At 45.4% G+C, this 60948-nt stretch overlaps 1 protein-coding gene across 1 annotated transcript; it reads right to left on the bottom strand.

Annotated features, from left to right (window-relative positions):
• Positions 1 to 18970: 18970 nt before the first annotated feature.
• LOC137379350 (stimulated by retinoic acid gene 8 protein-like) lies at positions 18971 to 44127 on the bottom strand. Its single transcript, XM_068050057.1, has 12 exons — positions 43958 to 44127; positions 40124 to 40145; positions 39628 to 39703; positions 35496 to 35629; positions 34026 to 34165; positions 33429 to 33729; positions 32230 to 32321; positions 30938 to 31090; positions 29614 to 29899; positions 20740 to 20828; positions 19780 to 19891; positions 18971 to 18991 (listed from the first exon to the last, which is right to left on the bottom strand). The coding sequence occupies exons 1-12, from the start codon at positions 44125 to 44127 to the stop codon at positions 18971 to 18973; spliced, it is 1596 nt and encodes a 531-aa protein (XP_067906158.1).
• Between the last annotated feature and the right edge of the window lie 16821 nt (positions 44128 to 60948).

Genomic DNA, 60948 nt, shown 5'->3' with positions numbered 1-60948 from the left:
GGGGTTGGTTGTAGCGCTGAGTCGCTCCTTAAGAGGCACAATGCCTGAACGAGGGTCCCAGCATCGGGAAGGGGGATGCCTGCTCAGAGCCACCCTCCTGTCCTTGCTGCCAATCCTCCATCAACTCCTCTCCTTTGTGACCCCCCATCTCACGAGACCTCCTCCCACCCTGACCAACCTGTAGCCTGGGTCCTAGCCCTCGGGTGGGTGCTCCACCAGCAGCAGCCACTGCCTCTGTGAAATTATAATGGGGAATAAGGAAATGGCAGAGACATTAGACAAATATTTTCTGTCTTCATGGTAGAAGACACAAACAAATTCTGGAAATAATGGGAACCAAGAGCCTAGCGAGAGTGTGAAACTTAAAGAAATCAGTACAAGTTAAGAAATGTAATACTGGAGAAATTAACGGGACTAAGTGGCAACAAATCCCTTGGACCTGCTGACTTGCATCTAGGGTTTTAAAAAGTATTGGATGCCAGAATTCTTCCAGAATTCCTTAGATTCTTGAACAGTTCCCAAGGCTTGGAAGGTAGTAAACATAACCCTACTATTTAAGAAAGGAGAAAGAGAGAAAACCGAAAAGTATAGACCAGTTAGCCTAACATCAGTGGTAGGCAAAATGCTAGAATCCATTATTAGGGACATGGTAACAGCACACTTAGAAAATCAAAATATGATTAAGCAGAGTCAGCATGGATTTATGAACGGGAAATTGTTTTTGACAAATCTGTTGAGTTTTTTGAGAATGTAACCAGTAAGTTGGATAATAGGGAGCCAGTGGATGTTGCATATTTTGATTTTCAAAAAGTATCTGATAAGATGCCACACAAGAGGTTAAATTAGGCCTTATGGGATTGGGATAATATATTAGAATGGATTGAGGATTGGTTAACAGACAGAAACAGAGAGAAGGAATAAATGGGACATTTTCAAGTTGGCAGGCTATAACTAATGGGGTACCACAAGAATCAGTACTTGGCGCTCAACTATTTACAGTCTACAATAATGACTTAGATGAGGGACTGAGTGTAACGTATCCAAGTTTGCTGATGATCTTAAGTTAGGTGGGAAAGTAAGTGCTGAAGAGGAAGCAAAGAAGCTGTAGAGGGATATAGACAGGTTGGGTGAGTGGGCAAGAACATGGCAGATGGAATACAATGGGATGATGTATGAAGTTATCCATTTTGGTAGGAAAAATAAAAAAAGCAGAACATTTTTTGACTGGTGAGAGACTGGGAAATATTTGCATTCTGAGGGACCTAGGTGTCCTTGCACATGAATCACAGAAAGTTAACATGCAGGTACAGCAAGCAATTAGGAAGGCAAATGATATGTTAGCTTTTGTTACAACGGGAGTGGAGGATAAGAGGAAAGAAGTCTTACTACAATTATACAGGGCATTGATGAGGCCACACCTGGAGTACCATGTACAGTTTTAGTCTGCTTACCTAAGGAATGACATATATGCCCTAGAGGGAGTGCAACGAAGGTTCACTAGACTAATTCCTTAGACAGCATCTTCCAAACCCGCGACCTCTACCAATTAGAAGGACAAGGGCAGCAAATGCATGGGAACACCACCACCTGCAAGTTTTCCTCCAAGTCACACACCATCCTGATTTGGAACTATATCGCCGTTCCTTCACTGTCGCTGCGTCAAAATCCTGGAATTCCCTTCCTAACAGCACTGTGGGTGTACCTACCTCACATGGACTGCAGCCGTTCAAGAAGGCAGCTCACCACCACCTTCTCAAGGGCAATTAGGGATGGGCAATAAATGCTGGCTTAACCAGCGACGCCCACATCCCATGAATGAATTTTTAAAAAAGGGTTTGTCCTAGGAGGAGAGATTGAGTAGACTGAAGAACAGCGACGAGCTTCAAAAGGTGCGCGGGCGCATACTTGAGATGTGTGCAACGGAGCCGCTGCGATATTCGCGGCAGCTCATTAACATGGAGGGGGCGGACCGCCTGCCCCTGATGATGTAGAGGCAACTCCGACTGGTGCCACCGCGCAGGCGCCAGCACCATTTTTAAAGTTTTAAAGGTCCCGTTGTTCTAAAAATGTAATAAAATTTTAATGTCACTTTGAACCCCTCTCCCACCCCCCGCAACTGAGTACTCAGTATATATTTTGCCCTATCCCCACCAAAACAGACTTTTATTCTGATGCCGAACTTCCCCCCCCCCCGAACGTCGTTACCTTTGATCATCAACCCCATCCCACCATCCCCTCAGCCAATAGTAGGAGGTTTCCCCACACCCCCCGCCCTGAAAGTTTCACTCCTCCCTCCTCCCCACCAGTGTCATGCCTCAGATCTCTGAATGGAGATCCAAAGACGCGGGAGTTCCAGCCAACGGCCGGAATATTGGCGTGGGATGGCTGACAGGACAAGTGTTCATGCATGTATTAACATTTATTTAAATATTTAAATCAAGGCTCCGCCGCCAAGCGGCTGGTGTCTGCCCCGAGGCCTCACCGCCACCGGTAAAATGGGGTAGAGCCTTCCCGGTGTCAAGGCCCGTGGCGGGCCTCTCCAGGAAGTAGTTTCTGGGCCTCCCTGCCACGTGCCCCGATGTCAGGGGGCTGGTAAAATGCAGCCTTAGGTCTATATTCCCTGGAGTTTAGAAGAATAAGAGGTGATCTAATTGAAACATATAAAATCCTTAAGGGGCTTGAAAGGGGAGATGCTGAGAAAATGTTTCCCCTGGCTGGGGAATCTAGAACAAGGGGTCACAATCTCGGAATAAGAGGTCAGCCGTTTAGGACTGTGATGAGGAGGAATTTCTTTGCTCAAAAGGTTGTGAATCTTTGGAAATCTCTACCCCAGTGAGCTGTGGATGCCTCAGTCATCGAGTATATTCAAGACAGAGGTTTATACATTTTTCGGTACGAAGAGAATTAAAGGATACGAGGATAGTGCGGGAAGGTGGAGTTGAGGTAGAAGAACAGCCATGATCTTATTGAATGGTGGAACAGCCTTGAAGGGACAAATGGCCTATTCCTGCTCCTAATTTGTCTGTTCTTATGTAAGGGCAAGATCTGAGAAGAGGCACAATGCGGCCCACACTTGCACCAGGGTCTTAGTCAATCTCTTTTTCAGTGTCTTAATACATCGATTCAGATGCCTGGACTGATTTGGGAACTGCTATAGTATAACTTGGTTAAGTCTAAAAAATTATTGTAGCCTATTCTGTCCTGCACAACTTTGCCCTAATAAGGGGAATAATCATGGAACAAGCAGAAGAAAGAAAGCAGCAATGTGGAGGATGATGAGCCGGTTATGAGATAGAAGAATTGGTTAAGCAACAAACAACTCAGTCTGTGAATCATCAGGCAGGGGCCTGATCAAAGGCAGATCAAACCTTTAATTAAGTGTCTTATACATCCAATGTACAACAATCATCTCCACAGGTCCCCATTACTCTTGCAAAAAAGCCTTTAATTCCATTAAATCCTGTCATGTATCAAAATCCATCAATGACACATCATTTCTCTCCATTTACATCACCAGTTATACACTATCATCCAAAGCCAAAATTACACCCACGATGGTGATAATAAGATTTTAATTTTCTCATAGACTGGGTAAAAAAAAAGAACAATTCAAGTAGTAAAGGCAATTAATTTCCAAAATGTATTGAAACCAGTTTTGTAGAACCGACGAGAACAGGCCACAATAGATTTAGTGATGAATGATGAACCATCATTCGCTAACAATTTGATGGTAAGGGAGCATCTTGGGAATAGATCACCATAAAATGATTGAATTTGAAACCATGATTTTAAATTTAAATGAATGAAAAATGAACTGATCACAGTAAATTGGGCTGAGCTATTAATAGGTAACCCTACAAACAGCAGGCCGTATTCAAAGAAGCATTGTGTAGGACAAAGAGCAGTATATTGCCCTAAAAGACAAAGACTCCATTGTGTAGTAAAACAACCATGGTCAACAAATGAGGTAGGAGACAGTATCAGGCTTAAATAAAGGCCTACACAAATGCAAGAAAGAGTAGAAAATCCAATGGTTAGGAGTGTTATAAAAAGCAAAAAGCAGAAAACAAGAAAGCATTAAGAGGAGCAAAAAAGGAATATAAAAAAACGTGACGGATAACATTTGATGTAGTCGACAGATCACGCGCGATGCCAATATCATTACCCTCTATAAAAACAAAGGTGACCGCGGTGACTGCAACAACTACCGTGGAATCTCCCTGCTCAGCATAGTGGGGAAAGTCTTTGCTCGAGTCGCTCTAAACAGGCTCCAGAAGCTGGCCGAGCGCGTCTACCCTGAGGCACAGTGTGGCTTTCGTGCAGAGAGATCGACCATTGACATGCTGTTCTCCCTTTGTCAGATACAGGAGAAATGCCGCGAACAACAGATGCCCCTCTACATTGCTTTCATTGATCTCACCAAAGCCTTTGACCTCGTCAGCAGACGTGGTCTCTTCAGACTATTAGAAAAGATTGGATGTCCACCAAAGCTACTAAGTATTATCACCTCATTCCATGACAATATGAAAGGCACAATTCAACATGGTGGCTCCTCATCAGAGCCCTTTCCTATCCTGAGTGGCGTGAAACAGGGCTGTGTTCTCGCACCCACACTTTTTGGGATTTTCTTCTCCCTGCTGCTTTCACATGCGTTCAAGTCCTCTGAAGAAGGAATTTTCCTCCACACAAGATCAGTGGGCAGGTTGTTCAACCTTGCCCGCCTAAGAGCGAAGTCCAAAGTACGGAAAGTCCTCATCAGGGAACTCCTCTTTGCTGACGATGCTGCTTTAACATCTCACACTGAAGAGTGCCTGCAGAGTCTCATCGACAGGTTTGCGGCTGCCTGCAATGAATTTGGCCTAACCATCAGCCTCAAGAAAACGAACATCATGGGGCAGGACGTCAGAAATGCTCCATCCATCAATATTGGCGACCACGCTCTGGAAGTGGTTCAAGAGTTCACCTACCTGGGCGGCACAGTGGCACAGTGGTTAGCACCGCAGCCTCACAGCTCCAGCGACCCGGGTTCAATTCTGGGTACTGCCTGTGTGGAGTTTGCAAGTTCTCCCTGTGTCTGCGTGGGTTTCCTCCAGGTGCTCTGGTTTCCTCCCACATGCCAAAGACTTGCAGGTTGATAGGTTAATTGGCCATTATAAATTGCCCCTAGTATAGGTAGGTGGTAGGGAAATATAGGGACAGGTGGGGATGTGGTAGGAATATGGGATTAGTGTAGGATTAGTATAAATGGGTGGTTGATGGTCGGCACAGACTTGGTGGGCCGAAGGGCCTGTTTCAGTGCTGTATCTCTAAACTAAACTAAACTAAACTAAACTACCTAGGCTCAACTATCACCAGTAACCTGTCTCTAGATGCAGAAATCAAAAAGCGCATGGGAAAGGCTTCCACTGCTATGTCCAGACTGGCCAAGAGAGTGTGGGAAAATGGCGCACTGACACGGAACACAAAAGTCCGAGTGTATCAAGCCTGTGTCCTCAGTACCTTGCTCTATGGCAGCGAGGCCTGGACGACGTATGTCAGCCAAGAGCGACGTCTCAATTCATTCCATCTTCGCTGCCTCCGGAGAATAGTTGGCATCAGGTGGCAGGACCGTATCTCCAACACAGAAGTCCTCGAGGCGGCCAACATCCACAGCTTATACGCACTACTGAGTCAGCGGCGCTTGAGATAGCTTGGCCATGTGAGCCGCATGGAAGATGGCAGGATCCCCAAAGACACATTGTACAGCGAGCTCGTCACTGGTATCAGACCCACCGGCCGTCCATGTCTCCGCTTTAAAGACGTCTGCAAACGCGACATGAAGTCCTGTGACATTGATCACAAGTCGTGGGAGTCAGTTGCCAGCGTTCGCCAGAGCTGGCGGGCAGCCATAAAGGCGGGGCTAAAGTGTGGCGAGTCGAAGAGACTTAGCAGTTGGCAGGAAAAAAGACAGAGGCGCAAGGGGAGAGCCAACTGTGTAACAGCCCCGACAAACAAATTTTTCTGCAGCACCTGTGGAAGAGCCTGTCACTCTAGAATTGGCCTTTATAGCCACTCCAGGCGCTGCTCCACACACCACTGATCACCTCCAGGCGCTTACCCATTGTCTCTCGAGATAAGGAGGCCAAAGAAGAAAGAAGTCGACATGGACTTTAGCAAGGCTTTTGATAAGGTCCCACATGCCAAACTCGTCATGAAAGTAAAAGCCCATGGGATCCAAGGCAAAATGGCTAATTGGATCCAAAATTGGCAGAGGTAGGAAGCAAAGGGTGATCATTGATGAGTATTTTTATGACCGGATGGCTGTTTCCAGTGGGGTTCCGCAGGGCTAGGTCCCTGGCTTTTTGTGGTGCATATCAATGATTTGGACTTGAATGTAGGGGGTATGATTAAGAAGTTTGCAGTTAATACAAAAATTGGCCATGTGGTTGATAATGAAGAAGATAGCTGGAGGAAGATAGCAATGGACTAATCAGGTGGGCAGAACAGTGGCAAATGGAGTTCAATCTGAGAAGTGTGAGGTAATGCATTTGGGGAAGGCTAACAAGGCAAGGGAATGCACAATAAATGGCAGGATACTGAGAAGTGTAGAGGGATAGAGGCACCTTGGAGTATATGTCCACAGATCCCTGAAGATGGCTAAACAGGTAGCTAAGTAGGCATACAGGATACTTGCCTTCATTAGCTGACGTATAGAATACAAGAGTTGGGAGGTTAGGCTGGAATTGTATAAAACCAATGTTAGGCCACAGCTGGAGTACATTATGCAGTTCTGTTCGCTGCATTATAGGAAAGATGTGATTGCACTAGAAAGGGTACAGAGGAGATTTACAAGGATGCTGCCTGGACTGGAAAATGTTAGTTATGAGGAAAGATTGGATAGGCTAGGGTTGTTGCCTTTGGAACAGAGGAGGCTGAAGGGAGACCTAATTGAAGTGTATAAAATTATGAGGGGTCTGGTTAGGAAGGCATCATACTCAGCGAGCGGGAAACAGCGAGAGTGGAGCCGGAGCACAAAGAGACCAGGAGAGAGAGCGAGAGTTCACTCAGCGAGCGGAAACAGCGAGAGTGGAGTCAGAGCACAAAGAGACTGGGAGACAGAGCGAGAGTTCATTCAGCGAGCCGCTTACCTTCCGGGAGCAGTCCAGGCGCGTCGGAGTTTCAAAAAAAAAGTCAACAGTGACATCACAGGAAATCTGCAAGGTGATTGGTTGGTGAGTAACAGCTGTTAGGGAATAACTCTAAATAGCTCAGTAGGTAACTAAAGTAAAGAGACAGGTCTACAGTTCTTTTTTAATATAGTAGGTAGTTTTTTTCCAGGGAATCAAGGTTCCTAGTATAAATAATCTAATTTTTGGGTAATTTAAGGGAGTAAAAACAGAGTGAAAAAAAAAACAAAGAGTGACAACTGTAAGTTCATTGGTTGGTAAGTAACTGCTAATTTGAATTACCCATTCTAAGTTGATTTCAGATTAAAGATGAATAGGAGAAATATTTTACAGATTAAAAACTAAAGACCTGTTGGAAATTTAAATAACAAATTAAAATCTAATTAAATAAAATAGAGATGCAGGGCCAGGCGATGTGTTGTACCTGCATGATGTGGGAGCTGATGGACCCCATTGTGGTTCTTAGTGACCACATCTGTAGCAAGTGTTGGCTGCTCGAGGAACTCCAGCTCAGAGTTGATGAGCTGAAGGCTGAGCTTCTGACACTGCGATACATCAGGGAGGGGGAGAGGTACCTGGATGCTGTATTTCAGGAGACAGTCACACCCCTTAGATTAGCTACCTTGGATTCGGCCAGTGGTCAGGGACAGGAGGGTGTGACTATGAGTGAGGCAGGTAGAGGGATCCAGGAGGTAGTGTTGCAGGAGCCTCAGCCCTTGTCCAACAGGTTCGAAATTCTTGCTCCCTGTGTGGACGAGAGCAGGGACTGTAGGGAGGATGAGCAAACTGACCATAGCACCGTGGTACAGGGAGCCATTCAAGTGGGGGGAGAAAAGAGAAATGTAGTCGTAATCGGGGATAGTATAGTTAGGGGCATAGACACTGTTCTCTGTGGCCAGGATCGAGAGTCCTGAAGGCTGTGTTGCCTACCTGGTGCCAGGGTTCAGGATATCTCATCTGGGCTGCAGAGGAACTTGGAGTGGGAGAGGAAAGATCCAGTTGTCGTGGTCCACGTAGGTACCAACGACATAGGTAGAATGAGGATAGAAGTTCTGCTGAGGGAATATGAGCAGCTAGGGGCTAAATTAAAAAGCAGAACCAAAAAGGTAATAATCTCCGGATTACTACCTGAGCCACGAGCTAGTTGGCATAGGGTCAATAAGATTAAAGAGGTAAATGCGTGGCTCAAAGATTGGTGTCGGAGGAATTGGTTCGAATTCATGGGACATTGGCACTAGTACTGGGGAAGGAGGGAGCTGTTCCGATGGGACGGGCTCCACCTGAATCATGCTGGGACCAGAATCCTGGCGAATTGCACAACTAGGGCTGTAGATAGAGCTTTAAACTAAATAGTGGGGGGGGGAGGGTTTAGTTGCATGGAAAATTAGGAAGTCAAAGTTAAAGGAGAAGGTAGGAGTGCAGGTTAATGATGAGGCTGATTGTAACCAGAAAATAAAAGGTAGGGACAGAACGTGTGAATGTCATGTTACACCAAGGAATCGTTCAAGAGTAGGGAAATTTGATAATAGAACAAACTTAAAGGCTTTGTATCTGAATGCATGAAGCATTCGGGATAAAATTAATGAGTTAACAGCGCAAATAGAGACGAATGGGTATGATTTAGTGGTGATTACTGAGACGTGGTTGCAGAGAAAGCAGGTTTGGGAATTGAACATCCAAGGGTACTCAATATTTCGGACGGATAGGCAGGAAGGAAAAGGAGGTGGTGTAGCTTTGTTAGTAAAGGAAGAAATCAGTGCTGTAGTGAAAAATGATATAGGCAATGGAGATCAAGACGTAGAATCAGTCTGGGTAGAAATAAGAAATAGCAAAGGAAAGAAGACCCTGGTGGGAGTAATCTATAAGTCCCCAAAAAGTAGACATTGAGTAAATTCAAGGAGGGGATAGACAGATTTTTAATTAGTAATGTGTTGAAGGGTTATGGAGAACAGGCAGGAAAGTGGAGTTGAAGCCGAGATGAGATCAGCCATGATCGTATTGAATGGTGGAGCAGGCTGGAGGGGCTGACTTGCCTACTCCTGCTCCTAGTTCTTATGGGATGCATAATCAGGGGCATAAATTTAGGGTAAGATGTAGGAGGTTTAGAGGGGATACAGAGGGAAATTTTTCACCTCTGACTCCCCTGGTACTGTGAGGATAATGAATAAAGGAGTGCCACACATATAATGAGATTACAAAGAAAAGTAGGGGCAGGTATTTTACTCTGGCAGCTCTAGTAAGGTTATTAAATTGCCTTCTGCACTGCAAAGGCATCCTTGGATTTAAGGAGGTGGCACTTACTGCCACTTGCCTGTCTCTACATTTTTGATGGTTCGCCAGCTCCCAATCTCAATGCTTCACTGGGAGAGAAAGCAGTGAAACATTTAATGAAAATAAACAAACTGAGCAACCTCAACGCTGCATTTCTGAAAGGTAAAATGGAAGCGAGGGTGTTAATTTTGCTGAATAGCTCCACTGAGCCTACTCACAGTTTTCATAGTGGGTACTGACAACAAAAGGAGTTTGTCTGCAAGCTCCTTATTGTTGACAAAATCACTCAAAAAGAAACTGCTGTGGTAGACAACTCCTAAAGGTTAATTCATTAATTTGTCTAATTTTTTATTTGTTTAGAAACATCCTACAACAGGGTGACGAGTATGTCTGCAATGTCGTGACCAACCTTGATAGTGAGCCCACAGGGTCTCATCCTCAATGATATTACTATGCACAATGAATGGTAAAGCAGAAATCAAACTTTATTAACCAAACTCACAATAGCAACATACTTCTCGACCTTAGTGATGTAAAAACCCATCACTGAACAAGATTCTTAACAGGAGTTTCAAAAGGAAGCTCTTATAGCATGAGAATTGCAAAGAACATGGTTCTGATGCAAATTTTAAAAAACAATCTGTTGGGAAAATTTCCCTCTGTTGTTATTTGACCCCCAGCATGAGGCTGCTTTTCAGGGGGAAATCTGCTAAATAACCATCGCAGAAACTGACACAATGTGTTTTTTAAAAGTGATGGACGACATTCATTTCTCTTGTACAATTCCCCTGCCTGAACCACAGTTGTAGCTTATTATATTTTTGTACTGTCAGAAAACAGGACACAAACTGAGTGCCTGACTCCACATTTAGACTGGCAACATCTTTTATTCTGACTGCCAGAGGTTTCAATGAAAACCTTTGGTTTGATTTCATACCTTCTGTTAACTACCGATGTCTATTTATTTCATTCAGTGTAGTCAAAAAATGTTTCTTAAAGATAGTAGTGTGTGAGGGAGAGAGATGGGAGTACTATGGACGTGAATTATTTCCTCTATCATTAAAAAAAAATTTGGAAAGGTAGATAATAAATGCTGACAGCAGATATTTCAAATCCATTGCTAGTGGGTAAGGACATTATGCACAGTAGTGCTAAGCCAAGCAGACCAGCGTTCCATTTTCAATCCCTAGCCTGGGCTGAGTTGCTTGATCCAGTCCCCAGGATAGAAAATTAATGTGTGCGTAAATGTTGAATGAGAACAGGATCAGGCTTAACTATGAATAGCCTCTCAATATTTGCCATCTAGGTTCACACACAAAGAATGTTCGCTTGGGCAAGGTACCAGAAAGCTGTTGGTTCACTGGAATAACAAACTCCAGTGACAGGCATGAGTAAAGATATTCCTAAAGTATTCTGTATGGAGGAGAGGCAACAGCTATTTGATTATGGAAATGCAGCTGTTTCCACAAATTTACAAATAAATAATCACAGTATTAATATAAACATAGGTTGCAATTAAAATATATACAGTATTGTACATTTTTTTATTTCAAAGTCGAGACAACCTTTTAACACATTGGCTTCCTAGAAACAATTCTGTTTTATTGTTTCATTTGCACAGAAAAAAGGGCAACCTTCAAACTAGATGCCCTCCTCTCTCTGAGATGGCCATTGGTAGCTTGACGGCAGTCTTGTCACCAGATTGTGACAGTTATGCTGCTTGCTCTGGACTAAAATTATACACAGGTCTAGTTATAAGAGGCTTCAATTAAACAACATTTGTTCCCAAAGTGCACATTGCATAAGCACAGAAAATATTTATCTGTTGTTAATTACCAGTAAAACTTATTTTTTTTAAAAACCTAAGTAAAACATTTTCATTTTTACAGTATACTGTAGCCAGCTGCAAGTAAAAAAAGCACAATGTGATAACCAAAAAAGCAGCAAATCGCCTCCCTACAGCAATCAATGAATGGGCTGCTGTCACTGAGTAGAAAAAATCCAGTCTCAAATTCGTTTCCTTGTACAGAATAAATAACTAATTAATTTAATTGGCTAGATTTCAGATGAATTTCACATGTGTTAAATATAACTGCTCCTTCCTTATTATCAAATTCAGAAATAAAATGAATAAAAGGTCACAAGTAAACTGTAATTTTTGTCAACTGGTCTTTTAGGATGCTAGGTATGATTTTCCTGTGAGCTAATCACTTGCTTTGTGCGCCTCTGGTTTCGTCAGAATTTGTTTGCAGAAGCTCCATTAGTTACAGATCATCATCGAATGTTTCTGTGCATCTCAGCAGAACTGTCTCATCATCAACATTCGGGGAACTCTCCTGCAGACAGAGGTGGGGAGACATTTAGTACCAAAGGAAGGAGGGCAATCTGATCTATCAAATCGCATTGTCTGAAAACAACATCCTTCTGACTGGTTAACCAGTGTTTTTTTCAAAATCCAAAACAGCACTCTGCCCAGTGATGGGATGTTGTCCACAGTACCTCCAGAGGTACTGTAGTGTTCTCCCTTACCTGGTAGTAGAACTCAAAATGGATCTGGGAAACCACGAGGTGACAATACTAACAATGGGCAAATGCCTGTACTGTACCTGAGAACTGGAACCAACATGCTTTTCAGGAATTAGACCTGTAAATAGTCCTCAATCCTTTGCAATGGCAGAGGCAATCATCCTGCGTACAACACGTGCTTCAGTAAATAATGCAAACCGTACATCTATAATGGGCTGGTATCTTTTTTTTTATTCATTCAGGGATGAGGGCGTCGCTGGCTAGGCCAGCATTTATTGCCCATCCCTAATTGCCCTTGAGAAGGTGGTGGTGAGCTGCCTTCTTGAACCGCTGCAGTCCATTTGGGGTAGGTATACCCACAGTGCTGTTAGGAAGGGAGTTCCAGGATTTTAACCCAGCGACAGTGAAGGAACGGCGATGTAGTTCCAAGTCAGGATGGTGTGTGACTTGGAGGGGAACTTGCAGGTGGTGGTGTTCCCAAGCATTTGCTGCCCTTGTCCTTCTAGTTGGTAGAGGTCGCGGTTTTGGAAGGTGCTGTCTAAGGAGCCTTGGTGCATTGCTGCAGTGCATCTTGTAGATGGTATACACTGCTGCCACTGTGCGTCGGTGGTGGAGGGAGTGAATGTTTGTAGATGGGGTGCCAATCAAGTGAGCTGCTTTGTCCTGGATGGTGTCGAGCTTCTTGAGTGTTGTTGGAGCTGCACCCATCCAGGCTCCTGGAGAGTATTCTATCACACTTCTGAGATGTGCCTTGTAGATGGTGGACAGGCTTTGGGGAGTCAGGAGGTGAGTTACTTGCCTCAGGATTACTAGCCTCTGACCAGCTCTTGTAGCCACTGTATTTATATGGCTACTCCAGTTTTTGTGATTTCCCTACATATATGCTCCTCCATTTCCCTCTGACTATTGGGGAGCCTATAGTATAATCCCATCAAAGTGATCACCCCTTCCTTATTTCTAAGTTCTACCCATATGGCCTCGCTAGACATTTCCCCCAGGGTATCCTCGCTAAGTACTGCCGTGATGTCCTCCCTAATCAATAGTGCAACTCCCCCTCCTCTCTTACCTCCACCTCTGTCACGCCGGAAGGATCGGTACCCCGGAACATTGAGCTGCCAGTCCTGCCCATCCCTCAACCAAGTTTTCGTAATAGCTATAATATCACAATCCCGTGTACCGATCCATGCTCTGAGTTCATCTGCCTTACCTGTAAGGCTTCTTGCATTAAAATAAATGCAGTTTAGCCTATCAGACCTTCCACGCTCCTTGTCCTGCCCCTGCCCGGACTGCCTACTGGACTTGCTTGCTTTAACCTTTACATTTGCCTCAACTATCTCATCTGAGAGACTACTACTTTGGGTCCCACCCCCCTGCAAGACTAGTTTAAACCCTCCCGAGTAGTGATGGCAAACCTCCCTGCAAGGATATTGGTCCCCCTCTAGTTTAGATGCAACCCGTCCTTCTTGTACAAGTCACCTCTGCACCAGAAGAGATCCCAATGATCCAAATAGCTGAAGCTCTCCCGCCTACACCAGCTCTTCAGCCACGCATTCATTTGCCTAATCCTCCTATTCCTACCCTCACTAGCACGTGGCACAGGGAGTAATCCTGAGATTACAACCCTAGAGGTCCTGCTTTTTAACCTTCTTCCTAACTCCCTATATTCACATTGCAGGACCTCATCTCTTTTCCTGCCTATGTCGTTAGTACCAATATGGACCACGACCTCTGGCTGCTCACCCTCCCCTTTCAGAATGTCCTGCAGCCGCTTCGAGACATCCTTGACCCAAGCACCAGGGAGGCAACATACCATCCTAGAGTCTCACTTGTGGCCACAGAAACGCCTATCTGCACCCCTTACGATAGCTCTTCCAACACTTTTCCTCCCTTGCTGTGCAGCAGAGCCCTCCATGGTGCCACGAACTTGGCTGTTGCTGCTTTCCCCTGGGAGGTCATCCCCCCCCAACAGTATCCAAAGCGATATATCTGTTTGAGAGATAGATGGCCACAGGGGACTCCTGCACTACCTGCCTGTGCCTAATACTCCGTCTGGTGGTCACCCATCTCTTTTCTGCCGGTGCAGCCATTACCTGCGGTGTGACCACCTCACTAAACGTGCTATCCATGACTTCCTCAGCATCGCGGATGCTCCACAGTGAATCCACCAGCAGCTCCAGTCCGTCATGCGGGTAGCCAGTAGCTGCAGCTGGATACACTTCCTGCACACATGGTCATCAGGGACACTGGAAGCGTCCCTGATTTCCCACGTAGCGCAGGAGGAGCAGATCACGGGGCTGAGCTCTCCTGCCATGACTTACCCTTAGATTAATTAGTTACTCCCTGAATTTAAAAATGCTAATTATACTAGGGGCCTTGCTCTACTCACTTCAATCTAAAGTCCTCAAAAAAAAACTTTAGTAGTACTCACCTTATCACCAGAGATTTTATTTACAACAAAAAAACAACTTACCCCTTTTTTTTTTAAGATATTCTAGCAGCTGCCACTCACCAACCAATCACCTTGCAGCTCTCCTGTGATGTCACTGTTGGCTTTTTTTTTCAAAACTCAGGCGCGCTTGTCGCTGCTCTTTTTGAACACCACTGGTCTCACTCAGTCTCCTTCTTTCCCGCTGTCTCTGCTCTTTTTAAACACCGCTGGTCTCACTCAGTCTCCTTCTTTCCCGCTGTCGCTGCTCTTTTTAAACACCGCTGGTCTCACTCAGTCTCCTTCTTTCCCGCTATTTCTGCTCTTTTTAAACACCGCTGGTCTCACTCAGTCTCCTTTCCCGCTGTCACTGCTCTTTTTAAACACCGCTGGTCTCACTCAGTCTCCTTCTTTCCCGCTGCCGCTGCACTTTTTAAACACTGCTGGTCTCACTCAGTCTCGTCTCTATTTAAAGGGACCCTGGCAGGGGTTAGAATGGCTGCAGGAAACCTTGATTGTGAAGGCTTGTAGAGTCAATAAAACAGAAGGAAGATGTGGGATGGCTGTCTCGCACGCTTCTTCCCCTCAGTTCTCTGACTCTTCCCTGGAGGTTATTCTGGATGCTTTGAGGGCCAGAAGGGACATGCTCTTTCCTCTGAATGGGAGGAAGAGGCCAGCCACCCAAATTAAACAGGCATGGCTGGAAGTTGCAGAAGCTGTCAGCAGCAGGAGTGTGGTGCCCAAGACCTGGATACAGTGTCGGAAAAGGTTTAATGACCTCATTAGGTCAGGCAAGGTGAGTGTTGTACTACTTTCAGCTAGCAGCCATCACTCTCTGACTTCCCTAGCATTCTCCTACACAGCACTCCTTTTTTAGTTTAGAGATAGAGCACTGAAACAGGCCCTTCGGCCCACCAAGTCTGTGCCGACCATCAACCACCCATTTATACTAATCCTACACTAATCCCATATTCCTACCAAACATCCCCACCTGTCCCTATATTTCCCTACCACCTACCTATACTAGTGGCAATTTATAATGACCAATTTACCTACCAACCTGCAAGTCTTTTGGCTTGTGGGAGGAAACCGGAGCACCCGGAGAAAACCCACGCAGACACAGGGAGAACTTGCAAACTCCACACAGGCAGTACCCAGAATTGAACCCGGGTCGCTGGAGCTGTGAGGCTGCGGTGCTAACCACTGCGCCACTGTGCCACTCCTCTGACCGACACACCTTCCTTCTCTCCGGGCACCTCCTCAAATCTCCATCTGAACAGCCAACACTCACCCTCACCCTATTGCCATCTCACACCCATCCTGCCCAGTCATCCTCCACAAATCTTCTCATTTCATCTTCAGCACACATTCCACTTCTCACACTCATTATTCTCTGCTTTCTCTCATTTCTGGAGAAGAGAGCATACAGCTCTCGGAAGAAGCAGAGAATTGGGGGTGGACCTGCAGCCATAGCCATCTTGGCCGCATTGGAGGAGGAAGCCCTGGAGATCAGCAGGGCGGCACACACATTAGGCATCAGCCATGGAAAGATGGGGGTGGCCAAGAGACCTGGTGACAGAATTAGATATTACACTGCCACTTGGCACTTAACAGTTATTCATGTTGAATTAATGTTACCAATAACTGAAATGTCATGATATGTACTATGTTCAGTTTGAATCCTTTCCACATGTCAGTACTAACCCATGTCTTTGATCTCCCACAGGTCCTTCATGGGTGACAGAGGTGATGATGAGGGAGAAAGCCAAAGAGTCATGGGAGGAGGGCGAGCACTCAGAGGCTGCACTGTCTCATGACTCGTGCATCCTCCATCAGCGCAGTTACGCTCACCTTGGTGAGTTTTGTATTAGAGATAGCTAGGTTGTCACATGGTGAGGCTCATATGACATGTGAGAAGGAGCAGGTGCCGGAGACAAGGACAGCATTAGACAGTCCCCATCAAAAAATGAAGGATACTCCAAGCTCTGTTCAGATGAACAAACTGACACTAAAATCTCCAGGCCTTGGAAAAAAAAACTGCTTGTTTGTTTTCAATCACAGTACTGTTTGTTTGACTAACCTGGGTTTGACTTCCAGAACCTGGAAACCTCCAACCTCAAATCAGGGAGCAGCCCAAAAAACACAAACACAAGCTGTAAAGAACTCAGTTTACACACAAAGGGAGGAATTTTATCCTTGTGGTGGGGTCTCAACATCCTGAGAAACCGATGCCAAGATCCTCACAGCGCCTCTTTTCCGGAAGGCCCACCAAAGTTAGTGCCAATTAGGCACTTAAGTGGACAATGGTGAGCCTTCCACAGGACCTAGGACCCTGTCGCCAGAAGTCCAACCCTTGCAGAGCTGCCAGCCAATCAGACGCCAGCAGCTGTAGCGCCACCACGGAGGTGGTGGCTGCTGCTGCAGGTGCACCTACTGGAGGCGAGGCACATCGCTGGAACCAAGCCTCAGGTAGGTCAGGGCAAGAGGGGTCTCGCGGGCTGGGAGGGATGGGTGTTGGCAGCAAGGGCTGGGGGGGGGGGGGGGACCCTCAGCGGGATCCCCCCCCCCCCCCCCTTTCCCAATGCTGGGTCCCTTGTTCAGGCACTACATGCCTTTTAATGAAGGACCCTCCACCCCACCCCTACAGCTGGGAAGCAGCCTGCACGGTATTTTATGCTGTGCTTCCCATGTGGCGACAGGGTCGCCTGTCCCATAGCAAATTGCAGCTGCAGCGGGAAGAGGCCCTTAATTGGGGGTTAATTGCCCAGTTAAAGGCCCCAATCGGCGTTTGGGCGGGAAGGCTGTTCACAAACCTTCCCGCCCCAGACTAAGTTTTGGCAGAGGTGGGATGGTGGCAGGAACACCCTGCCACCACCATCTCACCCGATTTTATGCTCTCGCCACCTCCAAACTCGCCATGGGGGAGAGCATCAAATTCCCCCTAAAGACTCCATAACAATGCTGACAGCAGGGAAGTTGTGATCAAGGTGAGTAAAGTCCAAGGTCGGTGAAATAACTTCCAAAAAGTTTGAAATCACCTTCAAAGCAATGAATTCAAGCTCTCAGAACAAGTCCTGTGTGTGCAAGCCTTTCATTGAGGATGGCCACAAAGCTTTGTGATTTCACTCTTCAAAGCGCACCAGTTTCATTGAATCATGAGTCCCGGCTGTGCTCTCGCCTAATTGACGCTGGCGAGTTCTACACAGTTCAGGAAATCTGTGCACTGGCTGTTAAATCCAGAATGCTGGGCTAAATTCACAGTTAATTGGGGATTTAAATATTGAAATTACTTACCTGACAGCTCCATAGGGGTTTCCTGCTTGCCTGCAAAGCCACCAGGTTAAACCTAGAAGTGGGTGGGATCATGTCGGGTTCCCAATGACCTGATGCCACTTTTCGAGTTTAACCACCACCCCCCCACCCCCACACCAGAACCCACCTCCCCTTGGCAGTTAAAATTCTGCCCAAGGACTCGATTTAAAGGTCTGGGAAGGAACTGATCATTTTGAAATTCCTGAAAGAGGGAAAGCCAGTTTGAATTTCCCCTTTCAGCAATCTGAAGGGTCTGTTCCCTCATGACACCCCAGCCCACTCTTCCATCACCCTCAACAACCCCGCCCCCCCCCCCCTTTCCCATGCAAGCACAGGAGATGCAAAACCTGCTCTTTTACCTCCTTCCTTCCCAATGTCCAGGCCCAAACACTCTTTCAGATGAAACAGTGATTTACTTGCACTTCTTTCAATTTAGTATACTGTATTCACTGCTCACAATGCGGTCTCATCTACACTGGGGAGAACAAATGCTGATTTGCTAATCGCTTTGCGGAACATACCTCCGTTCAGTCCGCAAGCATGGCCCTGAGCAGCCAGTTGCCTGTCATTTTAATTCTCTATCCCACTCCCACTCTGACCTTTCTAAGCTTAGCCTCCTACACTGTTCCAATGAAGCCCAACAGAAGCTCGAGAAACAGCACCTCTCCTTTTGATTAGGCACTTTACAACCTTCTGGAGTCAACATGAAGTTCAACAGTTTAAGACTGTAACCACTGCTCCCATTTTTCTGACAGCAAATGCTGGTAATGATTCTGCTATCGCCATTTGTACCCACCTTTTCTTTCTTGTCCCGTTACCACCCCATTTTTCCTTGCACCATCATGCCTTTTGCAATTTAATCACTCCTCCCTTCCACTCTGTCACAGATTTTTCCTTTTGTTCTTTCCTCCCCTCCCCCCTTTCCCTGCCTCTGTACTTGCTTAAAACCTGTTGCATCTGTAACATTTTCCAGTTCTGATAAAATATCATCGGCCTGAAACATTAACTCTGTTTCTGTCCGCATATGTTGCCTGACCTGCTGAGTATTTCCAGCATTTTGTATTTATATTTCAGATTTCCGGCAGCTAGTGTATTTTGCTGTTGAATTTTCCAAGACAAATTTAGATTAATTAGGTTCCCACAATAGTAACAAATGTTGGGGTAAGAAACACTGAGTGCAAAGGTTTAGCCAGGTATTTAGTTGCAATCTTTTAATACGTTGTTCATTTAAGAAGTTACATGGAAGGATGGCTACTGTAAATATATATGTCTACTTACATGCTTCTTCATCCTTGGAAAAAATAATTTGGTATTTTAACCTTAAAACTAATTCTGATTTGATGCCCTGCTGTTTTCAAAGATTGGAATAAAGTCTTATGGAGGCATTGAGTAAGTCACATAGCTAAAAGCAATTACCAGTTTGCTGTTCGTTTACTAAGCAAATTATTGAAACCTCATCTAGATTTCAAGCAAAGACATGCTGAAAGGTACAGGGAGTTGGGACTTGTTCATGGGAGTGATCTAAAATATGAAAGCCAATATAACCTATGATAGGAAGGTTAGGAAAGATCTCAGAGTGATACTGAGTAGTACATACTAGAAGGGATGGTGTCTGATTCTTTGGTCTGTATTGAATTACCTGATTTCAAATGCGATGGCCTATTATAATTGGCCTCAGCACCAAGCTTAAGTGGGAAATTAACAACAGGGGTTGTACTCCTGATTATTGTCCAGTGACCTCTGCTTGAAAGTACATACGCATGGATATCAGGTAAGAACAGGATCATAGTCAACTCCATGAAATGTGTACTTCCCTTGCTCACATCTTGTAACAGGCCTCAGTATGATTCACAACTTTCACCAACGGGGAGGAGAAAATAGGAAAAAATAAAACTAAAAAGAAAATAACTGAAGGTCAAGCACTTTAAATGTAAAGCACTGAATCCCATCTTGTTAGCAAAAAACCTTTTTAAGTGAGTTACCTGGTAGGGAAATATAGATTTTTAATGTTACCCTACTTACATGAGAACTTAAACTCAAGACTCAGCTGCTGTTCTTTATTTAATTGTGAACACTTACCTGTGAGTGGTGTGTGACTGTACCAGATCGAGCCATCACAAAGTTAATTATCTGCTTGTAAAGCATGCAGGTCTCTTCTGGATTTTCAGAGGAACAATGAGTGAAGATGGAGCTTTTAATACAATCACAGAGGAAATAAAGGATAAGGCATCGGTACATCAATATTTATGTGACCAATATTATTTTTCACTACAAACACAAGATAGTGATTCTCCTACCAAACAAAGTATTATATCTATAAAATATTAAAGAGTCTTACATTTGCACAAATTCCTGTCTACAAAATTTTATTTCCTGTTGTCACATTCCTGTCATTTTTTAAATCACTTTTTCCATTACGAACTCTTTTGATCATGTTTACACTGAATAGCATGTCATGTTGAAAACACAACCTCCCGCCTGTGGTGGCAGTATAGCACCTCAGTTTTTCATCTCACAGCTCCTCAGTCTGTACTCAGACTTGCCAACTCTTGTAAATTTATCATGAGAGATGTGGTTTTGAAGTAAAATTAAGCCTCAATCACGAACTCATGAGAGGGCTCTGTAATCTTGGGATTTGTGACTTACAAGTCATATCAGTCCTTATGCACATGCCTGGAGCCTGAAGCTGCCTGAGTCCCAGGTCTGGGTTGTGCCTGATCCCCACCGCCTCTCCAAGCTAGCTCCCCAGGCTCTGGCTTAGTGGGGTGGGGTTTCGGCCTGCTCTGTGTTGCTGCTGGGAGATGGTACATCTAGAGTCCATGTCACAAACATAGCAGTAAATTGCAGAAACCAAAACTAGTAAGTGTGGATCACTGCTAGGGATCAAGGAATTCTGAACCACACAGGCACAAATATAGCAAACAAAGTTATTCGGGTTACCACAAAACATGTTTGAGGCTGTTCAGGACTTTTTTTTATTGCTTTCCATGACATTAACATTTTTAGCATGACAGCAAAGGAGAGACAAAAAACTGCTACCTGCTTTCCCGTTTTATTCCTGTTAGCATATTCAGCTCTGGCTTTACCAAGAAGCCTGAAGCTAAATCAAATGCATCTTCAAAAAGCATCTGTAAAAAGGAAGGAAAAGGCAGGTATCTTCATTACACATGCAACAAAAGATGATTACTGTAGAAAATCTGGCACCTAAACCATACTGCAGGCATTCTAGGCAATCTAAAAGGGCTCATCCTCGAATACTGCAAAGCTGAGAATCAGATAAAGGACATATACATTCTAGTATTACTGGAGATTTCCAATAAAGACTGGTGCAAGTTACAACTACAGTCTGATTGAGTTGTACACCTTTCAAGATTGTGGACTGGTTAACAAGCTATGGGTCTCGTAAAAAAAGATTAACGAGTAAGAAATTCTTGGAAGACAATTTTTTAAATTTATTGATTCATGAGATATAGGCAACGCTGACAAAGTCAGCACTTATAGCTCATCCCTAGTTGCCCTTAAGAAGGTATCAGTGTTCCCTAAATTGGTATCGGGGTTTCATCTTTCTTGGACACAAGCAAAGAGGAAATGAGTGTAACAACTAATGTCCTTGATCAAACTAATTGATATCAGGTAATTATGGATTCTGATGCATGCCTGTCCAGTTCAATTACACCGAGGGAAGGATCTAAGTATCACTAATGATAGTGTGTCAGCCATGGCTCAGTTAGTAGCACTCTCATCTCCAAATCAGAAGGTTCTAGGTTCAAGTCCCACTCCAGGACTTGAGCACAAAAATCAAGGTTGACACTCCAATGCAGTACTGAGGGAGCGCTGCACTGTCAGAGGTGCCATCTTTTGGATTAGACATTAAACTGAGGCCGCGTCTGCTCTCTCCAGCGAACGTAAAAGATCCCATGGCACTATTTGAAAGTAGAGTTATCCCTCGATTAATGTCACAGAAACAGATTATCTGATCATTATCATATTGCTGTTTGTGGGAGTTTGCTGTGCACAAATTTTCTGCCACGTTTCCTACATTACGACAGTGACTGCACTTCAACAAGTACTTCATTGGCTATAAGCACTGAGATGCCCGATGGTCATGAAAGGTGCTATATCGATACAAGTCTTTCTTTTCGAAGTGGTAGAATTGACTATTATTGATTCGCATCAATAGTCCTAACCACTAACTGGAATTTAGATAGAAGGAGTAAATGGTGGATGTGGTCATGCTTTACCCACCCCTAAATAAGAAGGTTTTAGAAAATTACTTTGTCATTCCTGTATTTTATATTTAAAAGCCTACCAATTTGCATGTCTACAAGCTTTGCTCCTTTAATAATTAACTCCAGCCCAACTGCATTAACTGTTGCCTCATTCCCCCAAAGTCTTCCTTCCTAGAATTCAGAGTCATTGTCCTCCACATCACAATGAATGCTTACTTGGTATTCCGTAACATCACCTGCCTCCACCTCTCCCCATCTGTTGCTGAATTTCTCATCCATGCCCATGTCACCTTCTGACTCAAGTATTCCAATTCTCTTCTAGCCAGTCTCCCATCCTCAGTAGACTTCAGATCAACTAAAATTCTGCTGCCTGTATCCTACCCTGCACCAAGACCTATTCACCTAGCACTGGCTTTCGGTCCCCCAAATATATACGTTTTAAACCTCATTTTTAAATCCTTTCATGGCATCACGCCTCTCTATCTTTGAAATCTCCTCGAGCCCTACAACTCCCCTCCCGAAATTATTGTTTCTTGACTCTTGAACATCATCCTTCCTTTGTCCTACCTTTAGTTCTCTGTCTTCAGGCGCTTAGCCCTCCCCCACACCCCACAATCATTCTGCCTTTCTACCTCCCTCTCCTCCTTTGAGACTTCTTAAAATCAACCTCTTTGACCTAGCTTTCGGTTACCGCTCCTAATATTCCCTCCCTTGGATCGGCATCCATTTTTATATTTATGCCTGTGAAACAATTTGGGACATGTTATTATGTAAAAAGCACTATATAAATGCAAGTTCTTGTACTCCTCTTATCTGTGGTGACGATGATACTAAACTCAATTAAGTTATGGCTAGCACAAAACCAAGCATCCGTGTCATGCTGTGTGTCAGTAGCAGAACAGTATACCACCACAATCTGTAACCTTATGTGCTAGCAAAAACCTCACTCCATAATAACCAAGTCAACACAGCAACTCTGGCTCAGTTTGGAGTGTAGAAGGGCATGCCAAGAACAGCACCAGGCATACCTGGGAATGTCATCTACCTAGCAAAGGGCTACTAGAGGGCGGTTTGGTCCTGATAGTCCTTACCCGAGTGGCTGGGGAGTGGGGAAGGAGCGTCACTTGGTTTCCAGGTGCAATGTAGTGGAAAGGTATATGGAAAACAAAATACATTGGGTTTCCAAACCCTCTACATTGGCGCTGAATTTCTAGGGTTTCCCAAAGAGGTTTGTTATGAAAGTGCTTCCATTATTTTTAATACTTTTATTTGTTTGAGAACATATGTTAAAACGGAACAGATTCCATGCATTTGTTTTTTTTTACCAAGTTCACCAACAGGACAATATGTTGTTTGAAAGCCACATGTGCTGGAGGTCACCTGTGATTTGGGCTCAGAAAACAGCAGAACCCTCGGTGACTTGGGGAAAAATGGTTACAGAGAAGCCACATGTCAAGGTTTATGGAGGTCAGGAGGTCGACTCTCTGTTTGGGATTTGGACATCTTTTTCAGTTAGTTGTGGTGTGAACTGCTTGACGACAGTTGGTGTTTTCTTGCCAAGGGTAAAAAGAAATCACCCAGCTCACCTCCTTCTCTACATTTTTGAAGAAATCCTGCCAAGATTCAGTGTGGAAGAGCAAAAGATTTCTGGTGCCGTGTAGCTCCTGAGGAGCTGAGAAAAGATCCTGTGATTCAAATGTGTGCTGGCGGAAAAACTTTGATGCCACATTTCTCCTAGAAAGCCTACTAGAATAATTCTCGACATCTCCAGAACGGATTGCTTCTGAAGTGATCCTAGTGATACGTCTCTGTATCCCTGGATGCCAGACCAAAAAAGGGACAACTGACTTCCTTCCGTATCTTCTTTCTATTTTCGTCAAGAATTAGCAAGTCTTTGGCCAAAGTAGTTTTTTTGTCTTTTTCTGCAACAGACCTCTGCAGAGTGAATTTCTGTATTGTTTTCCAGTGTGTGTGAGTGTAATTGGGGAATATTTAATAAAGGAAACTTTCATATTTTTTAATTGGTGTGTTAATGCCTGTTACTGGTTAACACTTGTTTTATAATAAACTGATAATTTTGTTGTTTATTAAAGAAACCTGGTTGGTGAATTTTATTCTGGGATAAAAAAATAGAGTATATGATTGGCTGCATCGGTAACCCGGTAAACATTTAAATAGATGTTGTGACCTGTGGAGAAGTGGAACTAGAAAAGATAGTGCACTCTTCCTGCCTCGGTCGTAACAGGGTAGCCTGCAACCACAATAGGCAGAAGACAAGAGCTGCAATGGGAATTAAGCAAGAAGCCACCCATTTTGAATGGCATCTGACGAAGGTGGCATTAGGCCTTGCACTTGAGACTTGCTCAGATTTGTGGATCTGAGGGTGACACGAGCAAGACAAGGAAAGCGTGGAAAGGTAGGTCCTACCTTCTTTTGCACCCTCCCCGGAGATTTTCAGGCCTGGGCATTCTCTTTACAGCAGCTGGATGACGCTGAGATTGGCAGGCAGTCTTGCAGCTCCACCTATGTTCCCAACCCCATTTCTAGGCATAAACCCCTGCCAGACATGGGGCTTGGCTGAGGTGTGACTGGGCTATACAAATAAACCAGACCATCAAATTCAGGCACCCCGAGACCGGGACAGGGGGACCGCCCTGCAGTCACACAGATCTGTCCTACACCCTAGCAAAGGATAGAGGAATAATGCTATAGGTTTATAATATAAATATTGGTTTAATTCAACTCATTTACATTCATTTGTAAATAATTATTCATAAAGAACAGAATAACTCTGTTTAAAAAGGGACCGAGGAATAGAACAAATAATTACAGTCCATTCAGTCTAACCTCAGAAGTGGGCAAATTATTGGAATCTATTCTGAGGGACAGGATAAACTGTCACTTAGAAAGGCACAGGTTAATCAAGGATAGTCTGCATGGATTTGTTAAGGGAAGATCTTGTCTGACCATCTTAATCAAATTTTTTGAAGAACAAGGATGAGGGTCGTGCAGTTGATGTGGTCTACATGGATTTTAGCAAGGCTTTTGACAAGGTCCCACATGGCTGACTGGTTGGATAAATAAAATCCCATGGGATCCAGGGAAATGCAGCAAGGGGGATACAAAATTGGCTCAGTGGCAAGAAACAAAGGATAATTGTTGACGGGTGTTTTTGCGACTGGAGGGCTGTTTCCAATGGCGTTCCGCAGGGTTCAGTACTGGGCCCCCTGCTTTTTGTGGTAATTATTAACAATTTGGATGTAAATGTAGGGGGCATAATCAAGAAATTTGCAAATGACATAAAGATTGGCCATGTGGTAGATAGTGAGGAAGATAGCTGTAGGCTGCAGGAAGATATTGATGGTCTGGTCAGATGGGCAGAAAAGTGGCAAATGGAATTCAACCCGGAGAAGTGTAAGGTGATGCATTTGGGGAGGTCAAACAAGGCAAAGGAATACAAGATTAATGAGAAAATACTGAGAGGTGTAAAGGAAGTGAGGAACCTTGGAGTAAATGCCCACAGATTGCTGAAGGTAGCAGGACAGGTCGATAAGGTGGTTAAGAAGGCATATGGAATCCTTTCCTTTATTAGCCGAGGTATAGAATATAAGAGCAGGAGGTATTTTGGAACTGTATAAATCATTGGTTCGGCCACAACTCGAGTACTGAGTGCAGTTCTGGTCACCTCATTACAGAAAGGATGTAATTGCACTAGCAATTGCAGGCTGTGACTAGTGGGGTACTGCAGGGATCAGTGCTTGGGCCCCAGCTGTTCACAATATATATCAATGATTTGGATGTGGGGTCCAAATGTAGTATTTCCAAGTTCACGGATGACACAAAACTAGGTGGGAATGTGTGTTGTGAGGAAGATACAAAGCAATTTCAAGGGGATTTGGAAGGACATAGTGAATGGGCAAGAATGTAACAGATGGAATATAATGTGGAAAAATGTGAGGTTATCCACTTTGGTAGGAGGAACAGATGTGCAGAGTATTTCTTAAATGGTAAGAGATTAGAAAGTGTAGATATACAAAGGGACCTGGGTGTCCTTGTCAATAAGTCACTGAAAGCTAACATGCAACTGCAGCAAGCAATTTAGAAGGCTAATGGCATGTTAGCCTTTATCGCAAGAGGATTTAAGTACAGGAGTAGAGAAGTCTTGCTTCAATTGTATAGAACCTTGGTTAGACTGCAACTGTAGTACTGTGTGCAGTTTTGGTCCCCTTACCTTAGGATGAATATCGAGTGCAACGAAGGATCACCAGACTTGTTCCTGGGATGGCGGGACTGTCCTAATGAAGAGAGATTGGGGAAACTGGGCCTATATTCTCTAGAGATTCGAAGAATGAGAGGTGATCTCATTGAAACCTACAAAATACTTAAAGGGATAGACAGGGTAATGCAGCTAAGATGTTTCCCCTGGTTGGGGAGTCTAGAACCAAGGGACACAATTTCAAAATAAGGGGGAAGCCATTTAGGACAGAGATGAGGAGAAATTTCTTTACTCTGAGGGCTGTGAATCTTTGGAATTCTCTACCCCAGAAGGCTGTGGAAGCTCAGTCATTGAGTATGTTTAAAGCAGAGATTGACAGATTTCAAAATACAAATGACATAAGGGGATATGAGGATAGTGTGGGAAAAAGGCATCGGAGGGGATGATCAGCCATGATCATATTGAATGGCGGAGCAGGCTCGATGGGCTGAATGGCCTACTCCTGCTTCTATGTTCCTATATTCCGAGAGAGGGTTGAGAGGAGATTCAAAGGATGTTGCCAGGACTGGACAAATGCAGCTATGAGGAAAGATTGGAGAGGCTGGGGTTGTTCTCCTTGGAACAGAGAAGGCTGAAGGGAGATTGTGAGGGGCCTGGACAGAGTTGATATGAAGGGCCCATTTACCTTAGGAGAGAGGTCAGTGACTAGGAGGCATAGATTTAAAGTGATTGGTAGAAGGATTAGAGGGGAGATCAGGAAAATGTTTTTCACCCAGAGGGTGGTGGGAGTCTGGAACTCACTGCCTGAAGGGGCAGTTGAGGGAGAAACCCTCGACTCATTCAAAAGAAATATGCACCTGAAGCGCCATAATCTGCAGGGCTACAGACCTTGTAATGGCCTGCCTGCCATATTGAAGCCATAGGCCTCCATTTAACACTTAAAAAAACGGGTGTGACGCTATTGAATTTCTAGGTTTATGTAATCAAACATCAAAAGCAGCAGGCTACAGACAGAGCCTGAAGCGGTCCCACAGCTACCAGTACAGCCTTTGTAAAACGGTGAAATCCTGTAGCCCTACCAGTCAAGAATGTTGATGGACAACCAGACAGCTAGAAAGAGAAGGCTCCATGAACATCTCAATTCTCAGTCATAGTGGAGCCCAGCATGAGTGCAAGGGGCAAGCTTGAAGAGTTTATAAGTGTCTTCAGTCAGAAGTGTTGTGTGGATAATCCTACCCAGCCTCCTCCCAAGGTCTTCTCCATCATGGATATCTAGTGTCCAGTTAATTCAGTTTATTCTTACATTACAGTAATAATTACATTTCAAAAGTACCTCATTGACTGTAAAGTGCTTCGGGACACCCTAAAGTTGAAAAGGAGCTATATAAAATGCAAATGGAACGGAAATGTAAAATTACAAAGAGATATTGATAAAGTGAATGGACCAAATGACAGCAAATGAATTGCAATGTCGGCAAATGTGAGGTCACCAACATTGGACCTAAAAAGGATAGAACAGGGTGCTTCCTAAATGGTGAAAAGCTAGCAAGAGTGGAGGTCCAAAGAGACTTGGGGGTCCAGGTACATAGATCATTAAAATGTCATGAATAGTTACAGAAAATAATCAAGAAGGCTAATGAAATGCTGGCCTTTATATTTAGAGGACTAGAATACAAGGGGGTAAAAGTCATGCTTCAGATATACAAAGACATGGTTAATCCACACCTGGCATACTGTGAGCAGTTCTGGGCACCACACCTTAGGAAGGATATATTGGCCTTGGAGGGAGTGCAACATGATACTTGGTCTCTGAGGGGTAAATTGCAAGGAGAGATCACACAAACTAGGGCCATTTTCCCTTGAATGATAAGGAGTTGATGAAGGGGAACAGATAGAGAAAAACTATTTCTGCTGGTTGGGGAGTCTAGGACTGGGGCCATAGTCTAAAATTAGAACCAGACCTTTCAGGAGTGAAATTAGGAAACACTTTTTCACGCAAAGGGTGGTGGAAGTGTGGAACTCTTTTCCACAAATGGCAATTGATGCTCAATTATTAATTTTAAAACTGAGATTGGTAGATATTTGCTAACCAAAGGTATTAAGGAATATGGGGCAAAGGTGGGTATATAGAGTTAGGTCGCAAGCCAGCCATGATCTCATTGATTGATGGAATGGCTCGAGGGGCTAAATGGCCTATTCCTGTTCCTATGTTCTTATATTCCGATGCTTACTGGTAAATTTTTCTTTTCTTTTTTTCCATGTGACATTAAGAAGTCAGTGAGTGTACTGGATACAGAAAATGCCATGGGACCTTAAAACATCACAATTGTAGTGCTAAAAATATGGTCCCTAGCTGCTGGCAATGAATGGATTAAAATGTGCTTTACTGCAAAGAATACATGCACTGCTCTCATGTTGGGAACACGATGGAAAATATTTACTCCTGACTATTAACCACTAACTCTTTACTATAACAGGGATGAACATACACTTAAGGGATGGAGAAATTAGAGCCAATGAATAAGGGTCAAGAATGTGGAAAACAAGATATGGCCCAAGGACTGTGCAAGAAACAAACATAAGAAATAAAATTGACTGGTTTTGGCCTGAACATTAATTAGAACTAATGAATTATGCTAATATATGTATTTCTATGGACTATGAGTTTTCTGTATTCCAAGAAGCCTGAACTACTTGCTTACAGGTGCCTCAGAGAGCAGCATTTACATGCGCATGGTTATGAATGCCTCTCAAAGCCCTGGTGGAATCCCTTTTGTAAGTAAATATGAATTGACAACCTGGAGTTTTGCATTAACTAGCTGCGCATGCTTATATACTCAACTGATGTGCATATATAAATAGTCTGGAAAAACACTGCTGAACTAAATTATTGTGAAAAATGTTTGCACATAGCAATGCCCTCCTGTTAACTGGGATATGGTCATCCAACTGTAACTGCCAGGAGCTGGTTTACTTAGGATGGAAGCAGGTTATTAATATTTAATTAGAAAGGTTCATATTGCAAAAGCTCAATGAAAAGTCACAAGGGATGAAAAATTCATTAGGTAATTCATCCCAATTACTTAAAACAGCATTTTGTCTCCATCTGGGAATGACAAAATCTACTCAGGGAAGTGGGTGGGGGGCTGGTGAAATACAGCTAGAAAGGAAAAAAAATACATTTTTAAAAAGAAAATGAATAGCATAACATCATTCAGTGCTACTGAGCTACTTGAGCAGCCATGGTTTTTTTCCAAGCACAGCATCCACAACAGGGATGTAGGATGTACACTATGTATGTCAAGAGGATCTCACACATTGTGAACTTTGTCTATTATAGTCTTTGGTATTGTGCTTTCTGCAGGAAGGGGAACTCTAGAAGCAAATAATAACGTGTCTTTTTTGCCTATTCAGTAGAATTTTTTTTTACTTTAATTACTCTTGTATAGAAATTTCTTGATAAGGTACCTCATCATGGTTGGATTCTGAAGAACCACTCGCTCCCTGGCTGTCTAAGGCTCTGTCTCTCAGAGTACAGTCCATCTGCAAAGGTATCTGCAACGTGATTTGTTCCCCTGGGGACAAACACACCCTTTGGGAGCATTTTTTGAAGATGGCTGCCTTCTTCTCCCCAGACATGTCCTGCCAGAGGTGCGAAACTGCTTTTGATACAATGGGGAGGGTGATCTGTTCCATGGACACAATCCTGTTCTCCACTAAAAGGTCCACCGTCTCTTTGTAAAAATTCAGGTAGCTGCCAGAAAGAAAAATACAGTAGAAGAACATTTCAAAACAATTTGAAAGTGAGAACAGCCTATCATGCTTCAGCATCTGATTTTTGCATTTCTTCTTGAGAGGAAATGCCCAGAGGTCCTCATGGCACGTTTACCTATGACGCAGGGATAATATTGGGAATTCTGCATCCTAAATATTATGTGCATATCAGTACCTTTGGTCTAAAAATAACTTGTTAAGAAAAAACACTCTGCACTACAGTGCCACTATATCAACTCTTAATTTGTATTTAAAGTTGTTGTTTTCTTTGAGGTCCTTGTAATCTGCTACACTCCTATACAGACATCCTGCACTGTCAAAAGATAGGGTTTCCCTGTAGAGTGCTCCATGAGGAGCTTCCAATCTTAAGGTCTTTGGGGAACTGCGGTTATTAGGAAGACAGAAATACATCTACTGAAAGAAGGTGAGAAAAATCAGATGGAACCTTTTGTGCAATTCCTAGAGTAACACTGGAAGAAACACATGCACCTGGTCAGTCAGCGAAAGGCTTTCAGGATAAAGATACAAATAATGATAAAATAACATTGCTCCAAGACTTCAAATAACAAAAATCAGGTTGTACGTTTACATGGAGAGGGGGCACATGACAGGACCAATCAAGTTTGCACCCAAACGTTATGCCATTGCAAGCTCTTAGAAGAAATATAGAGGTTGTAAATGTAGGGAGAGCGTAGTCTGCAAAAAATACTCCCTATAAATGTATATTACTTTCAAACAATTAATCACTTTTGTGTCGTCCCATTTGTTTCAGAGAATCTGCACTTATTCTAATCAAGAGGGGTTTGTCCAGTGTAGGACCACAGCAACAGGCACTGACCCGAATACTTTCCTCACCCTATCCGGACTTTGCTTTTGGAGCATTACTAACTTAGCTGGAAAACAGGAATTAGTAGGGTGAGGGGAGGAGAAAGGCTATTTGAAGGAATCTGCTAATAGTGACTCAGTTAACCTGTATCTACTTTTCACTCCACATTATCATGATCTGAGCGATACTAACCCTTCAAATTCTATGAGGTCTGCTGAGGATTTCACAGGAGACTGGGAACAAACGGGTTTCAGATCACTCTCTGCGGGAAGACCTCTGTATTCTCTCAGCCACTGCCAAAGGGCCACTCTTGTCTTACCAGGTAGGTTTGCTGAGGCCAAGTCACTGTGAAGGTAGGAAAATCTTGTTATGGATGTAAGTGAAGGTAAAAAAAAAATTAAAGATGCAAAAATGCTGGAGTTCAGGAACACAATTTCTCTAAATGGTGCAATTTGGTAAATTTAAAATCAGAAAATTGAAGTTTTTGAACAAAATTTCAATAAAATATTGCTCATTTTCGGTTATATTTTCATTAAGATTCTTATATTTCAAGAAATAAAACTATATTTTTGGCTCCAAAATGTCTTCTTTCATACAGTAACTGGATGTACGCACATCTGCTCACATTGCACTACTATTTGCTATAGTAATTAATATGTTAACCTCACTGCTCTCTCTAAAGTAGTCATATCAGATTACCCACCATATTTAAGGTGGTCCTCATTCTTTAAATGTACTGCAATCAACATGTACAAATGAACAACTTAAATCTAAATGGGCTGTGAGTAGGGAAAGTAAGGAAACAATGCCATTATATGATTATGGTCTGTCAAAATAGGCAGATTTTCATATCTTACTTTATGGATAATTTTAAGTAGGGAAGATACCATTTTTAAAATAACTTCAGCAAGCTATGTCTATAAGTGAATCTCAGTGTTTTTACAAGTGATAATAATGCATGTACAACCAGACCTAGCACTTTATACAATGAGAAATTCCTGTCCCAAATGTTTGTGATATGCCCTTGTTCTGAAATTAAATCAAAAAACTGTTTGGTGGTTGGAACATTTTACTTGAAATGCTATCATGTATATTTTCTTATTGTGGTGGGAATATTCCTATCTCTCCGAATTCTAAGATGTTGGGAAAATCCATGCGTGGCATCATCCAACTTCCACCTGTTTCGAGATCTGGGGTGCAATATTCAGATCATTATGAGAAGGGTGGCTCGCACAGACAACCACTTGCAAGCACTGGAAGCAACTAAAGGCATTCTCACATGACATCACACAGCCCTATCAACAATGTGAAGCCCATTTACCAAATTCAGGCCATGCTGCACCATTCAACAAATTTGCACTCATTAAAGATCAAGCATTCAGCTGCAAGAGTGCAGCACTGGTCCTACTTAAAGGACCAGCACACAACTTGCACGAGGGTGATTTTTGAAGACCTTCCTGCTTTGCCAAAGTGTCTGAAAGTACTCTGGAATGTTTTTGGAGGTTTTGTGGTGAGGTCCTGAATTTGTCTGGTAGTGTTGCTGCATCCTCACAGGGAGGGCAGAGGAGTAGATAACCTGTCCACACAAAGGCTGCTAAAGGCATGGGGGCAGCAGTGACAGTGCCTCTGGGTCTGTAGCATGACATGGAGATGAAGCAGAGGCTGTGGAGAGGGCAAGATCTGTGCGAAGGCCTCTGCCAGGTTGGAGCCAGATTCCTCCTTGTTTCTTAACAGTGACTGGAAGTTATCTGGCAGGCCAGCCAATGCCCAATGCACTCAGCATCTTGTTGTGCACATCCATCAGTGTTCTCCTGTATGCTGCCCCATCAAAGTCATCATCTGAATTCCCTGTAGCAAAACTCAACTGCCATATCACCCTCCAGTGAGCTGGCACATGAACCATTCATGCCCAATGACTCACAATGTACTGATCCCAACTCTATACTAGTCTTTAAGATATGCACAGTGCCAGTCTCTGAGCTGGTGGTTGTGAGTGTCTGATCAAGTGACGGTATTTCTTCTTCATCAGTGGTGTGGTGTTGCTCTCACTCCTCCTCCAGGGACTGCTGTGGCTGGGCAGGTGGCAGTTCTTGGGCAAAAGCAGGAACTCAGAAGAAGAGGACTCGGGTGAGGGAAGGGGGATGGGGTGGAAGGCAAGAGGTCCCTGGTCACACCATCAATAACTTCCTCAATCTGCCAGATAGGATGAAGGTGAGCTGGAAGTTGAGAAAGAGCATAAGACAAGAACATATTGTCATCCTGAATGTTCTCAACGAGGCTGGATATCACAGGCTATGTCGCGGCTGGCCCTATGATACAGAAAACAATCTCCTCCATAGGTCTCTGGAGATGAAGGCGTCCTTATCCCCCACCATCTCTGCTCTTCTTTCTACTGTGTGCCACCTTGTCCTAAAAGAGAGTGGGAAGAATGTCAGTGATTGTGTTTCGCTGTGTATAGGTGATTTGTCTGCCATAGCTGAATAGCTGGAGGTATGTGGAGGCAGCGAGATGTAGGTGTGAGGCTGACATCATGGTAGGTGTGTGAGGGTGAGGTGGAGTATCTGGATATTAGGCATGAGTGCTGAGTACCAGGGGATCCTGATGGCAGTGTGGTGCATTGGATAGCACAAAAGGATGGTGGAGCAGTGGGTAAGAGATGTCACATGAAAATGCATTCACTGACCTTGACCACCTGTGTGAGGTCATTAGACTTCTTATGGCATTGCTGCCAGGTCCTCGGGTACAGACACCGGGAATTGACCTCTTGGCCACCGCTCCCAAATCCTTCCACGTGTTGTTCTTGAGGGACTCCTGGCTTCCTATGGGACCGCGGCATCTCTCCTCTGCCTACCTCCACCACAAAGGCCTCCAGCACTGCATTTGTGTCTCTAAAGCCCACTCTCTGACCTGGTGCTCCTTTTTCCTTGTTTAGAATTGCAAAACTAGTATTCAGCAGCAGCCTCCTGTCATTTAGTGCAGCTTCCCTTTAAGAGGAACAGGCTGCCTTTAAGAACAGAAGGCTGACTACACCATGTGCTATTAGGACAAGCTGCTAGGCTCCCTGCTGAACGCAGAGGCAGCCAACAGCGCAGGAACTGCTCAGTGCTACACTACAATCAGGTAAATAAGGAGGCAGCACTTAATTCGACTGTTGCTCACTTCCACCTGAACCGGCGCAGATAGGTTGCAAATTACAACCCAAGTGCCCGAATAATGGCACACCCAACTTTTAGCCCCAGATCTCTAATGGTGAGTTTGGTTTGTATTAGAAAAACGTCACTGCTTACACACAGAACCAAAGGCAATAGTCAACAACTTTTTATTTTTTTCTGAGTCCTCAATGTCCTCTTCACTTGCACATATGAAGCCTCCCCCCAAAGCAAAAGTAACTCTGCCTTCCTCTGAATGGTGGGCACTTGACTGTATACACAGCACAAAGAAACATCTTAAGATCCATGCCCAGGATTGCTACAGACTCTGTTGGTGTTAACTGAAACTCCCCCAGTGCCACACCCACCTCCTCCCTAAAGTGCGACAGATCTTGAATGGCATTGACTTCAAAATTCTCAAGATAATTCTGAATTTTTAAGATACACATAGCTGTGCGGCGCTCTGAAAATAATAAGATTTTACCTTTGGGTAAAGAACACAAAAGCTCTGATTTATCTTGGGGCAGGAATTGGCTGGGCACTGGCCAAGATGGCAAACTCTTCTCTGACTTTCGCAGTGTGAGACCTGGGAGATTTTAATTCCCGGATTTCATTGACACCCCCCCCCAGTCAGGTGCCTGCCCAAAATCAGCAGAAAGTAGCAGCTGGCCAGTGGACGGGAGCAGGTCGTCGGGCAGCAGGAGGCTGCCAGACAGGACTGAAGGAATAATCCCTGGCTCATTTAAGTTGTAAGGAAGAGGTTTGGGGGAGGGGGGGGGGGGGTCTCACAATCATAAAACAGGAAGTACTGGGGGTGGGTGGGGGAGCAGCACTTCTACTCCTCCTGGTCCTGCAAGGAAAGTAAAAACATTTTTGAAAAACCTACCTCTTTGTATCTCTTCTGGCTAGTTTCATCTGGCAGGAAACCAAAATGGCTGCCTTTATCAGGTCACTGGTTAAAATAGCAGTCAGCCCCAATTAGGTCATCAGAGCCTGATCTACCTATTTCAAGAAGAACCCTGTCGGTTTCTGGTGGGTGGCATTACCGTCTGCTCAGAAGAGAAGATTATTGAAGATTGTGGGAAAGCAGCAGAACATCAGCGGGAAGTTTCCTGGCTTGCTCACCCACCTGGTTTACATGGATGTCTGTTGCCGGCATCAACCAAAGTTGATGCATTAACCATAGATGAATTGACTGATACAATATCATGGTCAGCACGAGCTTTAATCACACAACCTAAATGTGAAACTACCAAAAGTTTGTTCTCAAACTGGAAGTCAATGACTGCCTTTCAAACTCAAACACTCAAAATAAAAAACAACAAATGCAGCATAGATTTTGCCATGTTTAGAGCCATGATTACGACTATCATCAAACATGAGAGGGGCAAAAAGTAAAGATTAAGTTTTCATCATGTGTTGACAATAAAATTAGCTCATGATAATGGGACAAAATGAACTGAAGCATGTTCGCAGAGCCAGGTCCAATGCTTCTCACTCCATGATGTCCTGCTCCCATTTGAATGACAACACATATGGAGGTTCAAAGAATTAAACTGGAATAATCCATTTGAAAAAGGGCATTATATTGGTGTTCATACTGAACTAATGATTCCTGTATTAAGTACATCAGTGTTGATTGTCATACTGTACCAATGCTCCTTGTAGTAATTGATATATTGTTCTTTTACTTCTTCCAAGTTTGATGGATGACCATCTTCCAAATGATATGCTTCTGTCAGTTATAGAAAGATTGATCAGATTTGTGAAGCTCATAGCAGTGCAATTTAGCTACAAAAATTGAAACATTATCGAACAAACATTGCCATAAATTTGTAAAGATGAATTAACTGATTCATTTATGTATGTACATAAAACTGCTACAAAACGACAGATGTAAGGAGCTTGTGGCACTGACAAACTAACTGAAGTGCAGCTAACGGGGTAAACTGATGAATTACTTTGGGATGTCCTGAAGACACGAAAGCTGTATACTTGCTGCTTTGTTCTATACATAGGCAAGAACGCAGAACAGAGGTAATTAATTGTGCTAAATATACGCGTTGCCACTTAAAAGTGCAATTTTCTTGTAACTACACTTGATACCATGATCCTATCACAGTATCTTACATAGAAGTAGGAACATAGGAAATATGATTACTATTCAGTCCCTTGATTTGGGCCAATTACTTTTCTGCTGAATGAGTCCATCACAGGAACAGTCACTGAATACAGTGCAGTGAAGTGAAAGACAAAAGGGAACATGACAGCATGACATGACATGGCTGGGAGGGTGGTGGGAGGAAGAGATAAAGCAAAGGACTGTACAGAGCTCTGGATGCTGAGAGTCAGGGATTGCAAGAGACAACCTGAAGCTGAATAAGCTAAATGATAAAATAAAATTGTGTCCACATACACATACCCACAATATGTTGTCTACACCATGAAATAATGTAATATTTTGCCCAATAATTGGGAATGCGATTTTGGAGCAAAATTCAAAATAACAGAGGATGGTCCAGATTGAATGAAGTCCACTGAGACGTGCTTCCTACCAACTCTTGTTCCTATACCGATACAGTATAACACTATCAAACCTGGCATCTTTTCATATAACTTAAAGAAAATTCTATTTATTTCAGTGACCTGATCAACCAAAATCTGTTGTTTGTTTGTAAATTTGTCGGATTAATATGTTGGGTATGGCTGATCAATAAACACAAAACATTTTTTTAAAATGCGTTAAATTGAAAAGCAAATCTCAACAAGCAAGGAAGAGCTTGCATTGATATAACGTCTTTCACAACACCAGGACTTCCTAAAGTACTTTACACTGAATGAACATAGGAGCAGGAGTAGGCCATTCAGCCCATCAAGCCTGCTCCACCATTCGATACGATCATGGCTGATCATTCACTTCAATGACTTTTTCTCACACTATCCTCATATCCTCTTATGTCATTGGTATTTAGAAATCTGTCAATTTCTGCTTTAAGCTTACTCAATGACTGAGCTTCCACAGCCCTCTGGGGTAGAGAATTCCAAAGATTCACAACCCTTTGAGTAAAGAAATTTCTCCTCATCTCTGTCCTAAGTGGCTTCCCCCTTATTTTGAAATTGTGGCCCCTGGTTCCAGACTCCCCAACCAGGGGAAACATCCTACCTACATCTAACTTGTCTATCCCTTTAAGTATTTTGTAGGTTTCAATGAGATTACCTCTCATTCTTCGAAACTCTAGAGAATACAGGTCCAGTTTCCCCAATCTCTCTTCATTAGGACAGTCCCGCCTTCCCAGGAACAAGTCTGGTGAACCTTTGTTGCACTCCCTCTATGGCAATAATATCCTTCCTAAGGTAAGGGGCCCAAAACTGCACACAGTACTCCAGGTGCAGTCTAACCAAAGTTCAATACAATTGAAGCAAGACTTCACTACTCCTGTACTCACATCCTCTTGCGATAAAGCGAACATACCAATGGCCTTCCTAATTGCTGCAGCTGCATGTTCGCTTTCAGTGATTTATTGACAAGGACACCAGGTCCCTTTGTACATCTACACTTTCTAATCTCTTACCATTTAAGAAATCCTCTGCACATCTATTCCTCCTATCAAAGTGGATAACCTCACATTTTTCCACATTATATTCCATCTGCCGTGTTCCTGCCCACTTACTAAGTCTGTCCAAATCTCCTTGAAGCCACTTTGTATCTTCCTCACAACACACATTCCCACCCAGTTTTGTATCATCCGTGAACTTGGAAATGTTACATTTGGTCCCCACATCCAAATCCATTGTTACATATTGTGAACAGCTGGGGCCCAAGTACTGATCCTTGCGGTACCCCACTAGTCAAAGCCTGCCAACACGAGAATGACCCATTTATTCCTACTCTGTTTTCTGCCTGTCAACCAATCCTTAATCCATGCCAGTATATTACCTCCTGTGCTTTAATTTTGCTAACCAACCTCCTATGGGGGACTTCTTAAAATCCAAGTATACCACGTCCACTCTCCTTTATTAATTCTGTTAGTAACATCCTCAAAAAATTCTCAACACGTTTGTCAAACATGATTTCCCATTCATAAATCCATGTTGACTATGCCCAATCAGATCATTATTATCCAAGTGTCTATTTATCACATAGAGTCATAGAGAGATACAGCACTGAAACAGGCCCTTCAGCCCACCAAGTCTGTGCCGACCATCAACCACCCTCAATAGCCGTCTCCATTCACCTATACCCTGCTCCAAACTAATTATACTAATCCTACATTAATCCCATGTTCCCTATCACATCCCCACCTTCCATCAATTCTCCTACCACCTACCTACACTAGGGGCAATTTACAATGGCCAATTTACCTATCAACCTGCAAGTCTTTGGCTGTGGGAGGAAACTGGAGCACCCGGCGGAAACCCACGCGGTCACAGGGCTAACTTGCAAACGCCGCACAGGCAGTACCCAGAACCGAACCCGGGTCGCTGGAGCTGTGAGGCTGCAGTGCTAACCACTGCGCCACCCTATGTCAAATCATGAAACAGTGGTTCTTCGTGCTTGAGAAGTTGTAACACCACCGAAGTTTGCTGTCTCCAAAAATCTTGCTCCTCTACATGAATACCATTTACAGAATAATTAGACATTCACAGTAGGTGCCATTGAAGGTGACCACTCTAGCTCAACATCTAAATCAATAGTTCTGCTTCATCCTTTAGAATCTATTCTAACATTTCCCTTACTATGGATGATGTAAGGCTAACAGGTCTGTAGTTCCCTGTTTTCTCTCTCCCTCCCTTCTTAAATAGTGGGATGACATTTGCTACCTTCCAATCTGTAGGAACCGCTCCAGAATCTATAGAATTTTGGATGATGAGCACCAATGCATCCACTATCTCCATAGCTACCTCTTTCAATGCTGTGGGATGTAGAATATCCTCCACCTTCTCCCACCCTATTTCATCTAACCTTATCGGCCTATCCTTATATTCCTTTTTCCAATAAGTGTTATCTAGCTTCTGCAAATCTATGCTATTTGCCTCAACTACTCCTTGTGGTAGACAGTTTCACATTCTTACCATTGTTTGGGTAAAAAAGTTTCTCCAGAATTTTGTATTGGATTTATTGGTGACTACCTTATAATTTATGGTCCATGGTTTTGGTCGCCCCCACTAGTGGAAACATCTTCTTTATGTCTATCCTATCAGACCACACTATAATTTTAAAAACCTCTATTAGGTCACCGCTCAGTCTTCTCTTTGCTAGAGAAAAGAGCCCCAGTTTCAGTTCTGGTATCATTCTTGTGAATCTTTTTTCCCTTTCTCCAGTGCCTCTACATACTTTTTATAATATGGAGAGGAGAACTGTGACAAGTACGGTCTAACCAAGGTATAATGCTAGTTTAACATAACTTCTCTGCTTTTCAATTCTAACCCTCTGGAAATGAACTCGAGTGCTTGGTTTGCTATTTTTACAGCCTTATGACCTATGTTGTTACTTTTAGTGATTTGTGTATCTGTATCCCAAGATCCCTTTGCTCCTCCACCCAATTCTCTATCGGCTTCTGCACTCAGGAGACAACCACAAGTACAACCTTTAATTCAAACTGAACAAGGCATATCAATTTAAGCTCACTGCAGTTATCAGAACTCAGTGACTACATTTTCTGCTTGCTGACAGTTTGCTGAATGTTGAAATAGAAACTGAATTATTACAATAAGAATCCTGCATATACTAACCTTTAAGTTTCAGCAAATTTTCCAGCTTTCTTTCTAAATCCAGGATGTAGTTCTTTGCCTTACGCAGTACTTGCCACTTCAAGTAAAGTACAATTTATAGCAAAAGTTTAGCCTTTTCCATAACATCAAGAAAGTCATTTAATTCTGCTGAATGCTGCTAAAAAAAACTGTTGTTTGATTGGGTAAAAGGGAAAGCTTCATGTGCTATTGCTTATAACTATGACAGCTCCACTTTTGGATTTTGTTCCCAGCCCGACATCGGGTTCCTTGACAGGGGTGGGCCGGAGAATTGGAGCGTCAGCGGCCACCATGGAACCTGACGCCGAGATTGCCGAACCTGATTCTCCCAGGGGCAGGATAGGCTGACGTCAATCTGCCCACCCATGGCCAATTTGAGGCCCTTAAGTGGCCTACTAATGGCCAAATAAAGACCTCTTCCCGCCACTGGGATCTTACCAGCAGCGGGAGGGTGGCCTCCGCCGCGTGGGGAGGATACCTTGGAAAACAAGGTGTCCTCCCTCAGGCTTGTGGGGGGGGTGGGTGGGGCGGGTTCCCTCCTTTGTGGGCAATTCGTGGTCCACGGAGGAACCCCCCCCCCCCCCCCCCCCGGGGACTATTGTACTCCCCCCACCACCCCCCCCACTCCCCCGCCGACACCACTCACCCCCTGGACCAAGCGCCCACCCCACAGCCCCCACTTGCCGGGGCCTTCCAGAATGGCCCCGGCGACCCTGACCCCACTTACCTGCGTCCTGGGGTCGCTTCAATTTTCACCACTGCAGGCTGCCTGCAGTACCGGCAGTGGCCACCGCTCACAGTGATGCTGTCGATACTGTTGAGCTGCCGGCTCTGTGATTGGCCAGCAGCACTTGGGGGCGGGATCCCCATCCCTATTAAGTGTTTAAAGTGAGGCAGCATTTGCTGACATTGCAACCGCTGGGTGGAGCAGTACTAGCACATGCACAAATGTATCCTCTTCCACTGAAACGTCACTGTCTTCGACGTTTCAGGCAGCTGCCAGGATTAAAGATGGAGCTGCTCAATTTATCATAAAAAACAAATTCAACCCGAAAATCCCCTCAATGGTTGCCATTGCTGTCTCCATCCCACTCTCAACAGTCCCCCACTCCCACCTGCCATGGCGCTTCTCTTTGCCACTCCCTCCTGCGCCTGTCTTCTTGCCGCTCGCTCCCCGCTGCCTTCCGCAAGCCACTTGCTCCGGCCTCGCCACTCCCCCTGCCTCCGGCCGCTCACTCCCCACTCCTCGCTTCCCCTCCCGCCCAACCCCTCTGCGGCCGCTCGCTCCCCGCTGCCACCTACCCCCCCAGCTGCTCGCTCCATGCCGTGCTGCTTCCCTCCTCTCGGTCACTTGCTCCCATGTTCGATCGTTCCACACCACGTTATCCGAAGAAGCAAAGCGGCCACAAGGGGTGATGGGGCAATATAGGTGCGAGTGGCCGAGAGGAGGGAAGCAGCGTGGCCTGCAGCGAGTGGCCAGGGTGAGGGGGGGGGAGGAGGAGGTAGGGAGAAAGCAGCCAAAGGAGGGGGAGGGGTGCAGTAGGGATGCGAGGGCGAACAGCCAGAGAGCAGTGTGGGAGGAAGCGAGGAACGACCGGTCGAGTGGACAGTGGAGGAGCACTGGCAAGGTCTGGAGTGAACGGCTAAGGGGGGGAAGCAGCGGCTGAGGGGGCGTGTCCAGTGGTGGGGGGGGGGGGGCAGGCGGAGGCCTGGAGCGAGCGACCAAGGGGGGAGAGCGGCCGGTGAGGCGGGAGCGAGTAGCTGAGGTTGGGGGGGAGAAGTCGGGGGGAGCGAGTGGCTGAGGGAAGGCAGCAGCGTGGCGGGGAGCAAGCGTTCGAGTGGGGTGAAGCGGTGATTGAAGCAGGAATGGTGGGAGGGAGCAGGGTATAGGTGAATGGAGACGGCTATTGAGGGGTAAATTTGTCATTGCATGGTGATGTCATGTGCGCGCATTCATACTGGCAGGCTGTCAAATGTTCGCACACACTGTGATATCCACGATCGCTCTGCACATGCTCTGCCTTGTCAGGAGTTTGCCTCTGTCAACTTTGACCCCAAAAAGACCGGAGGATCGCTCCAGGGGTCAGAACCAGCCTTTTTGGCCCATGCCAGGGGCCCCGCCTTCTGCATAAAATCCAGCCCATAGTGTGCACACCAGGAAGAAGTGAACAATCTTATCTAGTCTGATCCTCTACAATTGGTACATGTGCCTGCTTCTATATACTTAAATCAGAGGATTAGAACAAAGAACAGTACAACACAGGAACAGGCCATTCGGCCCTCCAAGCCTGCGCCAATCTTGATGCCTGCCTAAACTAAAACCTTCTGCACTTCCGGGGACCGTATCCCTCTATTCCCATCCTATTCATGTATTTGTCAAGATGCCTCTTAAACGTCGCTATCGTACCTGCTTCCACCACCTCCCCTGGCAGAAAGTTCCAGGCACTCACCACCCTCTGTCTAAAGAACTTGCCTCGCACATCCCCTCTGAACTTTGCCCCTCTCACCTTAAACCTATATTCCCTAGTAACTGACTCTTCCACCCTGGGAAAAAGCTTCTGACTATCCACTCTGTCCATGCCGCTCATAACTTTGTAAACCTCTATCATGTCGCCCCTCCACCGCCGTCGTTCCAGTGAAAACAATCCGAGTATATCCAACCTCTCCTCATAGCTAACGCCCTCCAGACCAGGCAACATCCTGGTAAGCCTCTTCTGTACCCTCTCCAAAGCCTCCACGTCCTTCTGGTAGTGTGGCGACCAGAATTGCACGCAATATTCTAAGTGTGGCCTAACTAAGGTTCTGTACAGCTGCAGCATGACTTGCCAATTTTTATACTCTATGCCCCGACTGATGAAGGCAAGCATGCCGTATGCCTTCTTGACTACCTTATCCACCTGCATTGCCACTTTCAGTGACCTGTGGACCTGTACGCCCAGATCTCTCTGCCTGTCAATACTCCTAAGGGTTCTGCCATTTACTGTATACTTCCCACCTGCATTAGACCTTCCAAAATGCATTACCTCACATTTGTCCGGATTAAACTCCATCTACCATTTCTCCGCCCAAGTCTCCAACCGATCTATATCCTGCTGTATCCTCTGACAATCCTCATCACTATCCGCAACTCCACCAACCTTTGTGTCGTCTGCAAACTTACTAATCAGACTAGCTACATTTTCCTCCAAATCATTTATATATACCACAAAGAGCAAAGGTCCCAGCACTGAACCCCGCGGAACACCACTAGTCACATCCCTCCATTCAGAAAAGCACCCTTCCACTGCTACCCTCTGTCTTCTCTGACTGAGCCAGTTCTGTATCCATCTTGCCAGCTCACCTCTGATCCCGTGTGACTTTACCTTTTGCACCAGTCTGCCATGTGGGACCTTGTCAAAGGCTTTACTAAAGTCCATATAGACAACATCCACCGCCCTTCCCTCATCAATCATCTTCGTCACTTCCTCAAAAAACTCAATCAAATTAGTAAGACATGACCTCCCCTTCACAAAACCATGCTGTCTCTCGCTAATAAGTTCGTTTGTTTCCAAATGGGAGTAAATCCTGTCCTGAAGAATCCTCTCTAATAGTTTCCCTACCACTGACGTAAGGCTCACCGGCCTATAATTTCCTGGATTATCCTTCCCACCCTTCTTAAACAAAGGAACAACATTGGCTATTCTCCAGTCCTCTGGGACCTCACCTGTAGCCAATGAGGATGCAAAGATTTCTGTCAAGGCCCCAGCAATTTCTTCCCTTGCCTCCCTTAGTATTCTGGGGTAGATCCCATCAGGCCCTGGGGACTTATCTACCTTAATGCTTTGAAAGATACCCAACACCTCCTCCTCTTTGATAATGAGATGACTGAGACTATCTACACTCCCTTCCCTAGGCTCATCATCCACCAAGTCCTTCTCTTTGGTGAATATTCTCTTTGTGATTAGTGGACCTTACTGGCATGTAGTAAATGAAATGGAGATAAAATAACTTGTTTCATATTGTTTTCAAAATTTACTGCATTTCATTTCTTAACCCTAAAATGTAAAATGCAACATATTACACAATATGCACAAATGTCACACCTACGTAACTCTGAATTCTGTAATATAAACAAGATTTCATATCTACATAATAGTAGGTTGATATGTAATATAAAAAATTAGGAGTTATCCTCTAACATACTCTTGGGACCCTTTTATCCTGTGCATTACTCACTACCCAAATTAGATCATATTTGATTAGTTTCAGGTGCCAAGCAACTAGTGCACAAACCCATCTTACTTTTGATGTGGTCCTTTTGGTCCTTTTGGACTGAGGACATACTGTGTCTCGCAGGTGATTAAAAAGACCTGCCAGCTTTGCACGATGTCGAGCTTGAGAAAGGCGGCGACGAGCCACCCGAGGTTCCACTTCCTGCAGCATTGCCAAAAAGCTAGGACTAGCATCTGTATAAGGACTGGTGCACTCTCCAGAGCTCTCCATTTAAACCTAAAATCCAGGAATATATACAGAGTTGTAAAATGTTGAACACGAGTAGCATAGCTATTCAATTACATAGATTAGACTCCAACAATTCTGCTTCAGAGTATTTTTTGTAATACTCTCCTATGAAACAGAGAGCAGTATTCATGCATTGGTGGCACTTCTCAATTAGATCACATCTTTTAAATTACTCATTAGAATCCATTATCTGTTTCCATAGATTATAGAGAATGGGAATTAAGTGATTTAATCAACATACCCCACTTGAAATGACATAGAATCTATAGCACAGAAACAGGAAATTTGACCCAACTGGTCTATGCCTGTATTGCTATTCCACACTAGCCTCTTTCTATTCTAATTAGCTTTCCCAAGCTGTCCCTACATCTATTTCCTTCTCCCTCATGTATGCATCAAACTTCCCTTTAAATGCAACAATGCTATTTGCTTCAAAGACTCTGTGTGGCAGTGAGTTTCACCTTCTTGCCACCCTCTTGTTCTGGACTCACTACATGTGGAAACAGGCTTTTACCATCCATCCTATTGAACCTATTTATAATTTTAAAGCCCTCCATCGGGTGTCTTCTTAATTTTCTTTTTTCAGAGAAAAGAACTCTAGCCTGCTCAAATAAGATTCTGATGAAAGGTCACTGACCTGACACGTTAACTCTGCTTCTCTCTCCATAGATGCTGCCAGACCTGCTGAGTATTTCCAGCATTTTTTGTTTTTATTCTAGCCTGCTCAATCTTTCTTAATAGTTGCATCCTCTCAATTCTGGTCACATCCTTGTAAATCATTCCTGCACTTTCTCCAGTGCTTCAATATTCTTTTTGTAGTATGAAGACTTGAACTTCACACAGTATTCAAAGTGTAGTTCTATATAAATTTAACATTACCGCCCTGGTTTTGAATTTTATTCCTAGAGAAATTAATCCCAGTACTTTGGACTTAGTTATCATCTTATCAATTCCTGTTGGCACTTCTAATGCTTTATGTATCTGTATATTTTTTTTCCCTCAAAAATATACTTTAGTCATAAAATCTGTAAGAAAATACATTACAAAACAGTTCAAAACAGCACCAAGTTGACATTCCTGAAAGTGCAAAGGAAATCAGTTTTCTTCAATACAGGAGTGAGTTGTCTCACAACCCTTCCATTCCATTTTACATACAATGTACATTTTACAGCAAACCCATATGTGGTGTATACAGCCCGAGGGGTTTTCCATGGGTCCAGCCCCTTGGTTCACTATGGTGGGAGGACCTTACACAGTGGTCTTTCCCCATTGAGCCTTTGCTGCGGCTGCCCCAAGCTTTAGTGCGTCCCTCAGCACGTAGTCCTGGACGTTGGAATGTGCCAGTCTGCAACACTCGGTTGTGGACAACTCTTTGCACTGGAAGACCAGCAAGTTTCGAGCAGACCAAAGAGTGTCTTTCACCGAATTGATGGTCCTCCAGCAGCAGTTGATGTTTATCTTCGTGTGCGTCCCTGGGAACAGCCCGTAGAGCACAAACTCCTGTGTTACAGAGCTGCTTGGGAAGAACCTCAACTAAAACGACTACATCTCTTTCCACACCTGCTTTGCAAAGGCACATTCCAGAAGGAGCCTCTTACCCACCACTGCCACCTCGAGGGCAGCATGCGGAGGCAGTGGGATTCCGGGCATGCAGGAAGGATCTGACGGGGAGGGCCTTTCTCACCACCAGCCAAGCGACGTCTTGGTGCTTGTTGGAAAGTTCTGGTGATGAGGCATTCTGCCAAATGACTTTGGCAGTCTGCTCGGGGAACCATCCGACAGGATCCACCATCTCCTTATCCCATGGGGCCTTGAGGACATTCCGTGCAGACCACTGCCTGATGGATTGGTGGTCAAAGGTGTTTTTCTGCACAAAGTTTTCCACAAAGGATAGGTGGTATGGCATGGTCCAACTGGATGGAACGTTCCGCGGCAATGTGACCAGATCCACCCTTCACAACACCGGGGACAGATAGAACCTCAGCACTTAGTGACACTTGGTGTTTGCAAACTGGGGCTCTACACACAGCCTGATGCAGCCACACACGAAGTTGGTCATCAGGATGAGGGCAATGTTGGGTCCGTTTTTTCCGCCCTCATCCAGAGGTTTGAACATCGTGTCCCTCTGGACCCTGTCCATTTTGCATCTCTAGATGAAGCGAAATATGGCTCGGGTGACCACCACAGCCCCGGAGTGGGGCATGGACCAAACCTGCACCACATACAGAAACAACGTGAGTGCCTCACACCTGATGACCAGGTTCTGAGCCACAATGGAGAGACAGCGCTGCTCCCACATGATCAGTTTGTGGTGTACCCTGGCTACTCGCTCCTTCCAAGTTTTGGCACACGCCCTGGCCCTTCCGAACCATATCCCCAGCACCGTCGAGTAGTCCGACCTGTTGATGAAGGGGACAAAGGATCGGTCGGCCTAGTTCCCAAAGAACATGGCCTCACTCTTGCCGTGATTTACTTTGGCTCCCGAGGCCAGTTCAAACTGGTTGCAGATGCTCATCAGTTTGCGCACGGACAGCGGATCCGAGCAGAAAATGACAACGTCGTCCATGTACAGGGAGGCTTTTACCTGAGTGCCTCCGCTGCCTGGGATTGTCACCCCTCTTATGCCCACATCCTTCCTAATAAACTCAGCAAAGGATTCGATACAGCAGACAAACAAGGCGGGGAGAGAGGACAGCCTTGTCTGACTCCAGATTTGATCGGGAAACTTTCTGATTCCCACCCATTGATTGAGACTGCTCTATTGATGTTTGTGCAGAGCAGTTTGATCCAATTGCGGTTCCCTCCCCAAACCCCATCATGTAGGTGTGCGATATTCTGTCAAAAGCCTTCTCCTGGTCCAAGCTGATGAGGCAGGTGTCCACCCTCCTGTCCTGTACATAGGCAATCGTATCCCTGAGCAGCGCGAAACTATCAGAGATCTTCCTGCTGAGTACAGTACAGGTTTGGTCAGGGTGGATCACCAACTCCAGAGCAGACTCGACCCGACTGACGATGACTTTGGACAGAATCTTGTAGTCTACATTAAGCAGTGAGATGGGCTGCCAATTACCAATTTCCGCCCTCTCCCACATCTGCTTGTAGATGAGGGTGATGATGCCTTTCCTCATGGATTCTGACATGCTGCCGGCCAGAAGCATACTCTCATAAACTTCCAGCAGGTCTGGGCCGATCCAGTCCCACAGGGCCGAATACAACTCAACTGGTAAGCCGTCGCTTCCGGGAGTTTTACTTGCCTCAAAGGACCTGACGGCCTTTGTCAGCTCGACCAGAGTTAGCAGTTTGTCTAGACTCTCCCGCATGCTGTCATCTAAGACCTCCGTGATAGATGACAGGAAGGACTGGGAGGCTCTGCTGTCTGTGGGCTTCATGTCATACAGCCCAGCATAAAAGGATTTGCTAGTATGTCAGACTACAAAGTTGTTACCGAGCCATCCTCTTCCTTCAGGCTGCTAATCACAGAGCTCTCTCTCTGTACCTTTTGGAAGAAGAAACGCGAGCACATCTCATCCTGCTCAACAGAGAGGACTTTGGACCGGGAGATGATCTTGGAGTCCTCCTTGGCAAAGAGCGAGGCCTGCTGGCTCTTCACCTCTTGGAGATCCTCCTTGACATCGATGCCTATTGACTGCAGCCGGCGCAGATTTTGCATACTTTTCAGGAGTCGGGACATTTCCCTCTGTCATTCTGTCACCCTCTGAACACCTTTGTGGATGAAGAACCTCTTGATGTTCCACTTGATCACTTCCCACCAGTGCACCGGAGACTCAAAGAGGGGTTTCACGGTTCTCCAACATTTGTAATCCCTTTTGAGTTCCTCAATGTTCTCTGGGGTTAGCAGTGTAACATTCAGCTTCCATGTCCCCCTGCCAACCCACTGGTCATCCAGTAACAGTCGGCCAGTAAGAGGCAGTGGTCAGAGAAGAACACCGGCTTGATGTCGGTGGATCTGACCGAGACAGCATGGGACACAAACAGGAAGTCAATCCTGGAATGGGCAGACCCATCCAATCTTGACCAGGTGCATCTACACTGCGCTCCGTCTGCAGGGTTGCTGAAGACGTCGTGCAGCTTGGCATCTTTTACTGTTTCCATTAGGAATCTGGATGTAGTGTCCAGTTTGCTGTTGTCCCTGCCAGATCGTCCAGGTGCATCAATGATGCAGTTGAAGTCACCACCGAGAATGACCAGCCTGGATGTCGCCAGCAGCAGTGGGAGCTGCTGGAGGATGGTCAGTCGCTCGCTGCAGATTGATTAACTGGAGAGGAGCATTGTTGTGCATTACATCCGCTACAAGGAGGCGACCGCCCACCACCTCCTTAACTTCGGAGATGATGAGGTTGCCTCCCTGCAGCAGAATACCCAGGCTGGAGGAACGGGAATCATTTCCCCCTGACCAGATCCGTCCATGGGACCACCATCGCGACCATTGCCTGGAAGTGTTGAGGTGTGGTATTCCACACTCCTGCAGAAATAGCAGGTCAGCTTTGAACTTGGCAAGGTAGTCCAAGGTCGAAACACATTGTGTAGTGGATTTAACGCTACGCACGTTAATCAAAGCAATTTTTATACCCATTTTAAAGTTTGGTGTTGCTTCCCACACCAGGTGTCCTTGCTAGTCCTAGTCCTTGGGTATATTCCTGCATACCCGTAGTGTACACAAGCTGTTGGGCTCAGAAATCCCTCTTGGTTACTCATGGAGGTTTTGTTCCACTGGGGTGACATCGGCGGGGGGAGGGGTGGGGGGGTTCTTGTGGGCAGCAAGGCTTGGGCTGGTGGTGTCTTTCCCCTCTGTCCCTCCTCGAAGACATCACTGCTCACAGCTTCCCGGAGCTGCAGTACACCAGAAACTTCGCTGCTCTCGGTCTCCCGGAGCTGGGGTGCGCTGGGTAACTCGCTGGTTTCGGCACTTTGGGGTTGGGGCGCACTGGGCCCGTCACAGCTTCCAGTGCCCCGGAGCTGGGGGCCTTTGTCTTCCAGTTCCTTTGAGTTCTGCCTCTTCTTTTGCAGGTGCCGTCTTTCCGGCCCTTCCTCGTCCACTGAGGAGGAGCTGCTGTAGTCTCTCTCAGACGGTAGCCTCCTCTTGCCACTAGTCTGAGTGGTGACCTGTTACTTTTTTGGAGGCTTCTTCTTTGTGGTTTTCCTTTTTACCACTTGCCACTGACCAGTTTGCCCATCTGCTGCCTCCTCCTCCATTGATTCTGTCTATGGAGGAGGAGTTTCCGGGCACGGGGTAGGTGTTGATTCACTGGATGCAGCTGCCTCCCCTTTCTTCTACTTCTCAGATAGACTTTCCTCTCTGCGGGGAGGATTTCTTGTCTCCTTCCCAGCACCAGACGCATTCACTGTTCTTTCTCCCGGCCTTTCCTTGGACCTTGCCACCTGAGCATAACTGATGCAGCGTTTGGGGCAGATTTTGTAGAGGTGGCCTGCCCTGCCACATAGGTTGCAACACTTACTCTGTTTACAGTCCTTGGTCTGATGGCCTTCCTTCTTGCAGTTCTTGCAGACGACTGTGCTGCAGTTAGCTGTCACATGACCAGATTTGCCACAGGTACGACAAACTCTGGGCTGCCCCGCATAGACCAAGAAGCCTCGACTTCCCCCGATAGCGAAGCTGGAGGGAGGATGGATGATGGCTCCGTTGGCATCGACCCTCAAGGTCACCTTGACCTGCTGCTTGCTGTTCAAATCCCAAACGGGTCCTTGACATCAGTGCTGCTGCCGGCCACCTCGACGAACATCCACGACAGGAACATGGGGGTTATAGAGGTGAATTGTCATCACCCAGTCACGTTGCGACGGCAGCGTGAAGAGTGGCTCCACTGCGAGGATCGATTGCGGCGCCTGGTTTCCCTTCTCGTTGAACACCTTCAGGAACTTGATGCATCCCGCCACATTCTTGAATGTCACATCAAAATATCCACTGCTGGGGAAGTCCTGCAGGCAGAAGATGTCTGCAGCTTGGAATCCACAGCAATCAATAAGGATTTTCTTAATGAAGAAGGTACAGTCAACAGGTGCACCTCGTTCATTATCCTTCACCACCACCCGAACGGTGTTACGCACTCCCTGGCCTGAAGCTCTAGAATTGGTTACAGCCATTTTGCTCAAAACTTTCCTGGAACAGGATCAAAGGCCACTGATCATGGTTTCTCCCCTGCCAGGTGGAGCAGCAACTCTTCCAAACACTCAGCACTCACTTGTATCTGTATTTTTTTTTAATTTCCAAAATATACTTTATTCATAAAAATCTGTAAAAATTACATTATCAGTTTCAAACAGCACCAAGTCAAAAAATATAAACAGTGCAAGGGAGGTCCGTTTGCTTCATTGCAATCATGAGTTGCCTCACAACCCTTCCATTTCACATTTGTCATGCCAATTACATTTTTACATTTTACAGCAAATGAAAATTTTCCCGATACAGTTCGAGGGGTTTCCCATGGATCCAGCCCCTCAGTTCAGCTTGGTGGGGGGACCTTACACTGTGGTCTTTCCCCATTGAGTCTTTGCTGCGGCTGCCCCAAGCTTTAGTGCGTCCCTGTATACCCAGATCTCCTGGGTCCTCTACCCCATTTAGTTGCTTATTTTCTAAGAAATAAGTGACCTCCTTCCAACAAAAATAAACCACCTCACACTTTGCTATATTGAATTGAATTTGGCATTTATCCACCCACCTAAAAACCTATTTATGTCTTATACTTTAGGTGCAGCCCTCCCCATTTTTAGCTTTACCCTTGATTTGGTATACTATGCGAATTTCTACATCATATTTCCGATTTCTCAATCCAAATCATTTACACATATGGTGAAGGCGGTGGCATAGTGGTATTGTCACTGGACTAGTAAGCAAGAGACCCAGGGTATTGCTCTGGGAACATGGGTTCAAATCCCACCATAGCAGAACGTGGAATTTGAATTCAATTAATAAATCTGGAATTTAAAGCTAGTCTAATGTTGGCCATGAAACCATTGTCGATTGTTGTAAAAACACATCTGGTTCACGAATGTCATTTAGGGAAGGAAACCTGCTGACCTTACCTGGTCTGACCTACATGTGACTCCAGACCCACAGCAATGTGGTTAACTCTTACATGCCCTCTGAAATGGCCCAGCAAGCCACTCAGTTGTATCTAACCGCGACGAAGTCAATAAAAAGGAATGAAACCGGACAGACCACCCGGCATCGACCTTGGCACCAGAAACGACGATGGCAAACCCAGCCCTGTTGACCCTGCAAAGTCCTCCTGACAAACATCTGCGGAGAGCTGTCCCACAGACTAGTCAAGCAACAGCCTGACATAGTCATACTCACGGAATCATACCTGACAGACAATGTCCCAGACACTGCCAACACCATCCCCGGGTATGTTCTGTCCCAGAGAACAGAGGTGGTGGCACACTGGTATACAGTAGGGAGGGAGTTGCCTTGGGAGTCCTCAATATTGACTCTGGACCCCATGAAGTTTCAAAGCATCAGGTCAAACATGGACAAGGAAACCTCCTGCTGATTACCTCCGACAACCCTCCTTCAGCTGATGAGTCAGTACTCCTCCATGTTGAACAGCAATTGGAGGAAGCACTGAGGGTGGCAAGGGCACAGAATGCACTCTGGGTGGGGACTTCAATATCCAATACCAAGAGTGTCTCGGTAGCATCACTACTGACCGAGCTGGCCGAGTCCTAAAGGACATAGCTGCTAGACTGGGTATGCGGCAGGTGGTGAGGGAACCAACAAGAGGGGAAAACATACTTGACTTCATCCTCATCAATCTGCCTGTCGCAGATGCATCTGTCCATGACAGTATTGGTAGGAGTGACCACCGCACAGTCGTTGTGGAGACGAAGACCCACCTTCACATTGAGGATATCCTCCTTCGTGTTGTGTGGCACTACCACCGTGCTAAATGGGATAGATTTCGAACAGATCTAGCAATGCAAAACTGGGCATCCATGAGGCACTGTGGGCCACCAGCAACAGCAGAATTGTAATCAATCACAATCTGTAACCTCATGGCCCGGCATATCCACAACTCTACCATTACCATCAAGCCAGGAGACCAACCACTGGTTCAATGAAGAGTGCAGGAGGGCATGCCAGGAGCAGCACCAGGCATACCTCAAAATGAGGTGGCAACCTGGTGAAGCTACAACACAGGACTATCTGCGTGCCAAACTGCATAAGCAGCATGCGATAGAGCTAAGCGATCCCATAACCAACGGATCAGATCTAAGCTCTGCAGTCCTGCCACATCCAGCCGTGAATGGTGGTGGACAATTAAACAACTAACTGGAGGAGGTGGCTCCACAAATATCCCCATCCTCAATGATGGAGGAGCCCAGCACATCAGTGCAAAAGATAAGGCTGAAATATTTGCAACAATCTTCAGCCAGAAGTGCCGAGTTGATGATCCATCTCGGCCTCCTCCTGAAGTTCCCAGCATCACAGATGCCAGACTTCAGCCAATTCGATTCACTCCACGTGTTATCAAGAAACGACTGAAGGCACTGGATACTGCAAAGGCTATGGGCCCTGACAATATTCCAGCAATAGTATTGAGGACCTGTGCTCCAGAACTTGCCCCGCCCCTAGCCAAGCTGTTCCAGTACAGCTACAACACTGGCATCTACCCTGCAATGTGGAAAATTGCCCAGGTATGTCCTGTACACAAAAAGCAGGACAAGTCCAACCCGGCCAATTATCGCCCCATCAGCCTACTCTCAATCATCAGTAAAGTGATGGAAGGTGTCATCAACAGTGTCATCAAGCAGCACTTGCTTCGCAATAACCTGCTCAGTGATGCTCAGTTTGGGTTCTGCCAGGGCCACTCAGCTCCTAACCTCATTACAGCCTTGGTTCAAACATGGACAAAAGAGCTGAACTCAAGAGGTGAGGTGAGAGTGACTGCCCTTGACATCAAGGCAGCATTTGACCGAGTATGGCATCAAGGAGCCCTAGCAAAACTGAGGTCAATGGGAATTGGGGGGAAAACCCTGCGCTGGTTGGAGTCATACCTAGTGCAAAGGAAGATGGTTGTGGTTGTTGGAGGTCAATCATCTGAGCTCCAGGACATCGCTGCAGGAGTTCCTCAGGATAGTGTCCTAGGCCCAACCATCTTTAGCTGCTTCATCAATGACCTTCCTTCAATCATAAGTTCAGAAGTGGGGATGTTCGCTGATGATTGCACAATGTTCAGCACCATTCGTGACTCCTCAGATACTGAAGCAGTCCGTGTAGAAATGCAGCAAGACTTGGACAATATCCTGGCTTGGGCTGATAAGTGGCAAGTAACATTCGCGCCACATAAGTGCCAGGCAATGACCATCTCCAACAAGAGAGAATCTAACCATCTCCCCTTGACATTCAAAGGCATTACCATCACTGAATCCCCCTCTATCAACATCCTAGTGGCTACCATTGACCAGAAACTGAACTGAAGTAGCCATATAAATACCGTGGCTACAAGGGCAGGTCAGAGGCTAGGAATCCTGAGGCGAGTAACTCACCTCCTGACTCCCCAAAGCCATCTGTTCCCTGTTCACCATCTACAAGGCACAAGTCAGGAGTGTGATGGAATACTCTTCACTTGCCTGGATGGGTGCAGCTCCAATAGCACTCAAGAAGCTCGACACCATCCAGGACAAAGCAGCCCGCTTGATTGGCACCCCATCTACAAACATTCACTCCCTTCACCACCGACGCACAGTGGCAGCAGTGTGTACCATCTGCAAGATGCACTGCAGCAACTCACCAAGGCTCTTTAGACAGCACCTTCCAAACCCGCGACCTCTACCAACTAGAAGGACAAGGGCAGCAAATGCATGGGAACCGCACCGCCACCTGCAAGTTCCCCTCCAAGTCACACATCATCCTGACTTGGAACTATATCGCCATTCCTTCACTGTCGCTGGGTCAAAATCCTGGAACTCCCTTCCTAACAGCACTGTGGGTGTACCTACCCCACCTGGACTGCAGCGGTTCAAGAAGGCAGCTCACCACCACCTTCTCAAGGGCAATTAGGGATGGGCAATAAATGCTGGCCTAGTCAGCGATGCCCACGTCCCATGAATGAATTTAAAAAAAACACGGTGGCCCTAGTGTGGATCCCTGTGGGGCACAATTTCCCACTATCTGCCAGTCTGAGAAACTTCCCTCAGCTCCTACCTTCTGTTTTTTTGTTTTTGTAGCCATCTTTTGATCGATTCTGCTACTCTGCCCCTGATTCCACACACCCTGACCGTTGTCCTGAGTCTCTTATGTGGCATATTATTGAAGGCCTTCTGGAAATCCATGCATACACATCCACTGCATCATCCTTGTCTTCATGCCAGTCAGACATAGGAATTCAATTGTTGACAAATGTCAATCGTACAGACGACTGCATTATATCCTAAATGACTATGTACCAAGGGGACTTTGCTATATCAGTTGAAAATGTGCATTGTTTAAAAGCAATGACAGGTTTGTGAGAGCAGAAGGTAGGATTTAAATTGCTATCAGACATGAAAATGAAAAAGACAATCAGATGGCGAGGGGACTACTGTTCACATTCTAACCACCTAAAGTATTTGAGTGGTTCATGCCTTAGTTGAATGACATTAAGAATAAATCTGCATCAACACCAAAAACAAATACGTAAGTGAGCAGTAGCCCGCTGGTTTCAATTCATTGTTTTGCACTGCTTCAACAATAGGAAGGAGTTAACAGACCTCCAAGCGGTCAGTCTCCCATGTAACATCCATCAGAGATTTCATCATGAGTTACTGAAAAGAGCAACAAAGATTAAAGGCACATTTGTTATCAGTCTAGGTGTTGTGTATGTCCAAGTCTTGTATCAGTTTCTTGCTCGGTATTTCTGACAAATCATCATCTATTAGTTCTGAACCTAAGTCTTGGCATAAGTGTGGTATTTACTGCCATTGGGAGTAGATAGCAGTGATCACACTACATGATCTCCAGTGAGATATACTGTAGATGAGGAGAAATGGTTCATTCTATGGCATGCTAACCCACTCAAGGAATAACAAATAGGTAAGGGTTTCAGCTCCTGCGACACTGGCCTAGGTTATCAAGACCCAACTGCCCTGCTTCCAGTTCTGCTGTTATATTTCCCCCACTCTGACACTTGCCTTCTTTCACTCCTCTTTCGGTTTTTCTCTCTGACACTCGCTTTCTCTCACTCCTGTTTGTGTTTTTCTCTCTGTCACTCACCTTCTCTCACTCCTGTTTGTGTTTTTCCCTCTGTCACTCGCCTTCTCTCACTCCTGTTGCTGTTTTTCTGTCACTTGCCTTCTCTCACTCTTCTTTCTTTCTCTGTCACTTGCCTTCTCTCACTCCTGTTTGTGTTTTTTCACTCTGCCACTCGCCTTCTCTCACTCCTCTTTCTGTTTTTCTCTCTGTCACTCGCCTTTTATTTATTTATTTATTTAGAGATACAGCACTGAAACAGGCCCTTCGGCCCACCGAGTCTGTGCCGACCAAGAACCACCCATTTATACTAACTCTACACTAATCCCATATTCCCTACCACCTACCTACACTAGAGTCAATTTACAATGGCCAATTTCCGTATCACCTGCAAGCCTTTGGCAGTGGGAGGAAACCGGAACGCCCGGCGAAAACCCACGCGGTCACAGGGAGAACTTGCAAACTCCGCACAGGCAGTACCCAGAATTGAACCCGGGTCCCTGGAGCTGTGAGGCTGCGGTGTTAACCACTGCGCCACTGTGCCGCCCTCTCTCACTCCTCTTTCTGTTTTTCCCTCTGTCTCTCGCCTTCCTTCACTCCTGTTTGTGTTTTTCTCTCTGTCACTTGCCTTCTCTCACTCCACTTTCTGTTTTTCTCTCTGTCACTTGCCTTCTCTCACTCCTCTTTCTGTTTTTCTCTCTGTCACTTGCCTTCTCTCACTCCTCTTTGTGTTTTTTCTCTCTGTCACTTGCCTTCTCTCACTCCTCTTTCTGTTTTTCCCTCTGTCTCTCGCCTTCCTTCACTCCTGTTTGTGTTTTTCTCTCTGTCACTTGCCTTCTCTCACTCCACTTTCTGTTTTTCTCTCTGTCACTTGCCTTCTCTCACTCCTCTTTCTGTTTTTCTCTCTGTCACTTGCCTTCTCTCACTCCACTTTCTGTTTTTCTCTCTGTCACTTGCCTTCTCTCACTCCTCTTTCTGTTTTTTCTCTCTGTCACTCGCCTTCTCTCACTCCTGTTGCTGTTTTTCCCTCTGTCACTCGCCTTCTCTCACTCCTGTTGCTGTTTTTCTCTCTGTCACTCGCCTTCTCTCACTCCTCTTTGTGTTTTTCTCTCTGTCACTCGCCTTCTCTCACTCCTGTTTGTGTTTTTTCTCTCTGTCACTCGCCTTCTCTCACTCCTCTTTGTGTTTTTCTCTCTGTCACTCGCCTTCTCTCACTCCTGTTTGTGTTTTTTCTCTCTGTCACTTGCCTTCTCTCACTCCTCTTTGTGTTTTTTCTCTCTGTCACTTGCCTTCTCTCACTCCTCTTTCTGTTTTTCCCTCTGTCTCTCGCCTTCCTTCACTCCTGTTTGTGTTTTTCTCTGTCACTTGCCTTCTCTCACTCCACTTTCTGTTTTTCTCTCTGTCACTTGCCTTCTCTCACTCCTCTTTCTGTTTTTCTCTCTGTCACTCGCCTTCTCTCACTCCACTTTCTGTTTTTCTCTCTGTCACTTGCCTTCTCTCACTCCTCTTTGTGTTTTTTCTCTCTGTCACTCGCCTTCTCTCACTCCTGTTGCTGTTTTTCCCTCTGTCACTCGCCTTCTCTCACTCCTGTTGCTGTTTTTCTCTCTGTCACTCGCCTTCTCTCACTCCTCTTTGTGTTTTTCTCTCTGTCACTCGCCTTCTCTCACTCCTGTTTGTGTTTTTCTCTCTGTCACTCGCCTTCTCTCACTCCTGGTTGTATTTTTTCTTTCTGTCACTTGCCTTCTCTCACTCCACTTTCTGTTTTTCTCTGTCACTCGCCTTCTCTCACTCCTCTTTCTTTTTTTCCCTCTGCCACTTGCCTTCTCTCACTCCTCTTTGTGTTTTTCCCTCTGTCTCTCGCCTTCCTTCACTCCTGTTTGTGTTTTTCTCTCTGTCACTTGCCTTCTCTCACTCCACTTTCTGTTTTTCTCTCTGTCACTTGCCTTCTCTCACTCCACTTTCTGTTTTTCTCTCTGTCACTTGCCTTCTCTCACTCCTCTTTGTGTTTTTTCTCTCTGTCACTCGCCTTCTCTCACTCCTGTTGCTGTTTTTCCCTCTGTCACTCGCCTTCTCTCACTCCTGTTGCTGTTTTTCTCTCTGTCACTCGCCTTCTCTCACTCCTCTTTGTGTTTTTCTCTCTGTCACTCGCCTTCTCTCACTCCTGTTTGTGTTTTTCTCTCTGTCACTCGCCTTCTCTCACTCCTGGTTGTATTTTTTCTTTCTGTCACTTGCCTTCTCTCACTCCACTTTCTGTTTTTCTCTGTCACTCGCCTTCTCTCACTCCTCTTTCTTTTTTTCCCTCTGCCACTTGCCTTCTCTCACTCCTCTTTGTGTTTTTCTCTCTGTCACTCGCCTTCTCTCACTCCTGTTTGTGTTTTTCTCTCCGTCACTCGCCTTCTCTCACTCGTTTGTGTTTTTTCTCTCTGTCACTCGCCTTCTCTCACTCCTGGTTGTATTTTTTCTTTCTGTCACTTTCCTTCTCTCACTCCACTTTCTGTTTTTCTCACTGTCACTCGCCTTCTCTCACTCCTGTTTGTGTTTTTCTCTCTGTCACTCGCCTTCTCTCACTCCTGTTGCTGTTTTTCTCTCTGACACTCGCCTTCTCTCACTCCTGTTTGTGTTTTTCTCACTGTCACTCGCCTTCTCTCACTCCTCTTTGTGTTTTTCTCTCTGTCACTCGCTTTCTCTCACTCCTCTTTGTGTTTTTCTCTCTGTCACTCGCCTTCTCTCACTCCTGTTTGTGTTTTTCTCTCTGTCACTCGCCTTCTCTCACTCCACTTTCTGTTTTTCTCTCTGTCACTTGCCTTCTCTCACTCCTCTTTCTGTTTTTCTCTCTGTCACTTGCCTTCTCTCACTCCTCTTTGTGTTTTTTCTCTCTGTCACTTGCCTTCTCTCACTCCTCTTTCTGTTTTTCCCTCTGTCTCTCGCCTTCCTTCACTCCTGTTTGTGTTTTTCTCTCTGTCACTTGCCTTCTCTCACTCCACTTTCTGTTTTTCTCTCTGTCACTTGCCTTCTCTCACTCCTCTTTCTGTTTTTCTCTCTGTCACTTGCCTTCTCTCACTCCACTTTCTGTTTTTCTCTCTGTCACTTGCCTTCTCTCACTCCTCTTTCTGTTTTTTCTCTCTGTCACTCGCCTTCTCTCACTCCTGTTGCTGTTTTTCCCTCTGTCACTCGCCTTCTCTCACTCCTGTTGCTGTTTTTCTCTCTGTCACTCGCCTTCTCTCACTCCTCTTTGTGTTTTTCTCTCTGTCACTCGCCTTCTCTCACTCCTGTTTGTGTTTTTCTCTCTGTCACTCGCCTTCTCTCACTCGTTTGTGTTTTTTCTCTCTGTCACTCGCCTTCTCTCACTCCTGGTTGTATTTTTTCTTTCTGTCACTTGCCTTCTCTCACTCCACTTTCTGTTTTTCTCTGTCACTCGCCTTCTCTCACTCCTCTTTCTTTTTTTCCCTCTGCCACTTGCCTTCTCTCACTCCTCTTTCTGTTTTTCCCTCTGCCACTTGCCTTCTCTCACTCCTGTTTGTGTTTTTCTCACTGTCACTCGCCTTCTCTCAGTCCTGTTTGTGCTTTTCTCTCTGACACTCGCCTTCTCTCACTCCTGTTTGTATTTTTTCTCTCTGTCACTTGCCTTCTCTCACTCCTCTTTCTGTTTTTCCCTCTGTCACTTGCCTTCTCTCACTCCTGTTTGTGTTTTTCTCTCTGTCACTCGCCTTCTCTCACTCCTGTTTGTATTTTTTCTTTCTGTCACATGCATTCTCTCACTTCACTTTCTGTTTTTCTCTGTCACTCGCCTTCTCTCACTCCTCTTTCTGTTTTTCCCTCTGTCACTTGCCTTCTCTCACTCCTGTTTGTGTTTTTCTCTCTGTCACTTGCCTTCTCTCATTCCTGTTTGTGTTTTTCTCACTGTCACTCGCCTTCTCTCACTCCTGTTTGTGTTTTTCTCTCTGTCACTCGCCTTCTCTCACTCCTGTTGCTGTTTTTCTCTCTGACACTCGCCTTCTCTCACTCCTGTTTGTGTTTTTCTCACTGTCACTCGCCTTCTCTCACTCCTCTTTGTGTTTTTCTCTGTCACTCGCTTTCTCTCACTCCTCTTTGTGTTTTTCTCTCTGTCACTCGCCTTCTCTCACTCCTGTTTGTGTTTTTCTCTCTGTCACTCGCCTTCTCTCACTCCTGTTTGTGTTTTTCTCTCTGTCACTCGCCTTCTCTCACTCCTGTTTGTGTTTTTCTCTCTGTCACTCGCCTTCTCTCACTCCTGTTTGTGTTTTTCTCTCTGTCACTCGCCTTCTCTCACTCCTGTTTGTGTTTTTCTCTCTGTCACTCGCCTTCTCTCACTCCTGTTTGTGTTTTTCTCTCTGTCACTCGCCTTCTCTCACTCCTGTTTGTGTTTTTCTCTCTGTCACTCGCCTTCTCTCACTCCTGTTTGTGTTTTTGTCTCCTCGCTTCTTCGTCTTACTGCTTTTGACACCTTATGTTCCATTTTTTTCTCTTGACCAATAGGAAGCTCCCTGCCACCCCGGGTAGCAACTCGGCGACCAATGGGAGGCAGCGGAAGAAAAGGGCGGGAGAAGCGGAAGAGGTAGTGGGAGTGGGGAAGGGCGCTGTTGGAGATCGGCTTGAGCCCCCGGGATCGGGGGCTGGGACCGGCTTGAGCCCCCGGGGCCGGGACCTGGGACCGGCTTGAGCCCCCGGGGCCGGGGCCTGGGACCGGCTTGAGCCCCCGGGGCCGGGGCCTGGGACCGGCTTGAGCCCCCGGGGCCTGGGACCGGCTTGAGCCCCCGGGGCCGGGGCCGGGGCCGGGGCCGGGGCCGGGGCCGGGGCCGGGGCCGGGGCCGGGGCCGGGGACCTGGGACCGGCTTGAGCCCCCGGGGCTGGGTGTTACCCCCTGTCAGTAGAAGGGCAGCTGGACCGTTATGTGCATTCAGTTGTTCGATTCGTTGACTTACACATCCTGTAATACTCGGCGCAAGCAATCCCCATATTGCAAAAGCAATGAGCTTGGCGTGTGATAAATAAGAATGGAGCTTTGGAAGTGTGCAGGAATGGCCACATGTCATTTATAATGGGGACAGGGCTGGGAGGAGGTGAGTATTCAAAGCCAGTGAGTGTCATCGTGGAAATGGAAGCTTGCAGATATGATCACTAAGATTCTCAAAGAGATCCGTTTACGTTTCAGGTGAGGATTTAGAATCAGAATTTGTTTGTGTGGAGATAAGAAATAGTAAAGGAAAGAAGTCACTGGGGGAGAGAAGGGGCATTTTATAGGCCCGTTAACTGTACCCACACTGGAGGACAGAGTATAAATAAAGATATAATAGGGGCTTGTAAGGAAGGTACTGCAATAATCATGACAATTTTACTCTTCCTATAGATTGGGCAAATGAAATTGGCAAAGATAGCCTTTAGGATGCATTCATAGAATGTATTTGGGGCAGCTTCTTAAAACAGTATATTCTGGAACGAACCAGGCAACAGGTTATTTTAGATCTGGTAATGTGTAATGAGGCAAGATTAATTAATCTCATAGTAAAGGATCCAGGCAAGAGTGATCATAACATGACAGAATTTCACGTTCATTTTGAGGGTGAGACACTTTGGTC

The sequence above is a fragment of the Heterodontus francisci genome, chromosome 18, assembly GCF_036365525.1.
Source record: "Heterodontus francisci isolate sHetFra1 chromosome 18, sHetFra1.hap1, whole genome shotgun sequence".
Taxonomy (NCBI): Eukaryota; Metazoa; Chordata; class Chondrichthyes; order Heterodontiformes; family Heterodontidae; genus Heterodontus; species Heterodontus francisci.
The sequence above is the reverse complement of the archived record's forward strand: the minus strand, read 5'-3'. Positions and strand labels throughout refer to the sequence as shown.

Coding starts and splice junctions, on each gene's coding strand:
- LOC137379350 (XM_068050057.1), bottom strand. CDS start 44,127: ATGGAGAGCTCTGGAGAGTGCACCAGTCCTTATACAGATGCTAGTCCT. Junction 34,166..35,495: donor ATACAGGAATCATTAGTTCA/GTATGAACACCA, acceptor CTGTGTATACAG/TCAAGTGCCCACCATTCAGA. Junction 18,992..19,779: donor CAGTCACACACCACTCACAG/GTAAGTGTTCAC, acceptor ATTTTTTCCAAG/GATGAAGAAGCATGTAAGTA.